This window comes from Hibiscus syriacus, unplaced genomic scaffold, assembly GCF_006381635.1.
Source record: "Hibiscus syriacus cultivar Baekdansim isolate YM2019G1 unplaced genomic scaffold, ASM638163v2 tig00111794_pilon, whole genome shotgun sequence".
Taxonomy (NCBI): Eukaryota; Viridiplantae; Streptophyta; class Magnoliopsida; order Malvales; family Malvaceae; genus Hibiscus; species Hibiscus syriacus.
The window spans coordinates 504,396-576,484 of record NW_024063180.1 but is presented as its reverse complement, the minus strand read 5'-3'; the positions used below and the strand labels follow the sequence as shown (position 1 = coordinate 576,484).

At 34.6% G+C, this 72,089-nt stretch overlaps 4 protein-coding genes across 4 annotated transcripts; 3 read left to right on the top strand and 1 right to left on the bottom strand.

Moving 5' to 3' along the window:
• Positions 1 to 33,583: 33,583 nt before the first annotated feature.
• LOC120170826 (serine carboxypeptidase 1-like) lies at positions 33,584 to 34,044 on the top strand. The gene is made up of 2 exons (XM_039178685.1): positions 33,584 to 33,937; positions 34,024 to 34,044. Exons 1-2 carry the CDS (start codon positions 33,584 to 33,586, stop codon positions 34,042 to 34,044), a joined length of 375 nt encoding a protein of 124 aa, XP_039034616.1.
• LOC120170840 (serine carboxypeptidase 1-like) lies at positions 33,765 to 35,696 on the top strand. Its single transcript, XM_039178694.1, has 8 exons — positions 33,765 to 33,956; positions 34,024 to 34,128; positions 34,212 to 34,486; positions 34,574 to 34,831; positions 34,932 to 35,038; positions 35,123 to 35,218; positions 35,313 to 35,418; positions 35,495 to 35,696. Exons 2-8 carry the CDS (start codon positions 34,053 to 34,055, stop codon positions 35,660 to 35,662), a joined length of 1,086 nt encoding a protein of 361 aa, XP_039034625.1. The 5' UTR covers positions 33,765 to 33,956; positions 34,024 to 34,052; the 3' UTR covers positions 35,663 to 35,696.
• A 23,879-nt stretch (positions 35,697 to 59,575) lies between these two features.
• On the bottom strand, positions 59,576 to 64,604 carry LOC120170825 (bidirectional sugar transporter SWEET2a-like). The gene is made up of 6 exons (XM_039178684.1): positions 64,581 to 64,604; positions 63,126 to 63,194; positions 62,955 to 62,991; positions 62,350 to 62,732; positions 62,119 to 62,232; positions 59,576 to 59,683 (listed from the first exon to the last, which is right to left on the bottom strand). The coding sequence occupies exons 1-6, from the start codon at positions 64,602 to 64,604 to the stop codon at positions 59,576 to 59,578; spliced, it is 735 nt and encodes a 244-aa protein (XP_039034615.1).
• Positions 64,605 to 66,796: 2,192 nt separating this feature from the next.
• On the top strand, positions 66,797 to 71,509 carry LOC120170806 (exonuclease 1-like). Its single transcript, XM_039178673.1, has 14 exons — positions 66,797 to 67,051; positions 67,584 to 67,703; positions 68,471 to 68,594; positions 68,708 to 68,845; positions 68,968 to 69,177; positions 69,354 to 69,530; positions 69,617 to 69,688; positions 69,781 to 69,904; positions 70,049 to 70,227; positions 70,310 to 70,364; positions 70,443 to 70,789; positions 70,888 to 70,939; positions 71,097 to 71,316; positions 71,412 to 71,509. Exons 1-14 carry the CDS (start codon positions 66,891 to 66,893, stop codon positions 71,491 to 71,493), a joined length of 2,061 nt encoding a protein of 686 aa, XP_039034604.1. The 5' UTR covers positions 66,797 to 66,890; the 3' UTR covers positions 71,494 to 71,509.
• The last annotated feature ends 580 nt before the right edge of the window (positions 71,510 to 72,089 follow it).

Here is a 72,089-nt window from a genome sequence, read left to right as displayed (position 1 = left end):
GCCATATTTCTCTCCGCCACAAGTTGCCCTTCTAGCCGTCACACGCTGTCCTTCTGGCCGTCAAAAGCCAACCTTTTCAACGCATTATAGCCACCCATTCTATTATTCATTTCTAATCTCTCGTCATTTTCTGGTTTTATCTTCAGGTAAGCCTCAATTTCTGGTTTTCTCTTTTGGGTTTTCTCTTTTGTGTTTTTTGTTTCTTTTGTGATCATGGGTTTTGTTTTATGTTTTCTAAATTTCTGGTTTTCTAAATTTCTGGTTTTCTCAATTTCTGGTTTTTTGCATTTCTTGTTTTAAGGTTTTCTCTATTTTTGGTTTTGTCTTCAAGTAAGCCTCAATTTTTTTTTGCGTTTCTTATTTTCTCAATTTCTGGTTTTTTGTTGCGTTATTTTTCTCAATTTCTGTTTTTTTTTTGTATGTTTGTTTCCTTTTGTTTTTGGTGTATGTTAATTTGAGTAGATGTTCTAATTAGTCATTTGTCCTTAAAACATAAATCAAAACCAGCAGTAGAAGAGTCGAAATCTTGGTATAGGGTACAGTTGCAAAGCTAGTCAAACTTGACCATTTTGAATGCTTTAATCAAGTTAAATGTATACCCAAAAATAACAATAGGGCTGCTACAGCTTCTTAATGAGAATAACAAAGAATCTTATTGGAATTACCTCTTGCCACGTATGAATTAGTGATTTGCCTTTTCATAATATGTTTGGTTTATCTTTGGACCTTGATGATACCTTCTCCTATGTTGTCAGGTTTACGGGTATGGGTAGAAATCTATTGTAGTTCCTTTCAATCTTTTGATAATGCAATAATACTTAGACAAATAATATTAAATCATGGATGAAATCTAGAAATTGAAAGCTCGGAGATTTATTCATTTTACCAAAACCCTTGTTCAACCAGATTGTTTATAATTCAAGTTGCTAATTGTAGATGATAATATAAAATCATGGATGTATAATATATTTATACATGTTTGAGGTCCCGACTAGATGGTTACATTCTGTAATCGATCCATTATTTGGCCCTTAGCAGCATGTTTATTTGATATGTCAATTTCCTTTCTTTGTTTACTCTTTCTCCAATTATGCTTTTGTGTATGCAAATAAATGTATGTCGTTAACCGTACATGACTATTCCATCTCATGTTATTATTTGGTGAGTGAGACACTGATAACAAGAGAAAGTATTACACCATAAGCTTTTATCCTTTGATATTATTGTCATCTCCGGCTGGGGATATCAATAAGAAGTGTCACCAACTTTATAATTAGTTTTATAACTAGAGGTCCAACCATTAACGGCTAAGCTAGCTAACTAACAAATTATGCAATGCAAAATTATACAAATTGACAATTGAAGTCAAAACTAACGAAAGAATCCCCGAAGGAGTACTTATTATACAAGCCCACGTCTCAACCATTAGCTTAGGTTAACCAAGTGACCAAACAATGATGAACCAATCTGGTGGTCGGGCAATCGTCCCTAAAAATTATCATTTTAAAATTCTATAATATTTTTATTTAGAAGTTCATATTCCTAACATAAAATTATGCGACCATCCCAGTTATCAAATCTAAATCCAAGCAAAAAATATATAAACATTTAATTTCAATTAATGAAGTTATATGCATGCAATGCTTCCTTTCCAAGGCAGAAATTAATTAAGGTTTTATTATTTATATTTTTTTGACCACAATGTAATAATAATCTCTATCTAACATATTTTCTCTCTCCACTTCGCATGCTTTGTACATCAATCTCAATAATATTCCTTGAGATGCTCCTTCTTACAATCTGCTCAAATACATTATATTCTAATTAATTATATGGAGCTCTGGAAATCAGGGAAATTACTGACAGTTATTGAAGGTGTAGTGTAGTTAAGATCCAAATCTTTCAACAAATAATATATATACCATAAGCTTATGTCAGTAAATGTAATGCTTATGTTTAATTGTTTATGTAATTAATAAAATAAACCTTGAATTTTTTTGTATTATAATTTATAATTTAAATTGTGAAATTTAATGTAATGCTCATGTTTAGTTGCTTACTTTCTCTATAATATTAGCAATTAACATTTAAAATTGATATTCCAGAAATACAAAATTGATAAGAGTTGGATTGATTTGTCAAGGGTAAGCGACGAATATCAAAATGGAGTCGAAACTTTTCTAAATTTAGCTTTTATGAATGCAAGCCAAGAGAATATGATTCTTTGCCCTTGTAAGAAGTGTGCTAACATTAATTGTCACATTCGTGAAGTTGTTTTTGGCTTTGTTCGGGGATATAGAAAATGGATATTCAATGGAGAGTTTACATCTCATTGATCTTCTTCCACGAGTAATTCAGTTTATCCTCCTAATTCTCACCATCGATCTGTTAGAGAAGATAACATGGAAGGTACGTTGCGAGATGCATTTAATATGCACAATCATCATCAATCTATTAGAGAAAATGATTGTGACAATGATGTTAATGATTTCACTGAGATGAGATGAAGTGATGTGCTGAAGAGCCAAATGGAAAAGTGGAAAAGTTTTACAAGTTGCTTAATGAAATGAATGAACAACTTTATGAGGAATCAAAATATTCAAAGTTCTCTTTTTGCATTCGTCCTTTCCACTTAAAATGCTTGGGAGAGTGGACTGGTAATTTTTTTATGTAGTTATTAAAATTTCTAGAAGAAATGTTTCATTTTACAAAAATCTCTCAATCATTCAAAGATATGAAAAAAATGATAAAATATTTGGGTCTTAGTTATGAGAAAATTCATAGTTGTCCGAATAATTGCATGTTGTATTGGGGTGATAAAAAAAGTCAGGAGTTTTGTCATGTATGCGAAAAATCTTGGTGGATGACTAGGGACAAGGAAAATGTGAGTGAGGATGAAGTTGAAGCACGATAAAGAAAGAAACCAGTAAAGATTCTGTGATATTTTCCTCTAATAACTAGGCTTCAAAGACTTTTTATGTCCTCAAAGACTGTTAAGTTTATGAGGTGGTATCATGATGGAAGAACTGATGATAGATTATTATGGCATCCTACAGATTGTTTAGCTTGGAAGTCATTTGACAAACAATTTCCAAGTTTTGCAAGAGAACCTTGAAATGTCAGGCTCGGTCTTGCATCTGATGGGTTTAATCCTTTCAAAATCATGAGTACTCCGTATAGTACTTGGCCTGTTATACTTGTTCCATACAATTTGCCTTTGTGGATTTTCATGAAACGATCATCTTTTATCTTATTCATGATAATCCTTGGAGAGAAAGGTCTTGTAAATGATATTGATATTTATATGCAACCTCTTATTGAAGAGGTTAAACAATTATGGGTAGGGGTTGAAACATATGATATGTTGAAGAATGGGAATTTTATTTAAGCACAACTTTATTATGGACAATTAATTACTTCCCTGCTTGTGCAAATTTATCTAGTTTGTGTACCAAAGATCGTTATGCTTGTCCTTGTTGTGCTGCACAAACATGTTCGAAGTGGTTGTATAATGGAAAGAAGTTTTCTTATATGGGACATCATCGGTGGTTAGCTAAAAATCATATATTTAATAATCAAAAGAATATGTTTGATGGTATTGAAAAGTTTCGAAAAGCTCCTGAGCAAACAATCAGGTCTGATATCTTCTCGATGTTGAAACATATCAAGTTTACTTATGGAAAGATAAATCAAACACCGAATACACGATCAAAGAAAAAGGCAAAGCATGTGTATAATTGTGGTGTTGTCCAACATAGTGATGATGAGTCTGATGAAGAGGATGATCCAAATAAGGTAGATTTATGGAAAAAGAGAAGTATTTTCTTCGAGTTGCCTTATTGGAAGGATCACATTTTGAGACATAATCTTGATGTCATGGACATTAAGAAAAATGTTTGTGAGAATATTATTGGGACCATTCTCAATGTCGACAGAAAATCTAAAGATAATCTATAGAGTCAACTTAACTTAGTCAACATTGAAATTCGATATGGTCTTCATCTACAGTTACATCCTAATGGAAAATCTTTGTTGTCGCTTTCTATTTTTGCGATGTCGAAGAAAGAAAAAGAAGTGTTTTGCGCGGTGTTGAATGATATAACGGTCCACATGGGTGTACATAAAACATATCTCGATGTGTCAGTGTTAAAAATCAAAGACTTTATTCTTTAACGTCACATAATTATCACATATCGATGCAAGATTTACTGGTTGTAGCTTTACGCGGTTGTATGTCAAGTAAGGTGTCGTCTTGTATAATTGAATTTTCTAATATAATGAAAGCTATTTGTGGGAAAGTTATTATGGTTGAAGAACTTGAGAAACTAAAAGATCGAGCCTCCTTGACTTTATATAACTTGACGAAGATATTTCCACCTTTATTCTTCACACTTATGGTGCACCTACTAGTTCATCTTCATCACGAAGCTAAAGTTAGTGGAAAAGTTTTCTATGGATGGATGTATCCTATAGAGAGGTGTTAATTGACTTATATGTATTAAATCAATATTAATTATACCTTTTCATCACAACTATTTACATAATATTTTGTTGTGTCTAGGTTCTTGTGCAAGTTGAAGTCTTACTATCATAATAAGCATTATCTGGAAGGATCAATTGTTGAAGGGTATTTGGCAGAGGAGTGTATGTCTTTTTGCTCTAGATATTTGGAAGATGTTGAAACAAGATTGAATAGACCAAATAGAAATGAAGTGTTCAGTACTAATGACTTAGCTGAGACTTATTTGTTAGGAAGTTATGGTGAACCACTCGACAAAGTTGAAATTACACACTTAGATGATAAGTCTTGAGTACAAGCACGCCGATATGTTCTTTTCTATCATGATTCAATATATCCCTTCTGCACGAAAGTTTTATGGACTAAATCCTAATGTATTAACTTAATCTTTTATATTTCTCATTCTTTAACGACATAATCTACTTATAATTAGTTTAAAGAAGTCTTGAGATTTCGTGCATGCTTTTGAATATTACATCAGTGAGAGATACATAAGTTATTCATATAAACTTTTCATGAATGGTTAGGGCAGACGATAAGCAACTAAATCATTGCACATAGTTGTAAATAATATATAACTCTTGTTTTAGTATATCAACATAAATGCTAATTAATTCCCCTTTCACGTGTTATAGGTTTGGATTGGGAGAGAAGTTAGTGAAGATGTTAAATGGCTTTCTCAAGGTTTAAATAGAATTGTTAGAATATACAATGCACTCCTCATTAATGGGTTCAGGTTCCACACAAAATCTCGTGAAAGATTAAGGAGGACACAAAATTGTGGAGTAGTTGTTACTTCTTCAACTACAAGTTATGCTAGTGCTAGGGAAAATCATCATGTGGAGGGAGATTTAGAATATTATGGAATTCTCACGGACATTGTTGAGTTTGATTATTATGGAAAATGAAAGGTATGTTGCTTCATGTGTGACTGGGTTGATGTAAATACTATTGGAGGCATTAAAAGAGATAAATTTGGTTTTTCAAAGGTGATTTTCTATCGATTAATTCACACTGGTCAACAATTGATGGATAAGTCATATGTATTTTCTTCTCAAGTCAAACAGGTTTTTTAATGTCACGATCAAATGGATGAAGATTGGTATGTTGTGCTCCGTAATACCCCAGATACTTGATAGACATCGAGGATGGAAGTAGAGATGACATTGAAACAATATCATAAGCTTTACCTTTTGTAGCACAAAACTTAGATGAAACTATCACTAATACCACTTCACAATTTCAATGGGTTTGGAGGATGTGGATGAAGATATTTATGAAAATTTATATGACATAACAATGTAGTAAGATTTTATATCTTAATTGAAATATTATAACTTATAACATGTTGTCATTCAATATATTTATTAATAGTAATATTTTCACTAAAATTATTGTTTGTTTATTACAGATATTATGCCCAAGAAAAAATTAAGTGATTTACAAATTGTTCGAGCTTCTCAAGAGGAGGAAGAAACAAATAATGAGGAATCGAGTGGTGTTGGAACTTTGGACCAAAAGAGTTCTTTGAAAAAGAAATATTTCAAGAATTATCTCAACCTTGAAGAGAAGTTGTAAATTGTCCCACTTGGAATGCTCAGGTATCAAAGGGAAGATGTTGGAGTTCAAAGAAATGAGAGGTGTGATGTATTTTAAAAAAATAATATAATGTCATTATAATATTGACTTTATAAGTACAAATATTAAATTATAGGACTGAGGGCATGTTGGTGTTTCTATCAGACAACAATAAAAGTTTACTCATATAATAGGATCGAAGAGTTTTGGTTTTATAGTTAATGATGAGGTATTATTGATTATCCACATAGTGATTTACAGTTGGTAGCACATAGTAAAAAATTATTTATATTATTAATTAAGTTTTTGCAATACTTATTTTTTAATCTACATTGTAGGAAAATACGTCTGGTAGTAAAGTTGGACGAATAAAGCTCTTCAACATGACACATACAAAAAAAGATGGCACTCCTGTGACTGATAAAGCTGCAGAAATTATGGTACATTTGTTGGACACAATATTTGAATTATGTTATATTTATATCTATAATATGACATTTTTATCTAAAATAATGATTGAATTGATTATTAGGAAAAAATGAGGGATAAAAGGGAGGAGCATGAAACTACGACTTCAAATCATGGTATTGTTAATGCAGATGAGATCAAAAATCAAGTTATTAATGAAGTTTTGGGTCTTGAAAGATATGGTCGAATTCGCTTTCAAGGATCATTTGTTACCCCAACCAAATATTTTGGATCCAGGTACATGTCATCACACAACCAGTATTCCCAATCAGAAGTTAGTCGTTTAAAACAACAGTTGGCTTAAATGTATGAAAATTTTGCTCAAATGAAAGACGAAACTGAAGTGAGGGAAGCAACATATCAGAAAAAATATGAAGACTTTCAAAATCAACTTCAACCTATGATGCAGATGATACGACAAAATCAACCCAGAGTCCACCATCTTAGGTGTTATTTTAGATATATGCTTTGTTTTTTCTAGTTAACAATGTTGAACTACGTTATATTTCACTTTAATTTATTAATATGGATTTCAAGTATGTTTGTTTCGGATTTCAAGTTTATTGGATAATGTTATAGGTTAAAATTTTTAATTTGGGTAATAAAAAAGCATAAAACAACATTTGAAAAATCAGTTTTAATTAGTGGCGTTTGTATAATAAAACACCACTAAAGTAAAAGATCTGTTGTTGTGCTTACATAGAAAATGCCACTATATACGTAGTCAATAGCGGCGTTTTACATTGACAAACGCTACAAAAGAAAAGATAAATAGTTGTGTTTAAAGAAACGCCGCTAAAAAGCATAACCTTTAAAGGAGTTTGACGTTCACAAACGCCGTAAACTTTCGCGGTGCTTACAAACGACGCTATATTACTAAAAAAACTACTAAAAACCTATTTTGCTGTAGTGAGAGGGAATTTATAGCTTTGAGTTAACCTAATGAAAATAAAATCCTAACTCTTAATTCTAACAAACTAAAATCCTCATTAATAAATATTAAAATTCCTATATAATAATAAATTAAAAATTCTATGCAAACTAAATTCCTAATAAAATAATAAAATCTCAAATGTTTAAATTCAATTACAACTTTTAATTCCTAAAGAATTGTGGTTCGTCTTGCTTTCCTCCTTTGATCTTTCTACTTGGATTATTTAATTAGAGTTTGTGCTTGGATCGATCTTTGAATCTGAGTTGGCGCCAACTTCTCCCAAATAAATAGGAAAATCTATTTAATTTACCTTATAATTGTTGTTCTTGGAAAATAGAGTCATGCACAAATTCAAACATAAATAACCCAAATTAATACTATAAAAGGAGGTAACACAATTAATTAATAACAAAATATTAACCAAATAAAACACTCATCAACGAGCATACTTTTCATTCTTGCTTATTTGCTTGATTGAGTGTGTCGGACTAATTTTGATATTCTATAACTTGTGATTAAATGCATATCGAGATTACATGTTGAACTTGATGCTTTAATATGATTAGGATACTTAGGATTTACCCACTTCTCTACTCAAATTGGCTACACATTTATATCCATTAGTGAACCAACTTTGTACCTTTAACCTTTCTTTGTTTTTACCACATTATAAAGCCCGAAACCTTTTATTTTTATTTATACCCTCTTTTGTTACCCTTGTCAAGAAAGAGATGAATTTGTTCCATGAACGAAAAAAAGATAGAAGAAGAACCATTCGAGAGAAAAAAATCATGTTCGAATAATACTTGAACAGAAAAAAAATTATGGTTTGATTAATGTATGAACAGAACAAAAAAAACAAGAAAAAAAGTCAAAAAAAGAAAGAAAAATTGGTTGTTGGATTACACTTCTTCATATTTGTTTGCTTTGTTGAATTTGTGGCTTGAACTTAAATATTTTTGTATCTCTTGTCTTAGCATTTAAACCTGATTTTTTGACCTTATCACTACCTTAAACTAAGCCCCGTTACAACCTTAATAAAGATCCTTTGATTAATGCATCTTGTTCATTCCAATGGTGGAGACTTGATTTTCTTACAAGCCTATGATAATGTCTTTATTAATCTTGGCTTTGAGCAGTTTCTTTTACCTGAAACACTATAAGTGACAATGAGTGAATCCTTGTAAGGTATTGAGTCATGTTATGTAACACCCTTAACCCGTATTCATACCTGAATACAAGTTAAGAATGTAAGCTTTTATATAACAGTTACTGTTCGAAAACGATAAAAAATTTGTTTATTTTAAAATTTCCAAATTTATCCATTTAGACTCATACTATTTAACCACATAAAATCATAATGTAATATTTTAATTTCCACTTTACATTCAATATCGCATAGAATCTGGGCAGTTTAATACTATTTCATATCATAATCTAAACCTACCTAATTTAAAACTTAACCTATTAATCTTTATAATACAATATTTATCTACCCTCATACATAACCATTTAGTATCTTATCATATTTTCACATTTCTTTATTTCTTATACTATATCATTTCTCGTTTGAGCACAATTTCTAGAATTTTCTTTTTACAACACTATACATAAAATATATGTAACATCTATAATCAGATTTATTCTAAAACATGTTTCTTTGATTGTTGTCTACCGCCACACGACCTCCCACTGACAACAACTTTTATTATATTATCTTCATTACACATACATACATATCATTTGTATGTAAATTCAAACCATTATAATTCATAGTCTATAATCATTCAATGTAATTTACAATATGTTTATAACATTTTACTGTAAAATGTAATAATTAAACTTGTATTGTTCTTTATCAGATACTTACTTTTTCTTGTACCAATTCTTTCACTATATTATTTTTTTCCTGTATCGTTCCTTTCATTGTACTATTCCTTTTTATGTATTGATTTATTTACTGTATCTTTTCTTTTATTACACTATTTCTCTTATTGTTAAGTATCTTTTACTTTTTTGTATTTGATGTTGTACTATTTCATATAATATATCATGTATTGTATTGTTTCTTTAATTTCATTTTATAGCCCAGTACATAATCATGAGAATGTATGATTCTCTAATCTCATTGAGTGATCTTTGCAGTATTCAATTATCAATCCACCTCATGCACCACAAAGTTATATGAGTCATATGAGTGATTTGTATTGTATTCAATTATCACTCCACCTTATGCACCACAAAGGTACATGAGTTATATGTGTGATTTGTATTGTATACAATTATCACCCCACCTCACGCACCACAAAGGTACATGAGTCATATGATTGATATGTATAGTATTCAATTATCACTCCACCTCATGCACCACAAAGGTACATGAGTCATATGAGTGATATGTACTGTATTCAATTATCACTCCACCCCATGCACCACAAAGGTACATGAGTCATATGAGTGATTTGTAATGTATTCAATTATCACTCCACCTCATGCACGACAAAGGTACATGAGTCATATAAGTGATATGTACTTGTTCACTCAACCTCTTGCATCATTGACTCTCATGTCTTATACACTGGGCTTTTATTTTTGTCTTATATATTTATTAATCTAAAATATTTAAAAGAATAATTATCAACTTCATACATTATTTTAACATATATTAATACTTTAATTAACATCATAATTCATTTTCATATAAATGTTTTTAAAATATTATTAACAGATATTTGATACTAATTTCTTTTACCAAATTGATACTAATGTTATTTTTTTAACAATCATTCACTGACTTTTCAAAATTTCACATTTAACCACTAATAAACTTTTCTTTCAATTATAAATTCAATATTTAGTATATATGCAAATTAGTTTCTTAATATTCAATTTAAATCCATATCAACTATTTCCACATTATATTAAATGTAATACATTAACTTTACCCAATTGTCATTTCACCACCAACTTTCCTAAAACTTACGGATTTGATCTCTATCTTATTCAACTTTTAACATTAAACCAAATCCCAATTTAACTATTCAAGTTTCTCTAATAATTATTTAGACTTTACACATCATCTCACACTCAATTTCTACTTTAACCCCTAATTTCTCCATATTTATAATTTAGTTCTTTAGCTTATATATTCTTCCAAATTTAATTCTGAATCCATAATATCATAATTTCAACCATAAGTTAAATTCTTTTAAATTTTCAATTCAACTTTTCTATTTAATATATTCCTTCTTGTCATTTTATCCTAAATTCACAAATATTCCAATTCACCATCTAGACATAAAATTTAGCACTCCCACTTTTAATCTCATCCCAATACATCAATTATTAAGCAATTACACGTTAATCCTTATATTTTTCATTTTATGCGATTAGATCCTTATACTTTCACCAGTTTCCAAATTGACCCAAGTCATATTCTAATCACATGAATCACTCATTCATAATTTCTAAACCTTGTAAAATTTTACCACAAATTTTCCTTATTTCTTTCCCTTGGTCAAATACTTTTAAGTTTTCCTAAGATAGTTTCTATTTGGTTTCAAACATAAATTCATCCTCTAAGAACCATTTCCATGAAATTATCATAATTTCCTCATATGATAAATGTCATAATTTTCATGCTAAGATAATAGAGTTGGCCTATTTCAACCAATTAAAATAGCATATAACATAAAAAATGTCACAAAATGCATAATTTACCACCATTTCATATACGACAGTTTGCACTACCCTCAAGAAGTATTTTTCCTTATTAATCTATAAACTTAAAAGTATTATGTTTGTACCATTAAAACCTAGACTTGAATAAAAATCTAATCATATAAGGAACTTCTTCTAATTCAACTTGTACATTTTATGGCAAATATTTCAATCTAGCTTACAGAATCTGTTTGGAGCAGAATCTGCTGCCTATGTTTCTGACCTATCACGATTAAAAATCTATATCTTTTTGTATACACCTCTAAATCAGTATCCGTTTGTTTTAAACAAAACTATACTGATTTACTAATCCAACGGTATAAAAATCGTCTTTTATTCATTCTTTTAGAATTTATAGTGATTTTCTACTTATTGCCCAGATTACCAATTTAAACTGATTTCACTAATTTATATCCTTAACTTATTCACTCACTTTTATTATCTTATCAAATGAACAAAAATGAATCAATTGAAGATCCTAAAATCATTAACACAATCACTTTCATCACAATACAACAATTTCCAACAATTACATAATTATGAATTAATATCTCAAGTCATGCAAAATAGGCTCTTAATACTCTCAACTTGTTTCAAGCTTGATTCATCTAGTAAAACTCGTTTCATATCAATTACAATCATTATAAATCAAATTCAAAGCAAAATAATCAAATTTAACCAAGTTCCTAACATATCCATCAATCGCCAAATCATCAAACCAATCCCTCCAACAATTTTTATTCAACTTTCATGCTTAATTATAACCCTGTAACACTCCTAATATCAAAATATAACAAAATTTCATCAAATTCTCAACTCCCCTTCATCCACCAAAATCAAAACTTCCACTATTCAAGCATGAAACCACGAAATTATGGAGAATTTAATGGGGATTATTTTCTTATTTCACACTTTAGTCCAAAATCTTACTAAATTTGATCAAAAATAGAAAAAAAAAATTTCACACCTTGTCTATGAGTTTCAACAACCTACTAGAGAAGAAGAGACTCCCAAAATTTCGGGGAGGGGGGAATCCTCCAATTTTTACTTTTAAATCCAATAAAAAAAATTATTTATTTTGAGCCAAAAACTCAAATTGTCATTAATGAATTCCTAAAATTACAACCATACCACCCCATTATATCTATTTTAACATTATTAAATAATATAAAATTCTCATCTCTCAACTTTTCTTTTTGACCTTCCAAATTTCCAAAATTTCATTTTAGTCACTAAATTGCACTATCTCACTTTATAGTGCAATTGTCACCAAATTCCACTGATCCAGCTTAAATTTCTCTATTTAAAAATATCCATATAATTTTTTCAACCCAAATATACCTTCCTGGAAATTTTTATAAACTTCTGGTTCGAGCCGATTATCCGAATAATATACCGAACTTTATCTTTTAATAGACTTTTATGCGAACTCTAGATCAAAAATCTAAAACCTACTAAAATAAATTTCTTGGGCTGAACTACTAATTTGCAAATCCAAAATATAACTTTTAAAAATTTACATTATTAATCCCTATATTTTTACAACTTTATGCTTTAGTCCCCAAATTTTCAAAATTTACATTTCAATCACTAATTAAATTTTTGGGGTATTACATGTTACATTGAAATTGAAGGATAATTGGGATATTAGCTTTTGCTTGAACTTGTTACAAGTTGTGCCTATTTGCTTAATTAACACCTAGTTTCCGATAATTATTGAAATCATTGACTCATTCGGTATTCTTTTATATATTGTGAGAAGAATGATTACTAACTTGAGATTTTGATGATTGATTAAGGCATGCTTGAGGACAAACATTGAATAAGTGATGGGGAATTTGATGTGTGTTTTATTTTTTAATGTTTTGTTGCTAATTACTCATTGTCTTCTCTTTGATATTACTAATTTTGGTTGTTTACATTTAATTATGTGCAAAACTCTATTTTTTCCTGAAAACAACAATTACGGGGTGAATTATGTAGATTTTTTTTTATTTTCTAGAATCGAGGCTGGATACATGGGCATGACGTTTTCGACGTGACAGAATTTGCAGTCCAGTTAGAGATAACTTCTAGAAGATGACCCAATCAGCAAAATCGAGAAGGAAGGGCGAGCGGACGAAAACTCCTTAAAGACTTAAGTTTTTTATTCGAATTTAAATATTTGGGAACTATTATTTTATTTAGGATTTATCTCTTATTTATTTAGGATTTTAGATTGCTATTAATTAGGATTTAAGTATTTGAATATTCTTAGAATTATCTTTAAGTGTTTTATTTTCTTTAGATACTTTATTTCCTTTAGGTTATCTCAAGCTATAAATACCCATTAGGTTGAAGCTTGATAGGATTATTGCATTTGGCTTTCATTTGTCTTGGGATTTTTAGTTCTATAAATATTATTTTCTTTTTCATATTCATTTATTTTCTTTTTCTTTCTTTTACATGTCAAGTATGATTTCTATCATGCTTGGCTAATTTTCAAATTAGCAGATACTAAGCGACAACTCAATCCGTTTCGTCAGAATTGAAAAGAACTTCATACCTTCGGATATCTTTCTCGATTTTCTGTAAGCTTGGGTTGGCAATCGACCTCTCCTTAACATGTCTAGACACCTTCAATTAAAAAGGCGCGCATTGTTTTGATCGATGTTTTGATTTACTGTTGGGAAGAAGATTCGACTTGTAGCAAATTCAACTTCCTAAGGATCACACTTAGCGATGGTCCGCTAAGGGAAATCGAAATCGAGTTCAACTCTCATTGAGACAACATAATTCGAGTACGAGCTTTTAAGTTGCATTGGCATTAACATCGATAATCCTTGTTAATCCAAACAAGGACTTAATTCCTAGGATTGACTTTGGGAAATTAGTTCACCGGAGAGAAGAGTAAGTTACAAGGGTTGGGCCTTGTAGACTGTAACCGACAAGAATCCCGAAGTAAAATCCCTTCATGATCGAGATTAATTGAGGTGAAGCAAAACTGGAGCCTATTTCTCATCATAGTTATTTTTAATCATGTAATTTTCTTGTTTTCATATTTTTACTTTATTCAATTTATTTTTCTAAATCCTATTTTTATTTTTCTCTTATAGTTTTCTTGGATCAAGATCAATTTGAATTGACATTAGAAATTAATAAAGTCCCTAAGGATATGTTGTTTCTTCTTTATGTTGCGTTTATAGCTTATTTATCAGAGAAAAAGACTTATTTATTTGACAATTACGATACTTGTCACTTGTCCAGTTAATTCAAGGGGAGCTTCGATACTTCGGAACAGATCATATGGATACATGATAAGATAGGAGATTTTTCGGTAAAGAAACTCTCTGAATTAATTGTGAATGCAGAGGTGGAGAATTCGACTTTCAATTTTGATTACTTGTGGAACTTAGGGTCCCTTCAAAGGTTATGAGCTTTTTGTGGATGTTGAATTTGAATAGAATTATGACAAAAGGCTTCCTAATGGCTCAAGTAATTGTCTTTGAGGTAGGCCAAGATGTGTGCGGATGGTGTGAGTCCTCCTTAGAAGATGCGAATCACTTGGTTGTTGGCTGAAGGTTCATAGCCAATTTTTGGAGTTGCTTTTGTCAAAGGTGAAATTTTCTGTGGGCAAGTCCTTGTGATATAGATGGAGACATAGGAATGTGGAAGAAAAGTTTTAATTTGAACTTTAAGAGACATAGGAGAGGACGTAATTAAACTAAAAGAACCATTCTCTATTAATGAGATTAAAGAGGCGATTTGAAGCTGTGATGAAAACAAAGCCTCGGGGCTAGAGGAGTTCAATATGAAATTTTATAAACAATTGATGATTCTTTGGTTCCGCACACCACGCTCGGATTAATGCATGAAAAGCCTTTAACAGAATGTATAGTTGTGCATAGGTATATAGTTAGGAGGCAGTTAAGAGTTAATAGTTATATAAATATAAGTGGAAAAGGATCAGTTTAAAGCAGTGAAATAAAAGCTTTCTTTTCTATTTTCTGTAAACTTTGTGATAGTACCAGAGAATATTGCTTCCTCAAATTCAGGGGATTCGATTCAGTTGTCCAAGAACGACAATACGAGTAGCGAGTATTACATTCATCTTAATGAAAACCTGTCGCTCGTTCTAACTTCCACCTTATTGACTGGAAGCAATTATCATAGTTGGGCAAGATCGATGCGCATGTCCCTAATCTCCAAGAACAAGCTTCATTTTGTCGATGGGTCGATCAAAGCGCAAAACGAGAATGATCCCAAATATCGCGCGTGGTTAAAGCGCAATAATCTTGTTCTTTCTTGGTTGCAGCGAACCCTAAGTTTTAAAATTGGGCAAAGCGTGATGTGGATCGATTATGCGTACGATCTTTGGGTAGATCTCTTCGACAGATTCTCTCAAGGGGATTTGATAAGAATTTCTGATTTACAACAAGATTTCTTCTTATTTTATCAAGGTACGCTTACAGTAATTGTTTACTATACTCAACTGAAAATAGTTTGGGACGAGATGTGTAATCTGAGACCCCTGAATGTGTGTGATTGTTCTGCGTTAGAATATAGGAAACAAGATTTTCATTCTTAAATTTCTGAAAGGCTTGAACGACAGTTTCTCTGTTCAAAAGTCTAAGTTCTGATGATGAAACTCATGCCTTCTATCAATGAAATTTTTGCTATTGTTGTTCAGCATCAGAGGTCTATTAATGTTTCTATTTCTGTGAATGAGTCTAACATCTTGCTTGCAGGGAGATATGTGCATGGTAATAATAATACTCAGCTTGATGATTCAGGGAGTGGACATAATTTGGAGAAACTTTTTATTGCTGGAAAAAACCCCATTTGTACATATTGTGGTATCTATGGACATTATATAGATAAATGTTATCGTAAACATGGTTTTCCACCTGGTTATAAGAGTTCTAATAGACGGCAGACTAGTAAAGCTGGTCAGGTTACTACCTCTTATAGTCAAGAGCCCATAGCCTCTAATTCTTTAGATACAAGGAATGGATCTTTTTCTTTTACTAAGGATCAATTCAATAGCCTAATGTCTTTACGGAAAGAAAGAGAGGCTACATAGAATTCAGCATCTCAAATCAATGCTATTTTATTAGTCTTTGATGCAACTTTAGCATCTGAATCCGGTATGGTTTTTGCTTGTTCTGGTCAGATTTTTAAGGATAAATGGATTGTAAACTCAGAAGCTACAGATCACATTGTAAATTCATTTATTTTTTTCAAGATACTTATCCTGTTGATAAATTTGTTGAACTTTCTAATAACCAGTTAGTTAAAGTTTCACACATAGGAACTGTTAAAATCTCTTAAAGTTTATTTATCAAAAATGTGTTTTACATACCCGATTTTACATTTAATTTGATTTCTACTTCTCAGCTTACAAGGGATAGTTGTTAAATTTTTTTTATTTTGATTCTTGTGTTATACAGGGTTTGAATCCTTGGAAGATGATTGGTATAGCTAAGCTGGTTGATGGCCTATATGAGTTACAAACATGTGCAATTCAATATTATTCTGTTTCTAACTATAAATATTTGAATTTAGATCTTTGGCACAGTAGGCTAGGACATCCTCCTAAGCAAAGAATGAATTTTTTTTCTCAGTTGAACAATTACGTTTCTATTGAATTAGTTCATATGGATGTTTGGGGACCATTTCCTGTTAAAAGAATATATGGTCATACTTATTTTTTGACTGTAGTAGATGACAGAAGTAGATTCTTATGGATTTTCCCTATGAAAGCAAAGTCTGAGGTAAGAAAGTTAATAGTTGATTTCTATAATTTGATAGAAACTCGGTTTTCTGTTAGAATTAAATGCTTTAGAACTGATAATGCTAAAGAGTTTGATCTAGTAAATTTCTTTATGGAAAAAGACAGTGTGCATCAAAATTCATGTTCACACACACCACAGCAGAATAGTGTAGTTGAAAGGAAGCGCCAGCATATTTTATCTATTGCAAGGGCCCTAAGAATTCATGCTAATCTTCCTCTTATTTTTTGGATGAATTGCATCTTACATTCTTCATTTGTTATAAACATTACAAATGCTACAAAAATGTTATAGCAATTACGCAAGTGCTTGTGTCGTAAACCAAGTAATAAAGTGGTAGCAAACTAATGCTACGGAAGTTAGACCCACAGGGAGCAATATGTTCTCATTGGAGTTTTTAAGCATAAAAGATTGTTTAGTATGAAATAGATGCCAAGTAAAAGATAATAGAATCAATAAAAGAGATACTAATTCATGCTACAGCTGTTCAGAGAGCATTAAATCAGCTATCAAATAGATGGAAAGGATATTGCGAACATACCCTATGTAAATAGAGCATACTAAATCTATGTGATCAACATTGAATTAGACCTTTTAAACTTCTCTAATTACTTTCATTAATTAAAGGTTCAAAATATTAGCAAAGCTAATCGATTGGAAGCATGTTTTTCAACACACATTGCTACTCAGCAACACCAACGCTATCAAAGATATACAGCAAATCAACCAAATCTATTTTTAGAAATAATTGAAATTACCATACATATAATCATAAGTAGTCATAAAGTATCAAGCACATAAAAGTAACAAAATAAACATAAAATAATAAATCCACAATATCATCCACAAAGTTTATAAAGCATCCAAATTACTCCATCTCTCAATAGAAGGCTTTGAATGGCGATCTATTGATTGCAGAAGCTATTTAGCGAGCTCTTCTTGTGCAGTAGCAATCCCTGGAAGGGGGCTTAAGCTTCCATGGCGAACAAAGGATAAACGTGTACTTTGAAATGGTTTTTGATCGTCATATTTTTCAAGCTTGCAAGTATGCTTATTTATAGCTATGATGAAATTTTCATCCTCCAATAAGATGCTTCCATGTTTCAAGTGGTTTCCAGCCCTTTGACAGTTGCCCAAGCCAGTTATCCCATCCAGAAAGTTTTCCTAAACTTCTGAAGCTTCATCGACTACTACAACATCTGTTCAGCATTTCCTGCATTTCTACAACATCAGTGTAACATTTTCACAGAAGCAAAAATCAAATTCAGCCCTAGGCAACCCACAAAGTCCCTAATATGAAAAATGTGTAAAACTAAACAAAATATAATCTTAAAATTCTCCTAAGAATGCTCAAGTCCAAATTAAACCTAGGTGAAAAAGATTACTGAAGATAACACTTTTGGAGAGTTATCACACCCTCAAACCTAGATGTTTACTGGCCCTCAAGCAAAAATGCATGAAATGTAAGAACTAAGAACAACACCACAAAATAACTTTAAGAAATCAACTAAGCAGATTAGTTTCTTTTTTAACCCTCAGCCAATGCTGTAAAGCATACATGTATTGTTGAATAAGGAAAATTCAATTTCAACTCATCAAAATCAGAATCCTCATGGTGCAACATGTGCGATTTAGTTGTATCCAATCAATACTTAGCTAAGTTAGAAAAGTTTGCACCTCCTCTGTTAAAGATATTCAATGTTACAATAATATTTCCTCGTCAATGTTGGATTTCCAACTTATTTCTCTCACTATGTTGGAGCTATTACCAGTATTACCCAGCTTATTTCCTAAGATCTCTCATTTTTTTTCACTTTTTTACAACATTGCTATAACATCTAATAAAGATGAGTGATTCACATCTTAAAATTTCTAAATTCTCTAAGTATTGTAAACATACACCTAAGTGTAAAAAATACACCTAAGTGTAAAAAAATTTCTAAGGATCATAGTTTCGAAAAGACTCTTCAACATTCCCTATAGCATTTCATATCATTTAATACTCATCCTTAGGCATCACTAAAATTCTCTTAACAACTTCATTGATTTCTATAAAATTATCCTATGACATTTCCAATGCAATTCCTATATACAAAACTACTTTCTTAAATGCAACATTTAACTAGCAACACAACCCTAAACCTAAGGGATACATTATCCCTAGTGCATGACACATCTAAAACACAAACAAAAAAAAATTTAAAACAAAAATAAACAAAATAAGCTAAAACATTAGGCTTCCTTGGGCTTTTAGAGGGCTGAGAAAATTTGAACGGAGTTGTTTTGTTGTTGTTTTGGCCCTCACCGAGCTCTTCCTCTTCTAGCTGGCCGACACTAACATGGCTTTCACCACAATAGCATCAGAGAATAGAGTTGAGGATGCGATAGCATCTAACTTCTTCTTCGCTTCTACTTCTGGTCTCCTAGCACCGGCAGCCTATGCTATGGAAGTGCTCTTATGCAGACTCGCAGTGGTTGATTGCTCGACAACAACGATGACATTGCTTATCACCTTTGTTGCATCCAATTTAGGTTCATCAAAACTTTAGTTTCATTCAAATCCAATAACTGGGTTGCAATATTCTCAGCTAGAGCATCGTCTTCTTCCGTAACTTTCTCTTGCGATAGCTCGTTGCTCACATGCTTTTCTTCCTCTTGAACATCAGCATCCATTGGCAAACCTTCCGTGGATTTTTTTGATTCTTCCTCCTTTTCATTATCCTATTCATCATAATCACCCTCAACTTTCTCTTTTCCTTCAGATGCCTTGGTTTCCGTGGTAATTGCTTCTTTTTCACCACCCGACTATGTAGCATCAGCAATTTCTGTGCTTGCTGAGCTATGGTCAGCATCAGGCATAGCTGGTTGCAACAAATCCTCCAAGATCTTTGCTGGAAAGTCAATGAACATCCCTTCGGTTTCTATAAATAACTTGGCAAACACAGTCTTTGTGGCTAGATCCATATTCTTTGCATACTCCCAATATTGAACCTAGGAGTTGTACATTTGAGATTGATTCTGAAGAGAATGGATCAGGAGCACAATGATTTCATCTTTCTTAGCACTAATAGATGCTATAACACTCTTTAGCTCTTCTAGAGTATGGTCATCCACAGGCAAGAGTTGTGTTATGTTAATAAGAGTAGATGGCTCACCAAGAGCTTTATTGAGGTCTAGTCCCTCCTTTAGCAACGTTCGCCTCACAACAACGAGGATAATTAGACTTCGAATCTCTACAATCTGGTCAGAAGACAAGGCAACCACTTGTGCTTGGTAGCACAGTGCAGTATTAAATATGGAAAATATAAATAGCCTAAAGTCTTCTAGGAACAAGTAAACATTTCAACATAGATAATTTTCCCAACATCAATTTTTCTCCCTGATAAAATAGAGTGAATAAGCAAATCCTATCCTTTGCAATTGTGGAAAAATGCATAATTGGCATCAAATGAGTTCTAAGAAAAATAAACCTTACCCTAGCGTCCTGATAAAGATCAAGTCGATTTATGGTTCGAACGCCGGTTGTCGATCTTGTTCAAGAGCACCCGGGCAGACAAACATCTCTACCCACTTGTTATAATACTTCCTCAGTCAGATTTTCCATAAATATTGAATGCTAAAACGACTCCTCAATGATACCCAACATAGTGTTGATGGGTTTTACCCACCAGTGGACCATTTTTTATGGAAAACACCAATAGTTTAGTCTGATTGGTGAGGTTGCTATAAAATTCCCAAACCACTTGTTGGTTAATATCATCGGGGTGCTCACAAAATTTTTCCCATCCTCGATGGGCAATCATTTGGGAGATCTAGTCAAAAATTTGAGGCTCCTCCTTAGTAGATAAATCGAAACCTTACTCATAGTAAAAGTCTCGGTCGAAAAATTCTTCTTCGTACTGTCGCTTCTTCTCTTCATCCATAAATCTCGTGACATCTTCCAACGGAGGAACTGTTTAGCGCAGGGACGGTCAGAGGTGGAGTGGACGTGCAGCCAGATGGTATCGAACTCGCTTTCTTTTTTAGTGCCATGGTAGACCTCCGGTAAACGATTGAAGGGAAGAAGATGGATAACAAAGTTACAGAAAAAAGGAAAGAGAGTGAAGGTAAAAGGGTAAAGTAAATGTATTTTAATGAGTGACATGAAAGATAGGATAAAAATTGATTTTGAAATTTAAAATACAAAGGTGAAGGGATAAGGGTTGATTTGAATGGACGGATATGATTGGTTAAAGATGGCGGTTAAAATTTTAGAAGGGAATGAGATGATTTACAGCTCATAGGTAATTTTACCATAAAAGAGATATTGCTAGCCAAGTACTGCTATAGCTTTAAGAACAACATTGGACGTACACCAGACTCCAAATAGCTGTGTGGTAAAGATCAATTGGCAGAAGATGATTGAGTTTGTATTTATAATAGAAAAAATATGAACAAAGAAAATAAAAATAAGAACTTGAGAAATAATTGTCAAAAAAAATTGACTTATTCAAAATGCATAAATATTACAAAGGAGAGGGATCGCTTAGTGCGATTGAAGCAATGCAAGGGTTTTTTCTGGCAATAATGCTTTAGATGCTGCACGTTGACTTTAAATGTTATTTCATCCTCTAAGTTCTTTAGTAACACCATGCCATGAGGAAAAACTTCAAGAACTTCAAAAGGGCTTGATCATCGAGAACGCAACTTTCTAGGAAATAACTTCAATCGCGAATTAAATAGCAGAACTTGTTGTCCAACGATGAATTATCATGGCAAAATATGTTGATCATGCCATTTCTTGCTCTTGTCTTTATAAATGCGTGAACTCTCATAAGAGTTATTTCGAAGCTCTTCTAGCTCATTAAGCTCTAACATTCGTTTTTCACCTACAACATCTAGTTCAAAGTTCAGCATTTTCAATGCCCACATAGCCTTATGCTTTGACTCCGCAAGTAAATGACATGTTTTTCCATACACAAGATGATAAAGAGACATCCCTAATGGAGTCTTGTAAGTGGTCCTATAAGTCCATGTTACTTCTTCAAGGCGTTGAGACCAATCCTTTATAGAAGGGTTCACAATCTTATAGAAGGGTTCACAATCTTCTATAGAATTAGCTTAATTTCCCTATTGAATACCTCGGCTTGACCGTTAGTCTGTGGATGATATGTTGTATCAATCTTATGTGTCACACCATATTTGTTCAATGCTCTAGCAACCTGATTTCCAATGAATTGAGATCATTTATCACTGATAAATGCACGGGGTGTTCCACAGCGAGTGAAAATATGTTTGTGCAGAAAAAGTAACACCGCTTTAGCATTGCTATTAGGCAAGGCTATAGCTTCCACCCATTTGGAAGCATAATCAACGGCAACTAGAATAAAAATATTGCCATATGAAAATAGATAAGTACCCATAAAATCTAATCCCCATACATCAAAAAGTTTGATTTCCAAGATATGTTATATTGGCAGCTCATTTCATCGAGAAATATTACCCGTTAGCTAGCAGCGATCACAATGCTTTACAAATTCACTGGCATCTTTAAAAAGTGATGGCCAATAATAATCGCACCGAAGTTCTTCCGTTATTGTGCGTATTCCACCCAAAGTGACCTCCGTAAGGGGTGTTGTGGTAATTTTATAGAATGCTTTGTTGTTCACACTTAGGAATACATCGTCGCATGAGTTGATCGTTGCATTGTTTAAATAAATATGACTCTTCCTAATGGTATTGCCTTACATCCCTTATAAATTTTCTTCTAACTTGATAATTAAGAACGGGTGGCATCATTCCAATAATTAAGTAATTTGCAAATTTAGCATACCATGGTAATACTGTAGCAGCGAATAATCGCTCGACTGGAAAATTGTCAGGAATTACTAAAATGTTGCCATCATCGTCAGTTTCTAATCTAGATAAATTATATGCCACTTGATTTTCATATCTCTTCTTATCCCAAATCTCAATATCAAATTCTTGGAGTAAGAGCACCCATCGGATCAAGCGAGGTTTTGTATCCTTCTTGGCAAATAAATACTTTAACTTTAAGAGGTTAGTATACACAATTACTTTGGTGTCCACCAGGTATGAATGAAACTTGTCAAAGGCAAACACCACAGCAAGCAACTCTTTTTTAGTTGTGGTATAATTAACCTGAGCATCATTCAATGTTCTGCTCACATAATTTATAGCGTGAAATAGATTATTTTTTTGTTGCCTCAGCATTGTACCTACAGCAAAGTCACTAGTATCACACATTAACTCAAAGGGTAAATTCCAATCTGGTGCTATAATGATAGGCACATTCACTAGCTTTATCTTGATTGACTCAAAGGACTTAAGAACTTCCTCATTAATAATAAACTTCATGTTTTGCTCCAATAATGAACACAATGGTTTAGCGATTTGAGAGAATTCCTTGATAAATCTTCTATAGAAACCAGCATGACCAAGAAAGCTTCGAACTGCCCTCACATTAGTTGTAGGTGGTAATTTCTCAATAACTTCCACTATTGCCTTATTTACTTTAATGTCATGTTTGGAAATTCGATGCCAAGCATTATACCTTTTATGACCATAAATGGTATTTTTCCCAATTCAAAACTAAGTTGGTCTTATCAAAATTGCAACAAAGTTATTCAAACAATTATTAAAATCTTGCCCAAACAGTGAAACATCGTCCATAAATACCTCAAGATAATCTCCAATCATATTGGTGAATATGGCCATCATGCAGTGCTGGAATATCGTTGAAGCATTACATAACCCAAATGGAATTCTTCATAAAGCAAAGGTACCATATGGACATGTGAAAGTTGTTTTATCCCAGTCATCCAGTGCTATAGCAATTTGGTTGTACCCACTGTATCCATCCAAGAAATAATAAAATACATTACTGGTAAGTCGGTCTAGCATTTGATCTATGAATAACAATGGAAAGTTGTTTTTCCTCGTCATTTTGTTGAGCTTCCTATAGTTCATACATTTTCTCCAACCAGTAGTGATTATCTTCAGTACTAATTCATTTTTATCATTTATCACCACAGTAATGCCACCTTTTTTAACGCATTGCACAAGGCTGACCTAATTGCTATCCAAAATCATATATATAATCTCAGCATCTAACCATTTGAGAATCTCCTTTCTATCCACTTCTTTAATGATCAGATTTAACCTTCGTTGATGTTTAACTGAGCTAATATTAGAGTATTCCAAAAGAATTTTATGCATGCAAAATGATGAACCAATGCCTTTTATATCAGCAATGCTCTAGGCAATAGCTTTCTTATGCTACTTTAGCACATCAATCAATTGAGTTTCCTGTGATGCTGTAAGTTGTGCCGCCATAATGATTGGCGATGTTTCATTTTTCCAAGGCATGCATATTTCAAATGCTTTGGCAAGGGCTTCAATTCAAGCTTTGGTGGTTCCTCAATAGATGGTTTCGATGCTCGAATAACATGATTAGGCATTTCTAGAGGTTCAATATTCTCCAGATAATTGTTATAGCATTCACCTTCGGCATCGTTAAAGAATTACTTAATTGCTACCGAATTATTGGTGGCACTATCAGTGTTGTAGCATCCTTTCTAGTGCTCTTGTGCAAAAACAACAATCACATCAAGTGAGAAACAGTCAACACTGTCATTTATATAAGAAACATCATTCAAAACATTAAAAGTAATATGCTTATCATTTAAACGCATAGTGAACTCTAACTTTTCAACATCAATTAAGGCTCAGCTCGTGGTAAGAAATGGATGGCCAAGAACAATTGGTACATTTTTATCCACTTATCAATCCAAAATGATGAAGTCCATGGGAAAATGAACTTGTCCACTCTCACAAACATATTTTCCACAATACCACTAGGATGCATGGTAGAGCGATCAGTAAGTTACAAAGTAATTGTAGTAGGCCTTGTTTTGCTGCTCCCAAATTTCCTAAAGATTGACAATGAAATTAGATTTGTACTAGCACCCAAATCACATAATGCTTTAACTATAAATGTATCACCAAATTGAAGGAATAGTAAAACTCTGTGGATTTTTAAGTTCTGTCGTAGCCTTCGGTAAGAGCAACAGTCTCAAATTCACCAAGTCTCCTTTTCTTAGAAAGAACTTTCTTCATGAATTTGATGTAATTGGAGTTTTTCTCTAAAGCATCAATCAATGGAATGTTAATTGTGAGTTGGTGAAGGACATCAATGAAAGCTTTGTATTGATGGTCTTCCTTTGTCTTCTTAAAACATTGTGGAAATGGTGGAGGAATTTTTTGTTGTTATTGTTGAGGCATTGAAGTTAACAGAGCATCAAAAATAGCATGTATTGTTGTCGACATTGCTTCTGAATTAATACATTGTCATGCATCTAATGTTGTGGAATGACTCACAGGTGGCTCAGAATCAACTTCTTTGCTCTTTCTTTTACCATGCTTAAGAACCTCCATAGCATTCTTCTTAGACTCCTATCGGATCCCCAATATAAATTCCACTCCTTGTAATGATGGCCTTGCAATGCTCTTTACAATTTTGCTTTGGATTTTTAGTGTCGCTAGATAATGTTCCTTGCAACTGATTGTTAAAAGCATTTGTCATTTGTCCCATTTGATTCTCTAGAGTCCGTAATGATGTTGATTGGCTTGGCACATATTTTTTTCATCAAAGCATCAAGATATGATAAAGTTAAAGTTTGACCTTGATAATTTTGCCTTTGTTGTGGTTTAGCAACTGAATGTTGTGTTTGTGGCTGCGACATTAGTTGCTGCTGACTATAATGTTGTTGTTGATAATGTTACTACTGCAAATTGGAAACATTCTGACTTCTCCAAGAAAGATTATGATGATTTCTAAAATTGGCATTATATGTGTTGCCAAAAGCATTATCATTCCTTTGATGATTCTGCATATAATAGATAGATTTCAAATTTTGCGAGCATTCATCGAAATTGTGATTATCACCACAATAAACAAACATGATGAGAGATGCAGCTTTGACTTCATACATTCCTCGTGGTTTTTTCAATTTCTTCACCATTTCAGTCAATGTTGAAATTTGAGATACCATAGAGTTGAAAGCTTCAGAATCTCCTGTTACAGCATTGCGACATCCAAACATATTTCTCGTATTGGGATATTGGCAATTATTAGTTGAGATCATCTCTAAAATATCACATGCTTCATCATATGTCTTATCTAACAAAGCTTTATTCGCTGAAGCATCGACCACCATATGAGTATGTATGTTTAACCCATTTAAAAAATCTCTATTTGAGTCCAATATGAGAATCCATGCATAGGAAACTTCCACAACAAATCCTTGAATCTTTCTCGTGCTTCATACAATCTTTCATGCTCTATTTTCTTTAATGAATTTAAATCATTTCGAAGTTTGGCATTCATGTTCAGTGGGTGAAATCACAACAAATATTTATGCACTAACTTATTCCAGGATACTATAGCACCCAGTGACAGTGACTCCCAAGCCCGTGCTAAGTCACACAGTGAATAAGGAAATAGCTTCAGCTTCATAGCCTCCTATGGAACACCTTGTTGAATAAACGAATCACAAACCTCAATGAACGCTCTCAAATGAGACTTAGGATCTTCAGCAACAGACCCTCCATATTTTCCCATAGATTGTAACATTTGGAACATGACCGACTTTAACTCAAAGTTTGCAGCATTAATCATTGGCCTCACTATGCCCATATGTAGATAACCTAGGATCGACACTACATGCTTGTTAATAGGTCGATCACAATCATCCATGTTTTGAAATGGTTTTCTAGCTCCAATACCAGCAGGAAACTCACCATCCTCCACATTCTACAACAGGGGTAAAATACCATTCTTTCATTCAATCATATTTGTTCGATTCTTTGCAACTTCGCAGTGACGCTTCTAAAAGCCCTTTCAATATCTGAATCAAACGGATATAATTCTCTATCACTTCAGGGCATACACTAGAAAAAATGAAAACTAAAAAGTACTATAAAAAATAACAAATTAAGAAGAAAAAAAAAGAAAACCATAAATCAAATCGATGCTCCCTAATAACAGTGCGAAAATCTTGATGCTATGAAAATGCTATAACAATTACGCAAGTGCACATAGCGTAATAAAGCGGCAGCAAACTAATGATATGGATGTCGAACCCACAGGGATCAATATGTTCTTATTAGAGTTTTTAAGCATAAAAGATTGTTGATTATGAAATAGATGCTAAGTAAAGGATAATAGAATCAATAAAAAAAAAGACACCAATTCATGTTACAGCTGTTCAGAGAGCATTAAGTCAGCTATCAAATAGATGGAAAATGATATTGTGAACATCGTACCCTATGTAAATAGATCATACTAAATATATATGATCATCATTGATTAAGACCTTTTAAACTTCTCTAATTACTTTCATTAATTAAAGGTTCAAAATATTAACAAAGCTAACCGATTGGACACATGTTTTTCAATACACATTGCTACTCAGCAACACCAACGCTGTCAAAGGTAAAGGGATAAGGGTTGATTTGAACAGATGACTATGATTGGTTAAAGTGGGCAGTTAAAAATTTAGGAGGGAAGGAGATGATTTACAACTCATAGGTAATTTTACCATAAAGGAGATATCGCTAGCCAGGTATTGATATAGCTTTAAGAATAACATTAGATGTACACCAGACTTCAAAGAGTTGTTCAATGAAGATCAATTGACAGAGGATGATTGAGATTGTAAATGCAATAGTAAAAACTTGTACAAAGAAAATAAAAATAAGAACATGAGAAAAATAATTGTCAAAGAAATTGACAATTATTTTTTTACTGTAGTAGATGACAAAAGTAGCTTGTGGATTTTTCCTATGAAAGCAAAGTCTGAGGTAAGAAAGTTAATAATTGATTTCTATAGTTTGGTAGAAACTCAGTTTTCTATTAGAATTAAATGCTTTAGAAGTGTTAATGCTAAGGAGTTTGATCTAGTAGATTTCTTTATGGAAAAAGGCATTATATATCAAAATTCCTATATACACACACCATAGCAGAATAATGTAGTTAAAAGGAAACACTACCATATTCTATATGTTGCAAGGGCCTTAAGAATTAATGCTAATCTTTCTTTTATTTTTTAGATGGATTGCACCTTATATACATTACACCTACATCAGTGTTAGATAATTTAACTCTTTTTGAAGTTTTACATAAGCAAAAACTGGTTTTGGACCAACTTAAGGTTTTTGGATGTTTAGTTTTTGCATCAGTCTTACCAAAACCTGTAATAAAAAAACATCATAGAGTTATTAAATGTGTTTTTCATAGTTTACCTAAAAATATAAAAGGATACATGTTATATGATCTAGACAACAAGTCTGTTTTTGTTTCAAGGGATGTCATCTTTACAGAAGATAAGTTCCCTTTTAAAGAAAATACATAGTGTTTTCTTCTTTTGATATTGTTCTACCAGCATATCATAATGATTTTTTGTTTGAAGATTCTGTTTATACAGATAAACAGATTACTCTTCAAGAACAAATAGTTTGTTCTCCATCTGTTGAGGATCATTATGGTGATAACATGCCTATTGTAGGAGAACCTGTAGCAAATTCTTCTTAAGCTAATACACCTACAGCAAGTTCTTCTCCAAATCCTTCCATTAATGAGAATCACGAAAATGTTGCTGACATGCCTCATTCTACAGTTTCATCACCCGCAGCTCCTAGGATGATACATTCTTAATCAATCAAACTATCTAGAAAGGTTAATTTACCACAAAGGTATAAGGATTTTGAAGTTTCTATGCCTAAATTAAGGACAACCTCTCACACCTTGGCACATGTATTTTCTTATGACATTTTCTCCTATAAGTATAGATCATATGTTTGCAGCGCATCTATTCTCGTTGAACCTAAAATTCTGGGCTAGTAGTTTTGATTGACACTTTTGGACTTTCTTGGTTTTTATTGCAACAAAGAAATGAAAATTATGTTAATTGGATATTAATAACGTAACAACCCAGATTATGGACTAGTAGTTTCGAGTTTACCCGAGAGGTGAGTAGACCTCATGAAATTCATAAGTAAAGTTGTTGGGCTTAATTGAGTTTGGATTTAGGCCCAATTAGCCATAAAAAGGGGATTTCAAATTGTAGAAAAATAAAGAATGACTAATTGTGCAAATCCTCTATTTTTCAACATGAGGGTTTTATATCCCATCCTATTTCTCTTCTCTTCATTTCTTCTTCTTCATTTTATCTTCCTTCATCTTCTCTAAGTAGCTATATCTCCAATGTAAGGTCTTGAACCTTTTTCTTGTTTCATTTTCGTTCTTAATCCCCCTTGCAAGATAGTTTTAAAGAATCAAAGTCTTGGTTTAATCCTAGCAAAGAAAAGTGGGTAATTTCATCCAAATCACAAGGAGAAGAGTATGGCTAAGCAAGGAGCTCAATTTCGGGAGTCAAACATGAAGGTAGTATATTTATAATTTTTTGGAGTATTAATTTTTCATAAATTTAGTGATTTTGCTCAGATTTGGTTAATTGAGCATTTTATGGTTTATCTTTGATTTATAAAGGAAATCACGTTTTAGGTGTTAATAACACGTTTTTATGATACCCCGAGACATTAAACAACTTACTAAAGCTTCAAAATAAAGTTTAGAAACCAAACCAAGTCATTTGAGATGATTTTTGAGTTATTTTCAAGCCTAAATAAACTATTTTAGGGTTTAAGTATTGATACTAGGATGAATAATGTTTATATTAGTTAAATAGGGGCTAAATTACCTATAACATCGATACTTAGGGTGGCAGCATCGATACTGTGGCCCAATTTTTGCAACAGAATACATTATTGGTACTGGTACTCATAGGGGTATCGATACTTAACCCTAGGGTATGTATATTGCAAGTAGAGGATTGATACTACTCACTTTGGATGGTTAATTTTGACCGTTTGAGGTCTATAATAGCTAAGGATGATCCGTAATAGTAAGATTTAGTATGTGAGGGGCATAAATGACCAAACGAACCTAGAAACACTCATAAGAGCATATCATATCAGGTGTAACCATATTAAGCATAATACGCTATAGTGTCTTTATTCAAGGACGTATATAGATAGTTTGGACTAAGGATCATTACATGAGACATTCGATAAGTGATATGATGTTTATATCAGATTCAGTGGCAACGAAAAACATGAGCTTCGAGAATGTCAGTGAACCTAAGAAGAGTAAGTCATCTTTTTCAGTTCAATAGGTTCTGAAGGGAATTACGATAAGATCAAATAGAGTACCGCTACTCATAGATGAACCCAAGCCAGATATCAAGCTAGCTAGATCCATAGTTAATAAATTAGCCTTCGCATAACGTTCTAGATGAGAGGATAAGCGAGACAACGATTAGTGTGATGTTGACTTTACTTTAGTGAGTCCATCTATGTTAAGGTATACCTAGGTTACCTTAGTTGCCCTAGTGGGGCATTGTCAGTACACGAGGCACTTCAGGGGCTAACTAGGGTGTGAGACCCAAACACTCGTGAGGAGTGGGTTAGCAATGTCAGTGTTATATGGCCTATGGTCCTTAGATATACATGTGTAGTTATGTTAGTTCAGTTCAGTTGGGTAAGCTTTCGATGCACATAAATTTTGGTTCGTGCCCCTAGACTATTCAGTATTCAAGGTAGGCTGGGGTGTTGTTATAAGATGCACATAAAATTCCTCTGACCTTACCACCATACGTGAGGTAGGTCAGTTTGTGTCAGTTATGCATGCATAGACTCATCAGTTCAGTATATCAAATATGTTAAAACTTGGAATGAAGGCTATGTGAGAACGAGCCAATGCTTCAGTCAAGTGGTACCTGATGGCTATGTGAGGACCAGGAGATCATTCAATATGTTTTGTGGGAATTTTATCGATGCTATGTGACACCGGGTTCCCTTAGTAACTAATGTCTAATGGCTATGTGAGACCAGATACTAGTCAGGTTTGCATTCAGATAATGCACAGTATGGCAGGTTTGCATTCAAATAATGCACAATCTGTCAGGTTCGCATTTAGATAATGTGTAGTAGTTCAGGCATTAGGGTTATAAACTCTTTAGAGGTGTACTCATGGTGAGCCCTTAGCAGAGGATTAAGGGAAGCATGAGACCCCTACTTCAGTGATAGAGCAATAAAGCCTTAAGTAGGTAGCAATTGATCTAGGTCATGCATGCACCTACTGCTTAGTATCATGTCTTCGGCATGCTTTTGTTTATAAAATTCTTATGTTGCTCTAGATTAGTGATTATACTGTTGGGCTTTGTAAGCTCAGCCTTTGGATGTTTTCTATTGGCAGGTTGGTAGCTTGGGCAGTTCCAAGAGCACCGTCACAGCAGGACTTCCAGCATCTCTGACAGAGTATTGTACTGTAGCTTTAGTATTCATATAACTTTACTCATGTATTCAGTTTATTAAACTCATTGTTGTATTATTTTGATTTTAAACTGTGTCACAAAGATCCGGTTTGGTAAAATGGTTTTATAACTATTATTTATGTTTGATTATGATACCATTCAATATGTTTGAAAAGAAAATGAATATGTTTTGAAAATCAGGGGTTGCCTCAGTAGCTTAGTGTAACACTTTGGGCCCAATCAGATTTAGGGTGTTACAAATAATGCTTTTTTACATAGAGATTGGCAAGTAGAAGTGTATATGGATCTGCCTCTTGGTTTTCATTCCAATAAACCTGGTGTTGTTTGTAAATTGAACAAAAGTTTATACGGCTTAAAGCAAGTTAGTAGGAAATGAAATGAAAAATTGACTACTGCTCTGCTTACTCAGAATTTTACTCTAGCTGCTTTTGATTCTTTTTTATTTAAGGGAGTAGGTTCTAAGTTTATTGCTTTAGTCATTTAGGTAGATGACATCATTCTTGCTAGTGAAGAAATGGAGGAGATTAGTAAGATTAAAACTTATTTGCATGATATGTTCAGAATTAAAGACCTGGGAGATTTACAATTTTTCTTAGGACTTTTAGTTTTTCGCTCTAAAACTGACATTATTTGTGTCAGAGGAAATATACATTGGATTTGTTACAGGAAACAAGTTTTTTAGGTTCTAAACCAGTTTCAACTCATATGGTTACAAATAGTAAACTTGCTAGAACAGAAGGTCAACCTCTTTCTGACACTAGATATAAGAAACTTGTTGGTAAGTTGTTGTATCTTACAAATATAAGGCCAGACATTGCTTATGTTGTGCAGCATCTTTCTTAGTTTTTGTCATCTCCTACTGAAGCTCACTTAACTGCAGCTCATAGAGTTCTTCGTTATTTGAAAGTAACTCCAAGACAAGGTTTGTTTTTTCCAACAGAAAAATGACCTGAAACTTAAGGCTTTCAGTGATTCTAATTCGGCTGCTTTTCCTGATTCTCGAAGGTCACTTACTGGTTGTTGTGTTTTTCTAAGTTCTGCTTTGATTTCTTGTAGGTCTAAGAAACAGCAAATGGTTTCTCATTCCTCAAGTGAAGCAAAGTATAGAGCTTTAGCAACTATCACTTGTGAAATACAGTGGCTTCAGTTCCTTCTTAATGATCTTCGTATTCCTTTTGTTCCAACAAATCTATATTGTGACAATCTTTCAACTATTCGTATTACAGAGAATCCTGTCTACCATGAACGTACAAAGTACATAGAGATTGATTGTCATTTGATCGGACAGAAGCTGCAGCAAGGAGTCATTGTATTAATGACAGTTTCATCTCAAAATCAGTTTGCTGATTGTTTTACAAGCTTTACCTACAACTTCTTTTCAGAGGTCATTTTCATGTTGGGCATTCAAAATTTGTATGCTCCAACTTGAGGGGGGCTAACAGAATGTATAGTTGTGCATAGTTATGTAAACGAATAGTTAGTTAGGAGGTAGTTAAGAGTTAATAGTTAATATAAATATAAGTGTAAAAGTATCAGTTTAAAGTAGTGAAATAAAAGCTTTCTTTTCTATTTTCTGTAAACTTTGTTAGCCTTAGCAGACTGCCCATAAACTGAGAGTGGATTGGAGTATAGGTGAAAGTTGATGGCATGATATTTCATTATTTTAGTGAAACGATAATGAATAAACTATGCTTGTACTTAATGGAGTGCTTCAATGCTATGCATCTTATGGTACGTGAGAATGAGTGGAAGGATCATGATATTATGTTGTTGTTTGTGTTCTACGAAGGCCTTCGCCCCTCCACCGATCATGATCATGGTGGAGATAGTGCGATATTCTTTTCTCTTTCTTGTGCATAGTGAGAGTTATGATCATATTGTTGTGTTCCGATGCCTAGCGTTTGTTGAATGTTTGTACTGATCTAGTGTTGGTATCCCATGCTATTGAATATAATTTCTACATGAGGTGCCTAATTTTCTTTTTTTCTTTCTTAACGTGAGTTAATTAACTGCCTTTTTAATAACCTCTTAATGATGAATTTAATGGTTCAATGCAAATGTTAACTACGTTACATATACCACACTTCAAAACAGCCGGTTTGGAACAAAGTTTTACTGAAAAAGATCAAAGGACAAACTATATATAGAACCATGAATCCTTTAACATTTCATCCACAACAAAAGAAGGGGGAAAACAATGAAAGTGGTGGCATGTACATGGATGCTACTCTCTATGTACCTTTTGGGGCATTATCTCATAGTTTACGGAGAAGCTGATGAGGGTCAAGTCCTCGATAAATTTCTCAACTCTCGCTTGTCGAAAAAACCATCTCAGATTATGCGTTTTTCGGCATGGTTTGATGTAAACACCGATAGCATCCAGGCTCAAGATGGATCCATCGAGACTGATAAAATCAGTGCATTGCCGGGACAACCCGACGGTGTCGATTTCAACCATTATTCAGGATATGTCACTGTTGATTCCAAGGCTGGTAGAGCTCTTTTCTACTATTTTGCCGAGTCCCCCGAGAACTCTTCCACAAATCCTTTGGTTTTATGGTTCAATGGAGGTACGGTTCATTAATTATCCGTCCGGTTTACATTCCGCTTGGTTGATCTGATTTTGGGAAATTTCAGGACCGGCATGTTCTTCGTTAATCGGAGCGATGGTGGAATTAGGCCCTTTTAGAGTAAACAACGACGGCAAGACGCTTTTCCGCAACAACTATGCATGGAACAATGGTCTAACTTCCATTTAATCGGTCGCTTTACATTTAGGTAGCTATGATAATAAATTTAACTATATTTCGGTTCAATATCGGCAGTGGCAAACATAATATTCGTAGAGACTCCAGCCGGAGTAGGCTTTTCGTATTCGAATACGACCTCGGATTATCAGCGTATGGGTGACAAAAGTACGGCAAAAGATGCCTACAAATTCCTCATCAACTGGCTTGAGAGGTTCACTCAGTATAAACCCCGAGATCTGTACATTGCCGGTGAGAGTTACGCCGGCCACTATGTGCCTCAACTTGCGAAAATTATTCTTCATGAAAACAAGAAATCAAATCCAACACTAATTAACCTCAAAGGCATTGCGGTATGTTCAAATCACTATTTACTGTAACTATTTTTTTACTTTTTAAAAAGTATTCATTTACAACGTATATTCGAATATATTTTTCAGGTCGGGAATGGTTGGATTGATGATCCTACAGATTATTTAGGCCAATATGATTATTTATGGACACACGCCTTGAATTCAGATGAAACCAACAAAGGAATTCACACCTATTGTCATTATTTCAATGATACGGATCCAGAACAATGTGCAAACTTCATCAACAAATCCCGTATTGAGCGTGGTAATATTGATCGGTACAACATTTATGCCGCACGTTGTCAACTCAATTCTTCTTCGTCCATAAAAATCTCATCCGAATCGGTAAGACGATACATATAAACCCAGACGTGAATTATACCATCTCTTAAAAGTGACAATATGAACCAATTATATATATATAATCATACGATTCTCATTTCAGATTAACGGTTTCGATCCATGCTCGAACCACTATCTGTTATCTTATTTGAATAGAGCAGACGTTCAGACGGCTCTACATGCAAAGGTTTCAGCTTGGGATATATGCAAGTAATTGTACCCATCATCTTGCTTGTGTGGTCAATTTTAGTTTCAGTAAACGTAAATGTAACCATATTATATTGTACCGCTCAGCCGCTCGATGTATCGTGGCTGGAATGATAAAGCTACAACTATTTTACCCATCATCAAGAATCTCATGGCAAATGGCATCAGAATTTGGTTATACAGGTCAACACCTCTATTGTTTTTTTTTCGCATTGGGTTCATATAATCATCTTTAAAAAGCGACAGTCGATAGATTCGGAATTCGATTATTTTACAGCGGTGACTTAGATTCAATTGTTCCAGTTACATCGACCAGATATGCCATAAACAAACTCAAGCTTCCCATCAAGACTGCTTGGCGTCCATGGTCCAGGGATGAGGAGGTAAGAACAAAACCGAAAAACCAACATTTCGTGTTAAATATCGAGTTAAATAACGTTGAAATGTCTTAACAATCAGGTGGGAGGATACGTGGTGGAATACGACGGTCTGACGTTTGTGACGGTGAGAGGCGCCGATCGTTTAGTCCCGAGCTACCAACCGGCTCGTGCTCTTGCCATGATTTCCTCATTCCTCGGAGGAGCTTTGCCTCCACCAGTACCAATTCAGAACAAGAGCAGAAGATGACTATGTTGATGCTCGTTTATAGTTTTTCAACTAATAATTACGTGTACGACATAAATGTATTTTTCAAATAACCTGTAATGCGATATCCATTGATCGATAATTTTTCGTAAAAACATCAAAGAGGACAAATGAAGTTCTAAATAGAGAAAATCGCCTCAGTGACAAAAAATGTCTTATAATATACGATTTTAATCAACTTTTTTTGGATTTGCCAAAATGACCAACAAAATCGCAACGCGATATCAAAATCGCAACGCGATTTAGAAAATCGCAACGTTGAAAAGAAAATCGCAACGGTCAAAAGAAAATCACAACGCGATCTTCCAAGAATCGCAATGCGAGCCAAAGAATCGCAACGCGATTGAGAAAATCGCAACGCGATTCCAATAATCGCAACGCGATTGAGAAAATCGCAACGCGATTCCAAGAATCGCAACGCGATTGAGAAAATCGCAATGCGATTCCAAGAATCGCAAAACGGCAAAAGAAAATCTCAAAAGCAGTAGAGTTGTTCGTATTGCATTTGTTTCTTAAAAATTTTCTCTAAAAAGATAGTATCCGCGCGGACGTGTCGAAGACACGTATTACCACGACCACGACCACGACCACGACCACGACCACGACCCGAGACGAGACGAGACGGCGGCAGCGGCGGCGCGCGAGAGTCCCCCTTGTTCTCTTTCACTCAACAAGGAAATGAGAAATCCAAGCCTTAAATACACTTCCCAATAGTGTTTCCAATACTATGTGGGATTGAACATTACCAACAACCTTCACATGTCAACCTATTTTGTGTGCTTAATTTGACTGTGCCATTCACTAAAATTGTTGGAGATTAGTTCATTTGAAGAAGTGTAACTAATAAACCATAAGCCAAGTAAATTGCTTTTATTTGTCGTGAAATGATGTCCCTGCAACCTTTGGTGGAACTTTGGACCTTGTAATAAACTTGAACTATGCTTCCAGTTCCATCCAGTAGAGAATTTAAAATCATAACTTGTAACTTTATCTCCAATATCACAAAGCAACAAAAAATCTACAAGAAATTGATCAGCTATGAGGAGAGTCTTGAATGTAGAATTGTTGTGTATAAATCCACATGTATGCATAACCGGGTAGAAATTATATTTTTATACGGCAACCCACCCTTTTTCACTAAACAAAACAATTTTGGCATACCAAATGAACTAATCTCTCTTATAGTCACACTCAAGCTCTTAGCAAAATAGGTTGACATGTGAAGATTGTTGGTAATGTTCAATCCCACATAGTATTGGAAACACTATTGGGAAGTGTATTTAAGGTTTGAATTTCTCATTTCCTTGTTGAGTGAAAGAGAACAAGGGGGACTCTTGCGCTCCGCCGCCGCCGCCGCCGCCGTCTCGTGGTCGTGGTCGTGGTCGTGGTCGTGGTCGTGGTCGTGGTCGTGGTAATACGTGTCTTCGACACGTCCGCGCGGATACTATCTTTTTAGAGAAAATTCTTAAGAAACAAATGCAATACGAACAGCTCTACTGCTTTTGAGATTTTCTTTTGCCGTTTTGCGATTCTTGGAATCGCGTTGCGATTTTCTCAATCGCATTGCGATTCCTGGAATCGCGTTGCGATTTTCTCAATCGCGTTGCGATTCTTTGAATCGCATTGCGATTCTTGGAAGATCGCGTTGCGATTTTCTTTTGACCGTTGCGATTTTCTTTTCAACATTGCGATTTTCTAAATCGCGTTGCGATTTTTGTTTCGCATTGCGATTTTGTTGGTCATTTTGGCAAATCCAAAAAAAGTTGATTAAAATCGTATATTATAAGACATTTTTTGGTCACTGAGGCGATTTTCTCTTCTAAATAACATCATATAAAAAATTAAAAAATCAATAAATCAATAAATAACTTAAAAAATAAAGAGAAAATAAACTCAGTGACCAAAAATACCTTCTAATATACAAATTTAAGCAACATTTTTTGGATTTGTCAAAATGACCAACAAATTCGCAAAGCGATCTCAAATTCGCAACGATAATTCCAATTTCGCAACTCAGTTTCTAATTTCGCAACGCGAATATGTAAATCACAACGCGATAGTCAAATTCGCAACGCGAAAGTCAAATTCGCATTGCGAATTTGTAAATCGCAACACAGAAGTTAAATTCGCAACGCGATAGTCAAATTCGCAACGCGAAAGTCAAATGTTTTTACGGGAAACACAATATTAATTTCGCAACACAAATGTAAACAGTATTATCGCAAATCATCTCTAACCTAAAACCCTAAAGCACAACTCAGTCCCATCTCCATCTCTCACTCTCTACGGCGACATCCGTCCCCATCTCCGACGAAATCCGTCCCCATTTCCGACGAAATCCGTCTATCTCCATCTCTCAGAGCAACCCTCACAACCATTCACGGTCAGAAATGGAAAATCAACCACCGAGGGTTAGTTTTTTTAATCTCTTATTTTTATTTTGAAATTTTTGTATTATTATTAGATTAACCATTTCACTGAGATTGCTAAATTCATTCGGTTGCTATCAATACTTCTAAACTGTTTAGTCTTTAACCCTGTGAAGTTAGTATTTGTCTTTGTTTTATCTTTTTGTTGAAGAAACCCTAAATCGCAACACCAAATTCGCAACGCGAAACTAAAATCGCGTTGCAATTTTCATTTTCGCGTTGCGATATCATTTTCGCGTTGCGAATTTAAGTTTCAGAAACTTCTTTTATTCTGCAAATTGAAACTTGAATGAATTGCATTACTTCAACCAAAAAACAAAGACAAATACTAACTTCACAGTGTTGCTAATTTAAGTTTCAAGAATAAACTACTACTCTTTATGTTGTCCTTGAACCTGCACTAAACCTATATGTTGTCCTTTTAAATGTTTATATAAGTCCTTACTCCTGGAATGTTCTCTGATGCATTTTGTGAACTATGATGGAATAATGACTTGGGTGAATACCGTGCTAGTTTGAAACATATTTGGCTTTGTTTTCACTGTTTAATATCATGTCTGTTTATAGTGTATAATTTGTAGTTTTTGGTATATCTAACTTGGTATGTTTATTGTTTTTGTAGAAATTTTTTTCGGTTTGTATTAACCTTAAGGAATAAATTAAGCCTAGCCACTAAAATTGCGTCGACGCTTACACCTCTACAAAGAAAATTGTTTGAGGATACTTGCTTCGGGCCATGGCTGAAAGTGCAACATACGGGTGGAGATGCTATGTTGACACATTTGTTTCTTCAGACCATGACTAACGATCTACCCGAGGGGGTACAACGTGGTGATGAGGAGATATGGTTTCATTTTCCTCCGGCACCGGCGTATACTTGTTTTGGGCGGGAGGAGTTTTGCTTAATCACCGCTCTACGCTTCGGACACGATGATGTAGGTCAGTACACTAGTCATATCGCCCGCCCATCATGGTTATATCGGGTTTTTCCTGAGCTGGCAAAGTCGAAGCCGAGTATACACGTCGACGACTTGAAGAGATTATTTGATAAAGATGGTTTTACTCGGATGGATGACCTTGATGTTGTCCGAGTATGCCATTTATTACTTTTGCATGCCGGCTTTTTAGGCAAAGAGGGCAAACAACCAATCTCCGAGGACCTAATATTATTGGTAGAGGACCTAAATGCATGGAACCTGTTTCTGTGGGGTTCATATCTATAGAAAGCTACCTGGAAGAAGTTGTCGTCTGCCTTTGAGGACCGAAAAAGTTTGCGGGGCGATGGTTCTAAATACACTTTGACATGCTTTACTTGGGCCTTTAAGGTAAGAATTTCTATATAATGTTTCCAAAATTATAATTAATTATTTAACAATTACTAATGTTTGTGTATTATATTGTTTTGTAGATTTGGATATTTGAGGCTTTTCCCAGCATGCGGACATATGCGATAAAAAGATCAAATGATATTCCTAGGGCTATTACCTGGAAGAGGATCCGCATGTTGGATTGGGAAGATTTACTCCCATATACGATGATGAATGATGTAAGTTAACACACAAATAATACCATATATAAACAAGTTATTACTAGTACAAGTTTAACTTTGTTTGAGCTTTTATATTGTTAGGAGGCCAACTATCCATTACAGAGGCTGACACCCACAGAGGCTGAGCTTGCCACTGATTGGTGGCAAGCTAGTAAGCGGTTTTTTGATGGGACGGATGATGAGCACCCCCCCCACTTCGAGAGCCATCACCTGATCGGGCCGATTCTACAGCTCGACACCCGGAGCCATTACCTGATCGAGCCTCTTCTCCACCTCCACCATCACCTATTCCATCACATCATCGATCCTCTTCTCCACCATCACCTCATGATATGCGACCGGCAAAGAGGCCACGGCATTTATCTCCCTGTTCTCCACCTCCACAGGATGAGTTAGGGGAATTACGTGATGAGGTCAGTGCTTTGCGTCATGAGGTCGGTACTTTACGTGAAGATAATGGTGCATGGCGTGATGAGGTTCGATCATTATGTGGTGAGGTGGATTTTTTATGCGATGACAATGGTGCGCTACGTGGTGAGGTATCTACTTTACGTGATGAGGTTGTCGCTCTACGCGAGATTGTTTCATCGTTGTAGAATGAGGTTCATACTCTACACAGTGAGATAAATTTGTTTAATACTATACTAAAAATGCAAATAACCTTTTTTCGACATTATTTATTTACTGATTTATGTATTAATTTATTTTCAGCGGCCCGATAATGTAGATGTTTTACGTTGGGTTTTTCTTGCACGACGGGGTTCACGCATCAGACGTCGTGCACGTGCCATTACGTCCCCATTCACCCCACTAGTGCCAAGACTCCGTAAGAAGAAGCCCGATACACCTATCATCATTCAAGAGGCGTCTCCTATCGTTCAAGAGGCCCCTCTCATCATCGAAGAAGCCCCTCCCACCGTTCAAGTGGCCCCCGTCATCGTTCAAGAGGTCCCGCCCGCCGTTCAAGAGCCCGATGCATATGGCGTCATATGTCGGCATATTGATAAACCCCTCGCGTGCTCGATATGATGGATACGATTTGGCTTTCGTATGTGTTATCGGCCAGTACCATTCCTCAGCAGGAGAGGGAAACACTACCGGACACAATTACGATAATACCCTTTGGGCTAAGACCGCAATTGATTTTTATCTACATGAGCGGAGCAAGGGGTGTTATTCTGACCTATGCCAAATCGACGATGCTATTCATTTGTTTTTTGATCGGTCTTGGTGGAGTGTTTTATTAAGGGTTGAAGATAATGGCTATCTCGAAGGGGTAGTAAGTCTTATATTCTTCTTATATTGTATTTTGATTAATTTTTTAAAAATTATTAATAAATTCACTAATATATTTATTTTTTTATAAAACATCATATTGATGCATGGGTGTCACGTCTTCTAATAATAAGGAAATTGAAGAAAAGAGGTACTCGATGGACTATTATGCCGACGTCTTTTCATGCAGCTCACTTGACGGATCAGAGAGATGTTTCATATAAGTTGGCTAATGGAAAAGCTAAACTTTATCCTGCGTGGTGGGAGGTCGATAAGGTTAGTATTTATTTTTTGAATATTTTAAAGGTTTTCATAAATTTTATTTGATGTGCGCAATTATTTATGATTGCAGGTGTTTATCCCTGTTTTGGAACATCATCATTGGCTTCTCATCGAGCTTCAGCTCCCATCCCTGAAGATAATGATATATGACAACATGTTGAATCACATACCATTGTCTGATTTGAGAGATATTATTACAAAGGGATGGAGTGATCATTTGGCTAAATACTTGAATGTAATTGATTATTGGACAAATTCTGGAAACAAAAAGCCAAAGAAGTTCAAAATTACAATGATCAGAGACGAGACTGCGACACAACAAACGCAGGGAACCAAAGGGGATTATGGTCCTCTCGTATGCTTGTTCTTGGAACGTTTGACGACAGGAAGTATACAGTATCTACCTCCCACAGATAGAGATAGAGCTGCAGTAGGCTTGTGGTTTCGGCATTATATGGCCAGATCGATATATGCGAGACGCTGTCTACCTGCATCCGTGTGCTGAAAGTTATACATAAACAATTGGTAAGTTTGAGCAAGTGTTGTTAACATATATACTCTTTAATTGGTTTGAAAACATTTCGTTAAGTACCTAGAGTAATTTGTTGTTTGTTGGTTTTAGATGTGTAGAAAGTGTTGTTTGAGCAAATGTTTGGTTTCTACAGGTTAATCCTGAAGTGAGCTACGTGAAATGTATTTATGCATAAACAACAGTCTAGGGTACACTTTTTTTTCTTTGTTTAATTGAATTTTACAGTGAAAGTTGATTTGTTTAATTGATGAGGAAATAAGATTTATTTTTTGATTAATTTATTTGTAAAAGTTGATTTGTAAAAGTTGATTTGTTTAATTTGATTTTGTAAATAAGAATTATTTTTTTGCTTGTTTAATTGATTTGAAAAAGTTGATTTGTTGTTTCTAAAAAATTCAATCTGCATTATGTTTGAAGGCAAAAAAGACCTGTTGAAGGTACAAATTCGCAACGCGATTTTCGGTTTGCGAATTTGACTATCGTAACGCTTATTTCGCGTTGTGAATTTGACTTTCGCGTTGATCGCAATATACAAAATCAAGGTCTATACAACATCAACCACATTCCAAGCTATAAATACAAGCTAAGGACACTTGAAGAAGCAAGAGAACAACTATCCAAAAAATCAAACACATGAGAATATACCAACATGATAACAACTGAACAGATCATATCAATGTTCAAACTCAAGTTGTAGATTTTGATTTCCTTTTGCTTGGAACCATATGAGATTTGGATTTTGATTTCCTTTTGCTTGGCACCATATGAGCTTTGGATTTTGATTTCCTTTTGCTTGGCACCATATGAGCTTTGGATTTTGATGAGCATCGGAAGCATTTCAGACTTATGATTTGTGTGGTACTCAGAAGCATTTCGGACTTATTATTTTTGTTATTATTACAAGTTGTAGCCCTCAATTATCGGGATTTTTAGTTGCCATTTGTTGCATTTCTCGTATACCACCCAGATCATATGCCCGAAACGTTTCTAACGCTTTAAAGTTGACCAAAAAATACAATGGTCAGGATTTCCCTCGCGTTTAAAGTTGAAAAAAACAATGGAAATTAGGAATAATCAATGATAACATGCATATTGGCTTGGGCTAATATTTATATTGGAGCCAAAATTTATATTGAAATTCAAACTCAAATTGAAATTTAAATTCAAACTCCAATTACATATGAAATGAATTTGAAATGCAGTGTTAAATTGAACATGAAAATTGCATAATTGATTCATATTATTCAAGTAACATGCTTTATGAACCATCAAGCTAAAAGACAATATTGATTGAGTTCAAAGATGAGTTGTGAGTTGATGGGGTTGTCACACTTGTCACATGTTGGAATAAAGTACTCACATGGAAGAGATAGATTGTTTTGTTATACACAGCCCATCTCACCTGAATGAAAATATACATACAATATAATCAAACCAAAACATACATACACAACAAATTTATACATAACAATGTTCAAATAATATACCCACAAAAACAAAATTAATCCGATGAAAAAGGGTTATTTCTAACGAAGTCCGGAACATTATTTTTCCAAATAATGTACCCATAACAATGTTCAAATAATGTACCCACAACAATGTTTAATTGATTTGTTGTTTAATTTTCAATTTGCATTATGTTGAAGATAAAAAAGACCTGTTGAAGGTAAATTTGCAACGCGAAATAAGCGTTGCGATAGTCAAATTCGCAACGCGAAAGTCAAATTCGGTTTGCGATTTCGCGTTGTGAATTTGACTATCGTGTTGCGAATTTGTCTTTCGCGTTGCGAATTTGACTATCGCAACGCTTATTTCGCATTGCAATTTGTCCTTTGCGTTGCGAATTTGACTTTCGCGTTGATCGCAACATACAACATCAAGGTATATACAACATCAAACACATTCCAAGCTATAAATACAAGATAAGGACACTTGAAGAAGCAAGAGAACAACTATCCAAGCAATCAAACACAAGAGAAAATTCCAACATGATAACAACTGAACAGATCATAGCAATGTTCAAACTCAAGTTACTAATGAATGTCTAACTGAAAATGTATGCATTCACACATAAAATACACATAATACAACGTTTACATTTAAAAATCACCTAAGTTAATAAGTCCCAAAAGGTGAAGTCGGTTGTGATTGGGATTTTGATTTTGATTGCAATTTTGATTTCCTTTTGCTTGGCACCATATAAGCTTTGGATTTTGATGAGGATCCATTTTTTGGTAGAGGAAAAGATGATTGTGATGGCACTGGTGATCCACATGTCAACCTTGTATGACCACTTTCCTTGCACCGACTACATGTCGATATCCTCTTCTCTTCACCCTTAGATGGTATACGATCGTGATTTTTTGGTCGGCCTGGTAGCCTGTTGTCCATGACTGGTGGCAAAACTGTTTGTAAGTAATCTGGTATGTCCCACTCAGAAGGATGTGAACATGGGTAGTCAATCTCGGCATAAGTCTGTCGATATACTTCTGTAGTGTAGCAATCCATAGCATATGCGCTTGAATCATCTTGGTTTAGATGAAGAGCAACTTTTATAACATGGTCACACGGATAACCAGATGTTTTCCATTTCTTACAACTACACGTCTTTGCATTTAGATCGACAAGCCCATTTAAGTTATTATCCAATACTTCAAACAAAGTGTTTGAACATGGTTCAACTCTCCAGGACGTTGACTTCACAACACGTTTCGTTATCTTTTTTTTCAGTCCATGGTGTAACACGACGTTCCAATGTTCCTGTAAATTTAAATAAATAATACTTAGTAAAATATATGATAAGTTACGAATTTAAAGAAATAATACTTGTATGGTTTTTTTTCTTGTAGTACCACTGTTGAATAGAGGCTCGAAAAAATTCCATTAACATAGTAATGGGTAATTTCCGGGAATGACGACTTAGAGCGTTGATTGATTCTGCACTATTAGACGTCATAAAACCATATATTGCTCCAAGTTGATGTACTCTTGACCATCTTTCAAACCCGACATCTTCTAGTGTTTGAGCACATTGAGGCAAAACACGTCTTAAACAATTTATATGCTTATTAAAATCCACTTCCCGATAAGCTTTTACAACCTTCTAGTATGTCCATTTGTGATTTTTTATACCAGCAGACCTTGATTTTAGATTTTTATACAAATGAACACCACAAAGTCCATGAAAAGCATATGGGAAACACCTTCTAACAGCGTTGTCAATTGAGTTTGCCCTATCGGATATGATTGTCAGATTGCTAATAGGACCTATGCAATCCCTAAGATGCCCTATAAACCATGTCCATGAATCAGAGGTCTTAGATTTGCCAACCCCGTAAGCTATTGGCAGTATCTTATTGTTAGCATCCGTGGCTACTGCTAATAAGTTTACTCCAAGGTATCGACCTTTCAAATGTGCTCCATCTACTATAATAATTGGGCGCATGCAAGTAATAAACGAACGAATCTACAAAATCATATACACAAGAAATATAATCATTTAAATGTGAAATGCATGCAACTAACAAAAATGAGTCAACAAAATTATAATTATTTACTAACCGCAGCACCAATGGCGATAAACAACAACTCAAAGCGTCCATCTCTATCTGTTTTGATATGAGTTACCGACCCAGGATTTTTTAGCTTTAAATTGTGACAATAAGCCGGCAGTTGGGCAAACGATGCTTGTGGCGACCCCCTCAACAATTCCAAGGCATAACATTTGGCTCTTCAAGCTTGAGAATATGAGATACTAATCTTGAACTGAGCATTCATGTCAGTCATAATTTCATGTCCCCGATATACCCTTCCATTCAAAAACATTAACTCAGCCAGAAAACCACACAACACCTTTTTGTTTGCCTGTCTATGGTGAGGAAAAACTTGGGTTCTTGAATATGTATGTTTATCAATAAAAGTCCTAACTTGAAACATTTTGCAATCTTTTATCCTCTTTACAATCATACGCCACGTACAGTTTTTGTCAATCATACACCTTGTTTCGAAACGATCTTTGCTTGATTTGTTAACTCTTAGTTGATAGCCATCTTCCACACATTTCGTATACAAAGCTATCTTCAAGTCTTCCTTTATATCAAAACAATCATCTTTCTTGATACGAATAACTTTTGTGTAACAATCAACTGATATCTTTACCAACTCTTCTTCCGGTATCTGAAGTAATTCTGACATATTCCAGTTATACTCCCGTTGCATTTTTCTCTTTTTCCTTTCTTTGGGGACTTTTTCTTCTTCTTTTTCTTCTTCAGGGTTATATGAATTACAGAATGGATGTTCAACATATTCATTCACAGTCGTAACTTCCTCCTCATTATCATCAACAACATCTTCCTCGGCAGCGGCTGTTTCATCATCAAAATTTGGGTATTGACCAATATCAAAATCATTACATGCAGGGTCTGTTTCTTCTTCCATCACATCATCAAAATCCGAGTATTGACCAAGATCAAAGTTTGGGTATTGACCAAGATCAAAGTTCGGGTATTGACCAAGATCAAATTTCGAATACTGACTAGTACTCATAATTTTTTCTGTTGGCTCATAATCGTCTAACTGGTCAATACGAAAACCGGAATTTGATGCTGAAAGTTGATTGGGATTTGGATTAGGAAAAGGTTGTGGGTTTTAAGATTGTGTTTGATATTGTGTTTGGTATTGGAAATGTGGTGAAACAAAATTTACTTGGTGATGAAATTGTGGTGGAACCATTAAATTTTGGGTTGAAGAACTTAGTTGATTATTACCCGCTACTGACCCAACTTCACTACTTCTAGGTTCAACAACATACAATGTAACATCATCTTCTTGCGAAACACTAATGTAAGCAATGAATCGTTCAACATCTTTATTGTCGGTTAACAAATAAACTTTACATTTTCTCAGATAAGATAGCCTAAATCCACTTAGAGGCTCTAAATTCAATTTCTTTGCAACACGTAACATTAGAGTTTCATAAGTTAACTTTTTTAATGACAATTTTAGTTGAAGATTCATGGGTAAAGGCACATATTGTAAAACACCATGAACATTCTCCCATGACCCTCCAAAACACAAATCTATCCAAACATGATCAACATTAGATGATTTCATTCTAAAAATTGTAAATTAATTTACTAAACAAACGAGCTATAAACTAGATATCATCACTAACTTAGAGAAAAACATACCTTTATTAAGTTGATAGTTGATAATTTGGGAGAGAAATTATTGAAAAATTATATAGAAATAAAATTATGTAAAAAAAATAGAGATGGGGAAGGATGTCGTTGGATATAGGAACGGATGTCGCCGGAGAGAGTGATAGATGGAGATGGAATGAGTTGCGATTTAGGGATTTAGGTTATGAGTTGTTGTTGTTGCGTTGTTATATACCCAAAACATTTGTGTTGCAAAACTAAAAACTATTGCGAAATTAAATTCGCGTTGTGAATTTGAAATTTAGTTGCGAATTTGAAATTCAGTTACGAATTTGACTTTCGCGTTGCGAATTTGACTATCGCGTTGCGAATTTGATTATCGCGTTGCGAATTTGGAAAATCGCAACGCGAATTTGGAAAATCGCAATGCGATTTACATATTCGCGTTGCGAAATTGGAAACTGGGTTGCGAAATTGGAATTCGCGTTGCGAATTTGTTGTTCATTTTGGAAAATCCAAAAAAAGTTGGTTAAATTCGTATATTATAAGGCATTTTTGGTCACTGAGGTTATTTTCTCAAAAATAAAAGATACATACTACCGTCATTGTTGGAGACTATTGGAGGTGAAAGATAAACATCAATAAAGCTAACATAAAAATAAATATAACAATGACATTACATTGACAATTGTCTTTATCACAACTCAAATAAGATTTTTTGGGAAAATTTCGAGCTTCGAGTGTTAGTTTAATCCTCGAAGTTGTTTAATTGCATATTTTTATATAGTTGGCCATTTTAACTAATAGAAATGTTAGTTTCTACTTATGTGGACGCGAGCTATTCCCACGTCAGCCAATATTACTGACATAACTAGTTAATGATGTAATATTTATTAAAAAAATATTTTAAATTCCATCAAAATCCAAAATCCAATTCCCTAGTCACTTGCCCTCTTTGACTTTTGTTAAGATCTTGCCATTACTGCTTGTTGAGTTTTCTAGGTATTTTAAACAAGGTTTAAAATAAAAATAAGTGCTTAAACTATATTTAAAATTAACTTTTGGTGCTTAAAGAATTTTTTGCTAAATATAGGTACCTAAAATTTTCTCTGTTATACTTTTAGGTGTCTATCGTTTAAAAAAAAACCGTTACTCTTAAAAAAATTTTTAACGGTATGCACCTAAAAATGTAACGGAGAAAACTTTAGGCACCTATTTTTCGTAAAAAAATCTCTATGTATTAAAACGTTTTTCGAGACATTCTTTAGTCACTTATTTTTGTATTAAGCCTTTAAACAAAATGCTCTAATTTCTTTCATTTCTCAAAATCACATATATAGCGTTTTACAAAAGACATGGAAGAATCTATTATTATGCCAACTCATTATGCCAGCTCATTTAGGTGGTTACAACCATCACCTAATATTTAACTAACATGCTTAAAGAAAAAAAAGTTCGGTTAACTCATTTAATGGTAATTCAGTTCGGTCGGCCACCTTTTTAACCGAATGAACACCCCTAGCCAATAGCACACTGATGACGAGCAAAAACACAGTTGACTCAGACTGCTCCCTCTGTCACTTTTCCCCGAATGAAATAGAAGTCCAACTCAACATGTTTCGACTGAGAGTGAAAAATTAGATTTTTGGTCATAGCTATGGCACTCATGTTGTCACTCCAGACAACAAGATGGCTAGAGCATGAGATCCCCATATCAATGAGTAACGCCTTAGGCCACACAAAATCAGTAACAATTTCAGTAATGCCATGATACTCGGCCTCAGTAGTAAATCACGAGACTGGCCGTTGACGTTTAGAGGACTAGGAAACATGATTTTCCCAAGAAAAACACAAAATACAGAGACATAATATCGATCATCAATGTTACTTGCGCAATCCGCGTAAGAGAAAGCTTTTCAGTGACGGATTTGTGAAAGACTAATCCGAAATCAAGAGTCCACTTAAGTAATGTATAATGCGCTTTACGGCTATCCAATGTTGTTCGCAAGGGGCATGCATATATTGAGTTATTTGATTCACACTAAAAGCAATAAATGGTCATATGTGATTTAAATATAGAAGTGTTCCTACAACACTTCTATAGATCTGAGCATCAAATAAAGACTACCACCATCTTTGCTCAGCTTGGGAGAGACAACCATTGGTGTTGGGGCGAAAAAGAACACCATTCATACCAGTTTTATATAGTAGCTTAAGAATAAACTTCTTTTGTCGTAAGACAAGTGTTTGATCGTATCGCTTAACTTCCGAACCCAAGAAGTAATGTAAATCCCCTAAGTCTTTTAAAGAAAACTCATGATCCAAGAGTGACACCACAAGATCTCAACATCAGTATCATCATGACCTGTGATGATAATGTCATCAACATATACTAAAACGTAAACAAACTTGTCACCCGATCGTTGAATGAACAAGGACGCATCAGCTTGTATGCCATGAAAACTAATGCTAATTAATAAGGCTAGTAACTTCGCATACCAGCTTCAAGGAGCTTGCTTGAGACCATATAATGCTTTCTCGAACATGCATACTAACTTGAAGCCATCAACAATGTATTTTTCAAATCCCGGAGTTGCACCATGAACACTTATTCATTGAGATCTCCATTAAGAAAGGCATTGTTAACGTCAACTTGTCGAAGCCGCCATTATAGCCAGTGACAAAATGACCCTCACTGTTGACGACTTGATGACAAGACTGAAAGTATCATGAAAGTTTTGACCTGGAACTTGAGCGAAACTTTTCACTACTAAGCAAGCTTTATACCTCGCAATTGAACCATCGGCATTCTTTTTAATTCGAAACAACCATGTATACTGGTGGGTGTTGAATCCAACAAATAATAATACTTGCTTTTAGAAATATAAATTGTAGTAGCGATAATCAAGGTCGAATCAACGGGGATTGGGTAGACTTATTTTAATGAAAATTAAAGAAAATAAAGGGGGTTTTGGAATTGAGAAAAAGAAAAAAAAAAGAAATTATAATCAACTAAGAATTTAGAGAGATCAATATCAAGAAAATATCCAACTAAAGGTAATTTCAGAATTGGTTCAGAGAATTGATCATAGATGCAATGATAAAATCTTTTACTTTTCACTAAATTGGTTATGGTTATTGAGAAGCTCTAACAACCTGACTCTCCTTAGTTTCTCGATAATCAAGAGAAACTCTTTGACTATTTCCCTTATTAATGAACAACCCTAGACAAGTGCTTAATATTTAATCCACCAACAGCACTATCCACTAGAAAGACCACCAATTCTAGCCAATAAATACACAAGCTTGATTCATTTAGACTAGGTTATATACCTTCATAACATAATCAAAATCAACTATGTTACTTTACCACTAATATTAGAACGTTTAAACAATTACGAATTTAAAGTTCTAAATGGCAATTTATCAACCTGATAATTAAACAACGGATCATTTGCACAATCAATCAAGACAATAATTCTTAATAAAAACAGAAGATATATAAATAGCAAAGAAGTAAAAGAACAATGAAAATTATTTAGATCTCACAATCCTTGAAGAACGGAAACTTCAATTATCCTCTAGTTGGAACAAAAGTATTTAGCCACTCATAATTGAAAAAAAACCAAAAGAAAAACTTAAAGAAAACTTAATGAAAGACTTGATAACTACTACATGCCCTAGCTCCCCTTTTATAAGGATTTTCCTACTCTAGATAAGGAAGTTTCTCTTAAAGAAAATCCCACAAAAATAGAAGTTTTAAATGCCCTCATCCTTTTCTAAAGACAAGAATAATTCAAAAGAGTCTTCCAGCCATCATTAAACTCTTTTTCCCTTGTAAATTCATAACCCTAATTTAGGATTGTACAGACTAGTAAGGCGTGCCCACGCCTTAACTGAAGACTTCTTATGCGATAGCTCAGGATGAATAAGTTGTGCCCACGCCTTATGCGAAAACCTATTATGGTCTTACTAACTTCTTAAATTCTGATTTTTCTTCCTTAATTTGGGGATTTTGTGAAGATCATGCTAATCATTAGATTTTGAACTTGTTTTATCCAAATATTCAAACTAATCCAAAAAATACAAAATATAATCAAAATCCATGATTTAAGCAATTTTAGTTATTCAAATATGAGGAAAATATCATATAATATATGTCTGATATGCATCTTATCAAATTTCCCCACACTTAAACCAATGCTTGTCCTCAAGCATATAATAGTTCAAATTCATAACTCTTCTCGACATCAATCCTTCTTCTTCATTTGTTCATCCTTCCAAAATAAAAATTATCATGCCTTAAAGACTCAAATCTGGACACAAGTAAGGAATGAGCAATTCGTAGAAGAAATTCTCATAAACCAACATATATGAATAATCACTCCGTCAATCTTTTCAAAATCAAAATGCAATGGGATGTAATACCCTCACATTGGATTCACTCAATACGCTCGAAGTGTTTAGGGTGTCAATAAACTCTCAGGCCAAAACATAGAAAATTTTTACCATAGGCTTGCTAACATATCACATCCCCACCACTAGTCAATGAATTGAATGCATAAAAACCTCATGGTCTCAAACAGGGTATAATGGGGCTTAGGTGAGGTTTGGTAGGAAAAGAATTTGAGATGTTTTTATCGAATGAGTCATACAAACTTATCCACATGGAACTCAATCTCAAATGTTCTCTTCAAGCCACGTAACTTTTTTTTTCATTGCACAATCTCTCTTTCTTTATTTCCTATGCACAATTTTGCTTCTTTTTTTTCTTTTATTTTTTTTCAATGAAAGAAATTGAAACTCGGATCACTATATTCCAACATCTTCCGATCTTCTCAAGATAATTTGAATTCTCATGTGAAGAAGCTCATACAATCCTCCAATTCAAGGTTCAAATGAGGAGAAATTAACAAAAAGGATTTAATATTTGCTTGTACCATGGTTAATTTCAAACAAAAAGGCTCAGGCTCGAAATTAGCTTTCTAAGGGTGATAATTAGGGTGGGCTCTTTACGAAAGCTAAAAGTGGTTTCACCTAAATTCCCTTATCGTTCTTGATGCATCCAATTCTAAAATGTGGTCTTCGACATATATAGCAAAGCAAGTTCTAGAAAAATTAACTATGTATGGCAATCACTCAATCAAGAAATAGAGCATGCTGAAAGTGAGTGCTCATTGGCCCAAAAACTCACAAAAATGATAAACATGTATCAAATCCCACACATTTTTCATTCAATCAATCATCAAGAGTAATCAACCAGTGTGTAGCAAATAAGAATTCAACTACTCAAGCTAATCCCCTATTATGCTTCAACTTAATTCGATAATTCACAACAATCCAAATCATGTAAGGATAAACATCGAAAGAATCTGGAATTTCGAAGAGAAAAATCACAAACAATAACTAAAGCATACTTGTTTTTTTTTCAAAAAAATTGAAGCAAAATTATGTTCAAAGCAAAACCATGTATGAAATACTCTCCCCCACACTTAATCCATACATTATCCTCAATGTATCAAAAATAGATGCTCAAAAACCATAAAAGAATAAGAGTAAAAAATGCCCCTAAAAATGTTGAGCATCAACCATGATATCTGTCACGAGCTAGGGTGAAGGCGATGTGCGTCAGCTAGGTTGATTCTCGGACTGAGCGGAGACGTGGGTCGGGTTGAGTGGAGATGATGGCTGGTGTCGCGCATTCTTATGAAGGAGCACAGAAAATAAAGAAAAGATAAGGCACGTTTATATTTAAAAAGCTTCTTTGAATCTTGTTTCCTGAACCAGAAGTGGTGCTGAGTTTAGACGTAGGCACGTCTTATACAAAAACATCTTCATGATAGTGAGAGACTTAGGAATAATTCTGCTTTTGTAAAGCGTGCCCACGGGTTACAAAAATTCATCTTCTGACCTAAAGAGGAAAACAAGATTAATTGTACTCCGAAAAATCAAGTAAATAAAATAAAATAAAATAAAATAAACGAAAATAGAAATTAAAAAAAAAAAAAAAAAAATTGGGTTGCCTCTCAAGAGCACATTTCTTTAACATCTTTGGCTAGACGTTATAGCTTCTCAATCATCCTAAGTTCGGTACTCCAAAATGGTGTGACCAACAGTATGCACCAGAAAACCTTCATAAAAAGGTTTCAAACGATGATCATTGACCTTATATATTTGACATGTATCCAAACTTTGTATTTCATCAATAGAGAATTGTTTCCTCCACCCAATAACTTCCTTGTACTCTCTAATCATTCGAATCAACTTTTCTTCTTCTAATCAAGAGAATTTGTTGGGAATGATCACCGGCATAGTTTCCTCTTCTCCTAAATATACATGCTTCAGATGATTTGGCAAAGGCTTTGTCTCCAATTTTGGTGCCTGCACAAGAGAAGGAAGAAGCTTGGTGTGAGAAAGAGGCGACTCAATATAAGATACATCATACCTCATGGGTTTGAGTGATTCTAGTTCTTGGATTGTATCTTGCAAATCAAGATCCAACACAAACTTTTTCATGATTCCCGATAATCCTTCAGAAGTGAAATTCATGTTGAGTGTATCTTTCAACTTGTCATCTTCATTTTATCAAAAGTTTCCTATGCTAAAGGGTTAATAACATCCATGACAAAAACAGAGGACACATCACTAGGAAATCTCATGGCATCATAAATATTGAATTTAATAATTTCACCATCAAATCCCATGGTAAGTGTATCATCATCTACATCAATTTTTGTCCTAGCTATTTTCAAAAATGGCCTTCCTAACAAAATTGATGTTGATTTAGAAGAATCATCTTCTTGCATATCAAGCACATAAAAATTTGCAGGAAAAACCAATTCATTAACTTGCACCAAAACATCCTCTAAAACTCTCTCGGGATATACATTAGAACTATCAGCAAGTTGAAGAATCACTCATGTTTCTTTTAAAAGACCAACATTCAGAGATGAGTAAATATAAAGAGGCATGATATTTATTGAGGCTCCTAGATCTAACATTGCTCTTTCAATCCTAACATTACCGAGTTTACAAGGGATAGTAAACATACCTGGATCTTTGCACTTGGGGGTAGTTTTTTCTGGAGGACAGCTGAAACATTCTCCCCCATACTTACCTTTTCATTACCCTTGAGCTTTCTCTTGTTGGTGCACAATTCTTTAAGAACTTTAGCATATCGAGGTACTTGTTTAATTGCATCAAGTAAATGAGTATTTACCTCAATCTTGAGAAATGTCTCAAGAATTTCTTTCTCTTTTGCTTCTTTCTTGGATTTAGCGAATCTAGAGGGAAAAGGAGGTTTTATGACAAATTCCTTCAGTTTTTCGCTTTTGAGTCTTTTAGGTTGGTCTTTCTGAGTTTGAGGAGCAACAACTTCCTTTTCAGTTTCTTCCTCTAAGGCTCTTCTATGTGCCAATGGACTAGGTTTCTTCAACTCCTTTCCACTTCTCAATGTGATTGCACTAACATTTTGCTTTGAATTAACAATGATTTGTGAAGGTAACTTACCTTGGGATTCTAACCGACTCACGGAGGATGCCAATTGACTCATTTAATTCTCCAAATTTTATATGCTTGTTATTGTCTCTTGCTGAAATTGTTGTGTATTAGTTTCAAGTGATTTGACAATTTCTTCTAGAGACATACCTGGCTTTGAAGAAGACTGCTCAAGTGGAAAATGCTGGAATTGCGATGGTCTTGGTCTATAACTAAGGTTAGGATGATCCCTCCATCTTGGATTATAGGTATTTAAGTAAGGATCATATTTCCTTTGTGGAGGATCGGGAAACCTTCCAACTGCATTGGTGTACTCATGAGAATCATCTTGAAGTGTAGGGCACAAGTCAATTGGGTGACCGATCGCAGCACATATCCCACAAGCTTTCACTTGCTGCGTTTTTCCTACAACTAGTTGTTGAACAAGGGAGGTGAGATGCGATAATTGATGTTCAATGGAGGAAGAACCTACCTCATTCACCCTTCTTGAAGATGTGTCTTGCCTAAAGCCAAATTGTGAATTGGCGGCCATGATGGAGATCAATTCCCTAGGATCGTGAGGAGTCTTATTCACTATGGCACATCCACTGGCTGCATCCATCATCTTCCTCTCCATGGGTAGAAGTCATTCATACAAATATTGGATGAGAAGTTGCTCAGAAATCCCATGTTGAGGACAGCTGGCACACAGTCGTTTGAACTGTTCTCAATACTCGTGAAGGGTATCAGTATCTTTTTGTTTTATTCCACATATCTCCCTTCGAATGCCAGCGGCTCTTGAAGCAGGGAAAATTTTATCAAGAAACATCCTCGCCATATCGGCCCAAGTAGTCACAGAACTAGGGGGTAAATAGAATAGCCAATCTTTAGCTCTATCGGCTAGCGAGAATGGAAAAACATGCAGTTTTATCTGCTCTTCAGTCACTCCTTGCGGTCTTATACTTGAACATACCACGTGGAATTCCTTCAAATGCTTATAAGGATCTTTATTCTCAATTCCATGAAAAGTAGGCAACAAATGAATCAAACCAGATTTTAATTCAAAAGCTACCTCCAAAATTGGGTAGTCAATGCAGAGCGGTTGTTGATTCACATTTGGTGCATCCAATTCTCTTAGAGTTCTTTCTTCGTTGGCCATTGTTCCTTCTATTTCAGAATCTCTTGATGAATCAACCAAGTTTAGTGTAGATTCCGATTCAGGGGATGATGAAGAGGAAGCTTGTTTGTTGCACAAGTTAGTTTCTTTTCTTAACCTGCAAGCGGTCTTTTCGATTTCAGGATCATATTGGAGTTCACCTGCACGAGAAGGACGGGGCATTAAAATACGTCTAAATGACACCAATCCCCGGCAACGGCGCCAAAAATTTGGTGGGTGTCTAATCCAACAAATAATAATACTTGTTTTTAGAAATATAAATTGTAGTAGCGATAAGCAAGGTCAAATCCACAGGGATTGGGTAGACTTATTTTAATGAAAATTAAAGAAAATAAAGGGGGTTTTAGAATAAAGAAAAATAAAAAAAACAATTATAATCAACTAAGAATTTAGAGAGATCAATATCAAGCAAATATCCAACTAAAGGTAATTTCAGAATTGGTTCATAGAATTGATCATAGATGCAATGATAAAATATTCTACTTTTCACTAAATTGGTTATGGTTATTGAGAAGCTCTAACAACATGTCTCTCCTTAGTTTCTCGATAATCAAGAGAAGCTTTTTGACTATTACCCTTGTTAATGAACAACCCTAGACAAGCACTTAAGATTTAATCTACCAACAGCATTATCCACTAGAAAGACCACCAATTCTAGCCAACAAATACACAAGCTCGATTCATTTAGACTAGGTTATATACCTTCATAACATAATCAAAATCAACTATGTTACTTTACCACTAGTATTAGAACGTTTAAACAATTACGGATTTAAAGTTCTAAATGGCAATTAATCAACCTGATAATTGAACAACGAATCCTTTGCACAATCAATCAAGACAATAATTCTTAATAAAAACAGAAGATATATAAATAGCAAAGAAGTAAAAGAACAATGAAAATTATTTAAATCTCACAATCCTTAAAGAACCAAAACTTCAATTATCCTCCAGTTGGAACAAAAGTATTTAGCCACTCATAATTGAAAGAAAATCAAAAGAAAAACTTAAAGAAAACTTATTGAAATACTTGATAACTACTTCATGCCCTAGCTCCCCTTTTATAAGGATTTTTCTACTCTAGATAAGGAAGTTTCTCTTAAAGAAAATCTCACAAAAATAAGAGTTTTAAATGCTCTCATCCTTTTCTAAAGATAAGAATAATTCAAAAGAGTCTTCCAGCTGTCATTAAACTCTTTTTCTCTTGTAAATTTGTAATCCTAATTTAGGGTTGTACGGACTGATAAGGCGCACCCACGCCTTAACTGAAGACTTCTTCTGCGATAGCTCAAGATGAATAAGCCATGCCCACGCCTTATGCGAAAACCTCTTCTGGTCTTGCCAACTTCTTGAATTCCGATTTTTCTTCCTTAATTTGGGATTTTGTGAAGATCATGTTAATCATTAGATTTTGAACTTGATTTATCCAAATCTTCAACCTAATCCACAAAATACGAAATATAATCAAAATACATGATTTAAGCAATTTTTAGTTAAACTAAGGCATCATATTCGACCATGACTACGGCTTTCGAAACAGGTGAAGACAACGCTTGATGAATGGAAATTGGTTCATCACCTTCAACCATGGTATGAACAGAGAAAGTTTTGGGTTTGAAAGTACCAACTTTGCTCCTAGTGACCATATGATACACATTGGAAGGTGAAGATAATGTCCATGTAAATTACTTACAACAGTAGCTTCGACTGGGGGTTCGAATTTTCTACCATATTCTCACCAAGAGGCACGTCATTAATAGCATGGCTTTGAATAGCTGAACCTGCTGGAACGATAGACTCAAACCCCATGACTTCATCATTATTGTTCATTGGCAATCCAAACGCACAATCACCCACTCCACTATCGAGCAAAACAAGTTCAAACGCATGAGGAACAGGAGAGGGAAACCGAGTTTGTCTTACACCAGATATCACGTCAATCATGGTCTATGGAATCGATTGAGGTGAAGTTATGGTAGCCTTAACCTGTCCTACAAAGTGGAAAACGCCTTAATCAAACTTTACGTTTCTTGAGATAAAAACCTGACCATTCGACACAAGACATAAATATCCCTCATGTTGGATACTATAGCCCAAAAACGTGCAGGCCTCTGATCGAAAGGCAAGCTTGTGGGGCTGAAACGGGCGAAGATACGGAAAGCATTGACATCCAAAAACACATAAGTGATCATAGCTTGGGTTCTTGCCAAACGGAGTTAAACCATGGAGAACTCTCGTAGATAATCATTTAATTAAATGAACAGCCGTAACGACTGAATATGACCAATAATGAAGCGGTAATAAGGCTTGAGCAAGAAGGGCCAGAGCTATTTCAACAATGTGGCGGCGTTTTCGCTATACAACGCCATTTTGTTGGGATGTGTGAGGGCTGGTAAGACTGTCGGATCCCAATTTCTTGAAGGACCTTGGTGAAAGGGCGAAATTCACCACCCCAGTGTCGCTTTGGATTTCCTTTATCTCCTTTCCAAACTGAACGCGCACTAATCGTTGAAACAATTTGAAGGCATACAAAGCTTGTGATTTCTCTTTCAATAAGCAAACCCAATTGTACCTTGTACACACATCAACACATGACATGTAGTATCGAATGCCATTGGACATGACGTGAGAAGGTCCCCATAAATCCTCAAATATTAACTGAAATGGCTCATTATAAGTTGTAAGACACTTGGAAAAGGTCAAGGAATTACTTTTTTCAGATTGGCAAGCAACACATATATATTGATCAGTAATCAAAGTTGTATTAACATTGTCTCTTCTACAAACTTTAAGCAAAGTATCTCGAGACAGATGTCCCATTCTATTATGCCATAAACGAAAATCAACAACCTCACAAGCCACATTTCACTCAGCATATGTATTATTATGCAAAAAAAGTAGAACTAAACTCATAAAGACCATCTTTCTCTCATACTTCAAGCAAAATCGCCCTCGTATCTTCATCTCAGTTCACACATCTATGAGCATGAAATGCAAGAAACACTCGGTTATCTTTAGTAAGTTTAGATACTGATACTAAATTCTTTAATATACGAGGGACATGAAGTAAATTATTTAACTTCAAAGTGCAATTATATGCAGGTAAACAAGAGTGACTAACACTAGATATTGACAAGCCATTATCGTTACCAACCACAAGCTTACCCTTGTCAATATACTCCTCGCCTCCAACAACATTGTCAGCCTCCGACGTCACATGATGAGTGACCCCAGAATCCACAAAGCATTTTCCAGCCGAGGGAGCTGAACCACAAGTATTTGGATTGGATTTAGAACAGTAAGAAGTTGCCGTAGCTATAGTATTGTTGTCTCACGCTCTGCGACATCCACAAGCAGGACCCGAGGAAAACACGCAAGAATGCGCAGATGGAGCACCCATAGACAGAGAGCCATCAGTAGAGACACCGTGAAAGGTTTTATCAAACCTATATCAGCAGTAGTTAACCAAATGACCAATTTTGCCATAGAGTTGGCATTGAAGCCGAGGTTTTTCACGACCACGACCACCCGGACGATAACTAGACGATCCAAACGCTAGCCCTGTCGACTTGGTCGTCTCTTTCACCGTCGAGTCACTCACTTGAAGATTGGCAACATTCGCACTAATAGATAAACTATCAGCCTCCTAAAAACTTTTTTGTTGAATTTCTGCATCAATCAGCACTGACGTAACACAAGGTAAAGGGTTCCCTGCTGGCAGTGATGACGGTGATAAACGGTCGATACATCGAGCAACCACACGCAACGAGGGTATCACTAAGTTCCTTGAGGAATAAATACCCTCATGCTTGCGTCCCCTTTATGAGCAGCCTTCAAATGATAATGCAAATTCATTATCGTGGTTTTCTATTTGCTGAAAAAAATAACTTCGTGACTGTAGCCCAAATCTGCGTGGTCGTATCAGCACCGACCAAGTGGGGAAGAATCGTTGGAGTCATCGTTGACAGAAGCCACGACGCGAGGGCACTGTCCTGCGCAACATAGAGTGCATAAGCTTAATTTTCAGTAGTCGAAGCATTTTCCAGAACCACCGTCGCCGGTGGTGGATTGATGTCACCAGTGAGGAATTTCTCAAGACGATGACTACGTACTGCCAAAAGCACCTATTGTTTCCACAATAGAAAGTCGTGGTCATCCAAAACCACGCTAAGTTTCTTATTGGTGAAGACTCTTTGGAACACCGTTGAGGAAGCCTCCGTGTCACCCATGGCAATCCCAAGAAAACAAACAGGAAGTAGCTAAGGAAGAAGGATATTTTCATTTCCCCAGGCAACCGATACCATGTTGAGCTTTCTGGTATTTTAAACAAAATGCTCTAATTTCTTTCATTTCTCATTATCACATATATAGCGTTATACAAAAGACCTGGAAGAATCTATTGTTATGCCAGCCCACCAAGGTGGTTACAACCATCACCTACTATTTAGCAAACACGACTACATGGTTTCACTATAAAATGGAAATAAGTATAAATTTTTGGATTTTCTTTTTCCTGGATTGCGTGCAGAGTCATAGAAACCTAGAGTCTAAACAAAGCTAAGGTTCAAAGCATGTTGACTGAGTTAAATGGTCCGCCGAGCCCGAATCTCGATCTCGTTTTGGTGAATTCCGATTCCAATTCTTCAAACCCACAACACCGCATCCAAATCCATATCGGGTTTTCAATGATGATTCGGAGCACAAATTTAGGGAAAGACGATGACGGAAGAAGGAAAAATTTTAAGGGTTTTTTTTAAAAAAAGAAATTTGTATGATTAGTAGAAGCAATATCATATAAATTAAAACGTCGTTAGATTCTGGTTAAAAAATCCCTCTAATGTCTAATCTTATCGGAGGAAAAAGAGTAAACCTAATCGATGTCAAGAAAATTCAACTCTCACATTAGTTTTAGAACACACTAGATTCCAAAACAAGAATACACTAAAAAGCCTCTTCGTTACAATTCTGAAAACATTTTCCAAAGATAAACCACTAATTTTAATATGCCACGGGGAACCCAACCAAGCGCAGCAGCGAGCTATAAAAACAGAACAATCCAAACACCAGCAGATTCGGAGAGGAATCTGTTTGCTACTTGATATATTCTTGCAAACATATTTCTTCTTGTTTTTTAATCTCATCATTTAGGCCTAATTTCAATTCTTAATCGTTTAATATTTTGAACTAAACCATCATTTAGAGATGATAAATCAATAATTTGATACAAATATAATCTTATAATACGTGTTAGAATTTATTATCAAAATTTTATGGGTTAGAATTTGTTATCAAATTTTTATATTAATATCATATGAAAAGTTTATAATGAGAACTATTTGATAAAGAAATACATTTTTAATTAAAAATTTTATTACCAATTATAAATGTAATATTTTTATTAAATTTTAAAAAATAATAAATAACTTTATTTGTTAAGTTTTAGTGGTAACATAAATAAACTTTATATTATTTTTATTATGAATCTAATATTATCTCCTTAGTTTCAGTCATTTTCTATTATTTTTATTATAAATCTAATATTTTATTACAAGTAAGATAAATAAACTTTATTTATTACCATTTTCAATCTTACAATTAGATTCTTACTTTTATATTCTTCTTAAAATTTTTATTTTTTATTATAAATCTAATATTTTTAATAAATTACCAATTTTATTTATGTCTTCTGATATTTTAAGATTTAAGAGGGTTGAATTTGATTTTTTTTTAAACTATTATATTGATCTTTTAAGTTTTATTAAGAAAATTTTGTCAAGAAACTCAATGTAATTGAGTTTGATGTACAAGAGAATACTTTTGGTTCTTTGAATGAGAATTCTTTATTTGAGATTTGTGTTTCATGTTAATTTATGTTTATAAAAAAGTAATTTTTTCTTTAAAAGTTGATTAAAATATACAGTATTGAGTATACTATTTAAATGATGACAATTAATGTTAATCATATATAAAACAAAATAGTATGTAGTAATTTTATTTTATAATTCTTATTTCAATTAATTTTTTAATTGTTTTTAAAAATTATCGAATCAAATATGAATATAATTTTTCAAACTAAAAATTAATATTAAACCATGAAATTATTATCAAAGGTGATACTGATATTTATTAAACTATTATCAAAATTGTTGGCTAACTAGGAGTATAATTAAAAAAAGATAATAAAACATATACTATTTTATTACCCATCACATTGTTAAAATAAATATAATAACAATAAATCACTCGTCTATTTTTACTCATTTATTAAGTAAAAAATAGGGCAATGTTTGGTTCAAATCAAATTGAGTAAATTAAAGTCGGTTTGCTTTCGATTTGGATTACTTTCAGTTCAAATTAATTTCTGTTTAGGTTGCTTTCGAGTTAGGTTAAATTCGGTTCAAATTGCTTTCGGATCGAGTTTAAATTATTTAATTATCATATTCGGATTAATATTGGGTCCAATAAATCAGTTCGGGTAATCGGGTTCGGGTCAAGTTTGTCGGGTCTTTTTGTAGCACATCAATAACAAACATTATATCAAGGATGAATCAAAGGATGCCTTTGTTCTCTCGAAATAGGCATACAAGGCCAATTGTGCAATCCCCGGAACTGTTCCAATTCCATTACGAACATGCATCAATGGCAGAGAATTTTCACAACAAAGATTCAAACACTAGAAAATGAGGGGGAAAAGTAGAAAAATAAAAGAGAAAGAAAAAATTACATAGATGAAAGGGTCGTGCTTGAGCATTCCTTATAGAAAGAAAGCTAGGCTCATCAAGAACATCGCCAAGGAGAGCGAGAACGGCATGTACTCGACGCTTCTCATCTTGATCACCAAATTCTGGAAGAGGAAACGGATGAGAGAGTCGATTTCGTCGGAATATCGGAAAAAGGCGAAAGCGTTTAGTGAACTTACAATGATGAGTAGAGGGAAGGCGAACATGGAGATTAGGGACGCGACGCTCAAGTATCCGACGAACAATTGCCGTGCCGGGGAGTCAAAGAGCTCGAGGCTGATGAAGACGATCGAAGCGAATACGGCGAAAACCGATACCAGGAACCCAAACATCTTTAACTTCATCGGCTTTTCGGCGTATGCGATGAAGATGGAGATGTATAGCGTTTGGAAAACCGCCCCAATGGAATCGACAGTTGCCACCAGGATGATACCTGGGGAAACAATGGGAATACCATACCAGAGACAAATCAAGCAGTTCAGCAGAGCATATATATATATATATATGGCATCCCTGAGAATTGTTCTGTTGAACCATTTCTGATGATTCTCCTAAATGCTGGTCTGAAAAAACAAACAAACAGACAAAGTTCAATTTGTGCAAATAAACATTGCATATTAAACATTTTGTGCATTGTTTTCGGAAATGAACTTACATAGGCGACAAGAACAGCATGAAAGCAAAGATGTTTCCTGGAAAATTTTGGAAAAAGCAACAGATCAGAAAAGCCAATGTGGCTTGATGAACAAGAAAACCCTAAACCGAAAATCATCTTCATCCATGAAAGCATCAAAATAAACCCAGAAATGGAAAAGGAAAACCCTACCTGCAACCCGGCCGCATCACTGCAGATTGCATAAACAGAAGATATCACATTTAAAGACATGTTGTCCTCCTGCAGATAAACCCCACGAAAGAGCTTATTAATAATATAAGACAGAGATGATTGACAAACCACCTGTGGGAAAATAATATTTCTGATTTTTGCTCCCCACTGGGTTTTCCCTTCTCTTTGTCGTTTGCGTGTTTGATCGATATTCACAAATTATAGTAATATCTTTCAAGTAATTCAAGTAAAGTTTCGAGTTCGATATGTTTGTGAGAATTAAGTTTGATCGATATTCACAAAAGATAGTTCAATGCAGGACTCATGTTTTTGCATGCAAATCAAGAGAAGTATCTGTTTCATTCGATAAAGAAGGGTTGCTTAAGATATACGGTGTAAAATGAAGATATATATTATTGGTGTAGCTTCAAGTGGGAGACTTTGTTTTTCTTTCTTTTCCCTTTTTTTAGCAGGCCCTGATGTTGACACGTTTTTGAAATGTCGTTATCTATTTATGTAAGCCACGTGTTTTATTGAGTATGTAGCTGTATTTGTTTGGAGAAATATTATTAGATGCGGCTGAAGTTATTTGTGGTCTCACCTAATAATTTTTTATTTGAGGTCATAGATAACGAGCCGAAAGCATAAAATGATTTCTCGTGTTTGGGTGTCTTCTTCCTTGCAATACGTATCTGGTATCCAATCTAAATGGATATGCATTTTGGAGCTGATTGTAGAGATAGGAATGGTGACCTCAGTCAAATCGCTGGTTCAAGTTGCGTCACAGGAAGAACTATATTATACAAAGCTCAAAATTTGACCAAGTAGGACATATTAAAATGGGACAAATACACATATGATTACTTAATTATAGAGTATTGTTTTATTGAGTCTAATAATTATTAAAATGATCCTTTAATAATAGACCGTTTTTTTGTTGAGTATTTCAATAAAAGTTATAAATTTGTCACCTATCTCTATGTTCTAAACTCGTCATTTTCCATTAAAAATTGGTAATAATCCGAGTTAGACATTAGCTTGTTGACTGAGATGTGATAAAATCCAATCCTATAACTGTTTGAGCTATATTTTGTGGATTGACTCTTCGTTTATATTATGTCATCGGGTCAGTGCTTGAAAGCAACGACGGTGTCAATAAACATTATTAAAATATGATTTTATTACATCTTAGTCAGTAAGTTAGTGTCCAGCTCATATGGTAGTTAAGTTTTTAATGAAATATGATGAGTTTGGAATATATAAATAGTTTGATGATCATTTTTTGTAACTTTTAATTGTTAGGGGACTAAATAGAATAATATTCTATAATCGAAGGACCATTTCATAACTTTTAATAGTTGAGGAATAAATAAAATTACATCTTATAATTAAAAGATCATTTCGCACATTTTAATAATCGAGAAATTCAGCAAAATAATATCCTATAACTACTACCATAGTTCTTGTCCCAGAGGCCATGAATCTTTGTTTCATGAGGAATTTCAGGCCTATCTCTTGTTGCAATGTGGTTTATAAATGCATCTCAAGGGTTATTGTGAATCGATTGAAGGGGTTTCTTACTGAGGTGATTTCTTCTAGCCATTATGATTTCATCCCTGGCAGAGACATCATGGACAACATTCTTATGGCCTAGGAACTTGTTTGTGGTTACAATAGGACCACTCTTTGTCCTATATGCTATTTGAAGTTGGACTTACAGAAAGCTTTCGACTATGTAGAGTGGGAGTTTATCTTTTTTGTTTTAAAGGCCCTTAACGTCCTGCTTCCATGATTGGTTGGATTAGGAGTGTATTTCTACCCCTAAATTTTTGATTCTTTAAATGGTGGTTTGGTGGGGGGATTTTCAGTGATGCTAAAGGGCTTCGGCAAAGGATCTCATCTCCCCTTATCTTTTTGTGTTATCTATTAATGTTATGTCTCGTTTGTTGAACTTGGTTGCAGAGTATAAATTTTTTTCCTATCATCATAAATGTCATCGTCTTAGCCTTACAAATCTGTATTTTGCTGATGATTTGATGGTCTTCTCTCGGGGTTTGGTTGATTTTATTATGTGTGTTTGGCATATTATAGATGCTTTTTTGGGTTCTTGGGTTTGCAGATTAATCCTGCTAAGTCTGAGTTATCCTCGAGTGGTATGGTTGTTTCTGATTTGGATGCCTTTAAGGATGCTCTGGGGATAAAGCTTGGTTCGTTTCCTGTTCGTTACCTGGGTATCCCTTTGGTGGCGAAAAGGCTTTCTGTTGTGGATTGTGCCCCTCTTTTGGATAAGATTTCTTCTAAGCTGCAGTTTTGAATGGCTAAGAAGTTTTCCTATGTTAGGAGATGGCAGTTGATTCAGTTTGTCCTTTATAGTATTCAACATTTCCGGAGTAGGCAGCTTATGCTTCCGGATGCTGTGATCAATTGCATTAATCAGTTGTGCTCTAGATTCTTTTTGAAGGGTGAGGATAAGCTTGTTAAATGAGCTAGGGTGAGTTGGGTGAAGATTTGCACCCCCAAGTCTAATGGGGTTTGGGTTTGCATAATGTTAAGGTCTGGAATGAGGCTTTTTTTTTGTTGATTCGAAAGTTGTTATTGCATGAGGGGTATATTTGGATTGCTTGGATCCAAGAGTATGTTCTTAAAGGTGTTTCCTTCTGGATCCATGCTTGTCCTTAACATTTTGTGTTTTCGAAGTCTGGCTGCTTGTTTGCCTGAGTTGGTTCAACCTTCCTTATATTCTGTTGCGTGTATTTGGAAAGCTGTGAGGGAGCAGGGGCCTAAGGTGCCTTGGGATAGGATCCTTTGACACTCGGGGCATGTTTTTAGGAATTCAATGGTTGCTTGGATGGTTGTCATTGATAGGTTGCCTACTAGGAGCAGACTGATCTCTTTCGGCTTGAATGTCGAGTCTTTATGTTTGTTGTGCAAGAGGGGGAGGAAACGAGGGATCATCTTTTTTTCCAATGTGAGTTTTCAAGACGCTTGTAGTCTGTTTCTTTAAGTGCATATGATTTTCACAGGACTCAGCCGCTTATGTTTGTTGCACGTCGAAAAGGCGTTCCCTGCCTGCTTTGATCTTGAGGCTTGCTTAGAATGGTTGCATTTATATGCTCTTGAGGGAAAGATATGCGAGTGTGTTTGTTCAGGTTGAGTTCTCTGTGGAAAAGGTTTTTAAGCATGCTCGAGAGATTGTTAGGTTCAAATTCAAGAGTATAGTTAAGCAACGACGGTTGCTTAGGCATGGTGCACTCTGTGAAAACTGGGATTTGCTTGTATAGTGGGTTAGTGTACTGGTTGGTCTGTAAAGATTTATTTGCTCTTTGGTCGGAATACATAGATGCAATTCATCTAAAAATAACAATATCCTATAATCAAAGGGTTATTTATGTACTCTACCCTAAAATCAAACATAAATATAGATTTAATAAATATATAATTAAAATGAAATAATAAAATTTAATTTAATTTATATTTAAATTTATAAGTTCTAAATTATTATTTTTCAATAGTCTCTTAAAATTATGAAATTTTAATTTTGTATAATTGTGGAATTATATTTTGACCCCTTCAAAATTAAGTTTGGGCCATGAAATCATCCCAAACATTTTCCCGCCCAAAATTTGGGCCATTATTTCTTCCTTGAACCTCAAATCTTTCCCTCTATTTATCTGCAAATATGCTTTTAACAGTGCAAGATTAAGGCGCTGGTCGTTTACTCTCCATTGATACAAAATTCAAGCCATCGCCGAATCAGCTGTAGGAATGGGAATACAAGGGCTTTTGCCTCTATTGAAATCGATTATGGTACCGATCCATATCAAGGAGCTCGAGGGCTGTAGCGTAGCTATCGACACCTATTCTTGGCTCCACAAAGGAGCCTTGTCTTGCAGCACTGAGCTCTGTAAAGGATTACCCAGCTCCAGGTTTCCTTCTCTCTTTCTGGCTTTAATTTCTTTAAAAAAACATATAAATGCACATCAAATGACTATCTAATCGTTGGGTTTTCCTGGGAGGTTTTGGACAAAATTGGTTAATGGGTATTCTTTGGATGAAGTTTCTTACTAGCCTGAAAAAAGTTGCATTCTTTTTCTTTTGATGAAAAGTATCGAGATTACATCAATGTGGGTTATTTGGGTAATGGATTTTTCTTTTAGAATATTCGAAAGCATGCCTCTTTTGTTTTCTTTATTTACATCAATGGCTTTTGATTTTTATTTGCATTTCTTTATTCAGAATTGTTTAAGGTAAAATAGAAATGGATTTTCTGCAATGTAGTTTTAGTTGTAAAAAAAAGGTAAAATTTAGGCATAAAATGTATTGAGTTCCCATTTCATCTCAAATTAAAGCTTTACGAGTTTGGTTCACTTTGTTTAACGACAAAAGATGGTGTGGATGAAGGAAAGGTTTACTCCTTTGGTTTTAGTAACACGGGTGCATTGTTTTTTGATCCTCTAGGCACATTGAGTATTGTATGCATAGGGTGAATTTGCTACGACATCATGGTGTTAAACCGGTTCTTGTTTTTGATGGGGGTCTTCTTCCGATGAAGATTGAGCAAGAGAACAAGCGTGCAAGGTATGTTAGATGTCTTTTCTCCAGAATTACTTAACATGATTCTGGTTACCACGAAAAATATGAATGTGTTGGTCTTGCCTTCATATCCAACTAGCAAATGGATGTGCTACTTAAGATGTGGTAGTCCTAATTATATGTCACTGTCCTTTTTTATGTCAACTGCCTATTCACTTCAGGTGTTATGTATTTAATGTATATTTGGTGTGCTCGAGTATGAATCTAGCTCTGTTTCAGTTCTCCGGCCTGTTTATGAGTTGTTATTACCAATCATTCTTGCTTACCCTTTCAAAATTTAGGTCCAGATTGATCCATGGATGTATTATAAAGTTGAAACCAATTTTCACATAGGTATTGTCACTTAAATTTTTCTTACCAATCATAGGTGCTTTCACACAGTCAACACATTGACATGGTTTGTATGATCAACCTGAAATAAGAAATTTAGATAGGTTCTGTTACTTGATACATCTGCAAGTAGTTAAGTGCTTTCTTTGTATGAGGAAGTTATCTTCTCTGAGGTGCTCTGCAATGTCACATGAATGCTTCCTATTCATGCCAAAAAACTGCTGAATAAAATATCAAATTAAGAATGTACAAACTCAACTCAACCTGCCTTTTGTGGGGGCTCTATGTTGTGATTCCCCTCTCTACTGTATAGATGCCAGGGGATATGATATGTATAGTCTGATTGACTCCATTATTGGATGATCTGAATTCATGATCTCCTAGCATGGTCTAAAGAAATGTTCCATGCCTCATAAATGCAGGGCAAGGAAGGAAAATCTTGCACGAGCAATTGAACATGAATTATGTGGAAATTCAACTGCTGCTTATGAGTGCTACCAAAAAGCTGTTGACATTTCACCCTCAATTGCACACGAACTAATCATGGTAAGTAACAAATTCTGAAGGAGATCTTGTTACATTTTTCAGAAGAAATCAATGTTAAAAGGTCCTTTTATGTTATTCTGTTGTTTCTTTCTTGACATGGTTGACTGTGGAAGGTCTTGAAGCGGGAGAATATATGTTATGTTGTGGCACCTTATGAGGCAGATGCACAAATGACTTTCTTGGCTATCAGCAAACAGGTCGATGCAGTAATCACCGAGGACTCTGATCTTATACCCTTTGGCTGTCCTAGAGTGAGTTGTGTAGCTATTAACTACTTTCAACAACATACTGCAGTTTCTCCAATGTTTACGAGAAATTCTTTTTTATTCATCTTTCAGATTTTAAAGTTCTATGATACTTCATCTGAATGCAGGTTATATTTAAAATGGATAAGTTTGGGCAAGGTGTTGAGTTCAAGTCTTCGATGCTACAGAAAAACAAGGAGCTAAGCTTTGCCGGATTCACTAAACAGATGCTGCTCGAGATGTGTATTCTTAGTGGTTGTGACTATTTGCAGTCACTGCCAGGAATGGGTCTGAGAAGGGCCCATGCTCTGATTAAAAAGTTCAAAAGTTATGACAAGGTGCGCGCTATCATGGATGTTCCCGGTACATTGAATATCTTTAACACGAGAGATTCTTCTCTTTGATTATACTATTTCTTTATGTCTCTGTCACTTGTTTGCATACTGTCTCTTATCCACCTAGTGATGATCTTTTCATCTGTTTCCTTTTTTTTTCTTTAAAAAAATTCTGGTAGGTGATTAAGCACTTGAGATACAGCACTGTTTCAGTTCCTCCTCTTTATGAAGAATCATTTAAGAAAGCAATATTAACATTTCAGTGCCAACGAGTCTATGATCCAATCGCAGAAGATATTGTACATTTATCTGACACATCCGATGACATTGGTGATGATTTGGACTTTTTAGGCCCATATCCTTGGTAAATCATCTGATTAGTTAAAACTTTTTCCATTAGTCTCTATTGATAAACACTTGATAAACCTTAATTTGGAATACGCGGATACCCCAACAAATAGCTCAAGGCATAGCAAGAGGTGAACTTGATCCATTTACGCAAATGCCATTTCGGGTAATTGTTCTATTTAGTATTTGAATTCTATATTTCCCTTTCATCATTTCCACTAATTGACGATTGTTCCTGACTACTCGGTCCTTCAACAGGGTATCGGTGACAGTTCTCAGCTGGTGCCCGACAGAAATTTACAGCTGAAAAGTCTTAAGCCTGAGAGTGAAAGAAAAAGGCTAGATTTGCCTGTGCAGAAGAACCTTCTGACCAACTATTTCTGTATCCCTTGATTTTACTCTCTTTTAGCTTTTGATTTATGACATATTTAGGGGGAAAGTTGCATTATATAGAATGAGCATTATTCAGTTATCGAGAAGCTGTCTAGTTGTTTATTTGTAAATTGTAGTTCCTTAACAATTAAAGGCTTTGCATCTCTTGAAGCAAAACGAAACTTCAAGGCCCCTCGGGTATCACCTAAGCAGTCCAGTATGGTAGCTAATTCTTCTCTCAGTCCTGACAAACACGTTACTGCAGAGGATGCTTCTTGCAAAATTGATACCCTGTTGTCAACCTCACTCAACTCAAAGAATACTAACAACATTGTGAGTGATGTTAGTAAGAGTTACATTTAGTTCATTTAAATAGTTGTAATTGTTTTTTACGCTTTCTGCTCAACTTCTGCAGGAAGAAAACGTCTTCATTTCCGAGCTTTCTGAGTATGCAGCATCTCCAAATCCTGGTAAAAGTACATATCTGATAGATTAGTTTATAATTTTACCATTTAAAAGCTTACTTTGTGTGTTCATGGATATAGAAGCCAGGGTGGATGAGATTAGAAGCCAAGACCTTGTGTTGCCGCTAGAATCTGATCAGCCAACACATAGACATTCTCCAGCTTCACATGAGCGTAATTATAGTACCCTTGCAAATGCGGCTAAAAGTAAAACATTAACGGACAGCAAAAAGAGCATTGTAAGAAGTCGGTACTTTCAGAAGAAGCAATTTGACACAAATGATCAAGAAGATAAACAAGTAAAATTTTTTGGCAAGGATGATAATATCATTCAGTTCGCCGAGACTAGCATTCCTGATAGTTATGGGAATAACTATTTTAAAGGAACGGCTTCAAAAAGAAAAACTTCCTCACTTGAATACGATGAACTGGTCAGTGCCTTCACTTTTTTTTTTAAGGTTTTATAATCCACTCTATTGCTTTTTCTCGTGTTTCTCGATTAAATTATTTTTCTTTTTTTTTATTTCAGGAAAATGTGAATCCCCGGCAAATCTACATGGATGCATCCCATGATGATACTGGTACCTGTTAATCACAACTCATAATGAACAAATCTGGTGTTCTTCATTATGGATTGATAAACTAAACTTGATTAGTGCTAAATCTGGTGTTTGTAATTTATATGACTCTTACAAATCTGATGTAAGAGTCTTTACCTGTTATTCATTTCATTTCTAGGTGATCGTGATCCTAATCTCGAAACGTTTGCGGAGACGAAAGCTGGAGAGGCAAAATTTGGATCCAACATTTCACATTTAGGCCGTTACTCAAACGTAGCAGAGAAATCCATGGAAAGATTTGTTTCAGTAATATCATCATTTAGATTCTCATCACCCGGTTCTCGTGCCAGCGGTCTTCGAGCCCCTTTGAAATATGCTCAGAACAAATGTATTAACAGGTAAACAGAGTTAAATCTTTATCCTTGGAGAAATTTCATTTAAAGTTTGTACTTCCAAGCTTTCATCCGTTAAAACTTGGTCTTATCCATTGAAGGTCATCTGCTGCTGTAGATTTTAACCGGTTCGCATATGTACCAAAAAACAAGAAGGCCGCATTGGCATCTCGGAGATTTTGAGTTTCGAAAAATATTTCCCCGGCATTGTACGTAACGAGCTCAAGGGAATTGCAGCCAGCAGGATTGTTATTGTTCATCTATGTGGAGCTCTACTGACTGAAGAAAATGCCAACAACGTTTGGTTCTACTATTGTTATTGTTCATTGAAATTTCATTCTTGGCTAATATAATACTGTAATTTTTTCTTCCGGTGTTGGTGGTCTCCTACCCACCGGCGGCTCGGTGGCCTACTATAATTGAGAAAAAGGCTTATAATGAATTGCTAGAAGGGTAAATTACAAATTTCATCACTTAACTTTTGTTTCACTTCTATTTTGTTTATTGAAGTTTAAAAAAAATTGATTTACTCACTCAACGTTTTATTTGCTCTTATTTTAATCGCTCAATTAATAAATCGAATTAGAAACCATTCCTAAAACTAATAGATAATGTAAAACAAGTTTCATATCCAAATTCCAACGTTTACGTGCAACCATTCTCTTAATCCCAAACCGAACAATCCTTTGCCAAAACCAAAAGGGTAGGCTTTGAATTTGGTATCAACAAGTCTCTCAAAAACCAGTTTTCCCCCACATTGATAGGTTTACAAGTTGAAC

Bases quoted from the DNA above. Each gene is read 5' to 3' on its own strand.
- LOC120170826 (XM_039178685.1), top strand. From the start codon at position 33,584: ATGAAAGTGGTGGCATGTACATGGATGCTACTCTCTATGTACCTTTTG. The intron at 33,938-34,023 runs GTTTTATGGTTC...GGGAAATTTCAG, and splicing joins ACTCTTCCACAAATCCTTTG to GACCGGCATGTTCTTCGTTA.
- LOC120170840 (XM_039178694.1), top strand. From the start codon at position 34,053: ATGGTGGAATTAGGCCCTTTTAGAGTAAACAACGACGGCAAGACGCTT. The intron at 34,129-34,211 runs GTCTAACTTCCA...CAATATCGGCAG, and splicing joins CAACTATGCATGGAACAATG to TGGCAAACATAATATTCGTA. The intron at 35,039-35,122 runs GTAATTGTACCC...TGTACCGCTCAG, and splicing joins TCAGCTTGGGATATATGCAA to CCGCTCGATGTATCGTGGCT.
- LOC120170825 (XM_039178684.1), bottom strand. From the start codon at position 64,604: ATGGCCTCTGGGACAAGAACTATG. The intron at 62,992-63,125 runs GTAGGGTTTTCC...AAAATTTTCCAG, and splicing joins GTGATGCGGCCGGGTTGCAG to GAAACATCTTTGCTTTCATG. The intron at 62,733-62,954 runs GTAAGTTCATTT...TTGTTTCCCCAG, and splicing joins ATGCTGTTCTTGTCGCCTAT to GTATCATCCTGGTGGCAACT.
- LOC120170806 (XM_039178673.1), top strand. From the start codon at position 66,891: ATGGGAATACAAGGGCTTTTGCCTCTATTGAAATCGATTATGGTACCG. The intron at 68,595-68,707 runs GTAAGTAACAAA...TGACTGTGGAAG, and splicing joins TTGCACACGAACTAATCATG to GTCTTGAAGCGGGAGAATAT. The intron at 70,790-70,887 runs GTCAGTGCCTTC...TTTTTATTTCAG, and splicing joins CACTTGAATACGATGAACTG to GAAAATGTGAATCCCCGGCA.